Source organism: Nyctereutes procyonoides, unplaced genomic scaffold (genome assembly GCF_905146905.1).
Source record: "Nyctereutes procyonoides isolate TBG_1078 unplaced genomic scaffold, NYPRO_anot_genome, whole genome shotgun sequence".
In the NCBI taxonomy this organism is placed as follows: domain Eukaryota; kingdom Metazoa; phylum Chordata; class Mammalia; order Carnivora; family Canidae; genus Nyctereutes; species Nyctereutes procyonoides.
Window position 1 is genome coordinate 14,972,110 of NW_026575051.1, and position 61,032 is coordinate 15,033,141.

A 61,032-nucleotide genomic window follows, 5' to 3' on the forward strand; every position below is an offset into this window, starting at 1 on the left:
GACCTGGTATAGAGGAGACACATTTGGGCAAGTCCAAGTAACTCTGTCTCCACACACTTTGAACTGGAAAAATTCAGTTAGCCTGCCTTATCGTCATTTTCATCGTTCCCAAACAGTGAAAACTATGCCTATCTCTTAGGACTGAAATCAAAGTATCTGGCATCTATGATTAGGAAATCACAATGAGTACTATTCTTATTATCAGTGTCAAAAAACAAAACCCCTTAAAATTCATCTAACAGTTCATTCTACAGACGGACAAGCAGATGCTCAGAGAGGACACATGATTTTCCCAAGTCACAAGCTGATTAGTCATAGAAGCAGAATTTGATTTCAGATCTTCTGTGTTCCAGCCCAGTAATCTGTCTTTTGAATCACTCGTTCCATCTTATAAAATTACATGAACTAACTCCATGGCAATCAAGTATCATCTATAATTCCTATGCAAAAGAACAAATGCCCAGTAAGCGATAATCCAAGGCTGGAATGGTGGAGTTCTCTCCACCACTGGCTTGGCTGACCTGTGTTCAGTCCTTGGGCAATCCCAGATTCCATAGGATCAAAAGACTTTGGGACAGCCAGCTTTGAGTCCTCAGAGATCTTGGGCCTAAGAGGTAGCATGGTTTATCAGTTTGGGCACTGTGGCATGCTGGCAAGGCATGTGGCAACTTCACGGGTATAGCAGCAGTCCTTTAGCAAATCCCTCCTTGTCCTGTCTCGTTTGAGCAGACCAGGGCAAAGAAGCAGCTCCTCCTGGAATATGACTGGGGTCCTTAGGCCTGCCTGTTCCTACGTATGTCCCCCCATGTTGGGAATTCCAAATTCTTGCTAAATTTGCAGAAGGGAAATCAGAGAACTTGAATCCCTTTGCAACCACATGACTGTTTAGCAACTTTATGACAAGGGCTCAGAGGTTGGAGAAAACAGCTTCTAATGTCTGAGTCATTTTCCTTTCTCTGGTCTGCTCACACTGGGACATTTCTCTGGCCTTATCTAACATATGTACAGATTGTGCTGGTCTTTGAGAAAATTAATCTATAAAGATTTCTTTTTTAATGTTCAGTAAGGAATTCTCCTAGCTATATGATTCTGGGCTTCCTTATCAGCTGCCATGAAACTTGAGGATTGCAGACCCTAAAGAATCTAAAGTAGTAAAATATTTTCCATGGAGAAGTTAGAGTGGTATATAAAACTGTGAAATGTGAAGTCTGGATATTATTGCTCTTATGGAAATGTTAAGCTACATAAGATTTTCGGGTGTCTTTTCTGCCATCAGAAAAATCTCGAACTGGCTGGCAATAAGCCCGTAGACACTTTGCAGAGAGAGGCAAAGATACAGGCAGAGGGAGAAGCAGGCTCCTCAAGGGGAGCCTGATGAGGGACTTAATCCCAGGACTCCAGGATCACGCCCTGAGCTGAAGGCAGACGCTCAACCACACTGAGTCACCCAGGTGTCCTTAGAAGCATTCTTAAAAAAAAAAAAAATTATTGAGATATAACCTATATGCCATTGCTATGGCTCTCATTTCAATGGTACCATTTAGCAATTTCTGGTTGACTTACAGAGTTGTGCAACTATCACCCCAGTCCAATTTTAGAACCTTTCCATCACACCAAAGAAATTCCTCCTATCCATTAGGCAGACACTCCCCATTCCCACTCCTAGTCCCTGGCAACCAGTAATCTACTTTCTTTCTCTATAAATGTCCCTTTCCTAGAAATTGCATACAAATGGTAAATGGGTTCTTAAGAACAGATAATCATATCTCTGTTATTCATAAATTCATTCAACTACTTAACAATATGTATTATGCATGCTAGTTGCTTGTCCTAAAGCAAGTAAAAGAGTCTAGCTCCTGTCCAGATAGAAAGGCAGGAAGTTAACTAAAACCAAGAAGTTTATGGTCTGTGAAAGGGAAGGCCCAAGGCTCTCTGAGAAAACTTATCTGGAGTTCATCAAGTAGTCTGGAGAAGTCAAAGGAGGCTTCTTGGAGGGAGTGGCATGTGAATAAAAACCCGAAGGGTAGGCTGGAGGTAAGCAGGAGAGTCAGGAGAGAATTCTGCAGGCCAGCCATAGGGGATGTGTGTTAAATTTGAGGGACCAAAGCAGGTTTGGCAAGGCTGAAATATAATGTATGTGAAGGAGCAAGGAAGGCCCGGAGACATGGTGACCATGGGGAGCGGCCTTGGAGGGTGCGTACAGCCAGGTCACAATTGGCCATGGTGTTCTAAAGGCAATGAGAAGCCTCTGAGGAGCTTTAGGTAGGGCTGGATGTGACATCGCAAACAGACTGAAGCTTGGCAAGAATTGAGATGGGAAGATCAGTGAGCAAAGTGCTGGAGTCACCCAAGCAAGAGATGCCACTGGGAGGCAGCATAGCCACGTGGTTAAAAGCTTCTGATTTTTCCAAAGAAGACTTACAAATGGGCAACATTTTTTCGGGGTGCAGGGAGAGAATTAATAAGGAGTCGGGGTACACAATTATGAAGGCTGGCAAATCCAAAATCTGCATAGCCAGTGTCCAGTTCAAGTCCACAAGGTAGCAAACTGTTAGAGTACCAGGAAGAGTGGATGTCTCAGTTAAAAGGCCATCAGGCAGGAGAATTCTTTCTTACTTGATGGAAAGCCACCCTTTTCTTCTATTCAGACCTTCAATTGATTGAATGAGGCCCACCCACATTATAGAAGGCAATTGGCTTACTCAGTTTATAAATTTAAATGTTAATTTCTTTCAATAATACCTTCACAGGAAGACCTAAAATAATGTTTAGAAATAATAAAATTCCTGGGCACCCCATGGCCCAGTCAAATTGGCAGATAAAATTAATCATCACCTGGTTTAATAGGAAAGTGGTAGGTAAGGGTGCCATTTTATAAAGGAGAGTCAGGGAAGATATCTCCAAGGAGAGGCCATTTGAATAGTGACCTAAATGAAGTATAAACAAGATGCTGTGGTTGTGGTGACCCACTTGGTGGGTCATTTGAGGTGGAGGGAATAATGAGTATCTAGGACCAGTCCAGAACCTCTGAGCTGAGGTGAGAAGCCACTATGGCTGGAGCAGGAAGCCAGTTGGTGGGTGGGGGAAGGGTGCATCAGGGAAGACACTGAGGTTGGAGAGGTGGTCAGCACCAGGTTCATGTGAACTTTGTAGGCCACAGCGAAAATTGGGCATTTCATTTTAAGAGTCATGGAAAACTATTGCGGAGTTTTAAGCACATCTCTCTGGCTACTGTACTGAGAATAGGTTGTAGAGGGGCAAGCGTGGAAGCAGGGACCCCAGTATCTGAGGTTATTGCTATAATTAGACTAGAGATGATAGTATCTGGGGCTGTATTGAAGGCTATGAGAAGCAGTCAGATTATGGACATACTTCGGAGGGAGAGCAGAGGACCTGGTGGTAGAATGAATGGATATATTAATAGACACATTAATAGAAAATAGACAAATGCTCAGGATGTGCCCCATCAACCCTTTTTACAGACCTCCATTATGCCTGATGACAATTCAGCTTTCACAGAGGGAATCCTTTTGCTGGCTGGGGTGGACTCTGTCAGGTGATTATTTTTCTGAATGGCTGTGGATGTGCTCACTCTTCTAGAAAAGTTGCTCTTGCTTTATTCACCACTATATGCTTCTGTCTGTTTGCCAGGAAAGCTATCTCTGCACGTGCTGCCTTCACTATATCTTCGTAGCTCAGCTTTGCTGTGCAAGAGCTTCTTGGCTAACTATCATAGACTTGTTTGTTTGGTTTTGTCTTATTTTTCTGAAGCCCTACAATGTTATTGAGGTATAATTCACATATATCAAATGCACAGAGCTTAGGTAAACAGTTTAATGCATATACCTGTGAAATCTAAACCATAAACAGGATTAGAACATTCCCATTGCCCAAGAAATTCTCCCCATGCCCACTTCCATTCCATCTGTAGCACTCTGGTCCCCACCAACCAGTTCTGATACCTGTCACCATAAAGTAGTTTGGCGTAGTCAACTTCATATAAGGAAACCATTAGTATGCCTTCTTTTGTGTCTGGCTTCTTTCATTCAACATGATGTATTTGAGATTCATCTATGTTATTGATTGTGTCAGTAGTTTGTTCCCTGAATGAATATAGCATAATTTGTTTATTAATTCACCACTTGGTGGACATTTGAGTGGTTTAAAGTTTGAGGTCATTATAATTAAACTGTAGTGAAGCATTATTCACAGCAGCCAAGATGTGGAAATAACCTGAATGTCCACTGACAGATGAATGGATAAAGAAGATGTGGTGTATACACACAATGGAGTACTATTAAGCCTTACAAAGGAAGGAGATCCTTTGATATGGGACAACATGGCTGAATCTGGAGGATACTATCCTAAATAAAATAGGCCATCACAAAAGGAAAAATACTGCATGATTCCACTTATATGAAGTATCTAAACTAGCCAAACTCATAGAAGCAGAGCATAGAATGGTGACTGCCAGGAACTGGGGAGACAGGGAAATTGAGAGTTACTATTCAATGGGAAAAAAGTTGGAGTATGCATGGTGAATAAGTTCCAGAGACCTTCTGTACAACATTGTGCCTCTGCTTACCCATACTTTGTTTTACACTTAAAATTTTCCTAAAATCATAGATCTGATGTTAAATGTTTTTACCATAATAAAAAAATTGCGGTGAACATAGGGTACAGGACTTATTATTTACACATATTTTCGTTTCTCTTTGGTAAATATCTAGGAATAGAATTGCTTGGTCACTGGGAAGTTGTATGTTAAATTTATTAGAGTTTTGTTTCAATTTAGCTTTCACGTGTGGGAAGGCACACAGGACATCCACTTAGGACCTTCCTCATCAGACCTCAGAAGGAAAACAGTCCACGAGGATAATGATAAAGACACAAATCATGATGAAGAGGAAGAGCAGAGGAACATGATAATGGTGATGTTTTTATAGTACTTGCCATGGATGGTTTTCTATGTATTAATTTATTAAATCCTTACCATAACACCGAGAGGTGGGTATTGTTTATCCTCATCTTATAGTTGAGGAAACTGAGGCTGGGAGATCTTAATCGATGTTCTCAAAGTGATTCAAACTCAAATTGAAAAAGCCCATGTTTTTCAACTAATTGTACCACCTCATAAAAGGGGTGCTGTGGACATCATCTTTCACATTCACATTCTGACCATCCTTTCTTGAGTCTTCTTTGTGTCCAGTTTGCTTGGCACCTGCTCTCTGATGTCAGAAGTGCTGATTTCATGTCTGCCTGCCTTCAAGGTTTCTTAGATTAGTTTGTTTGCCATCTCCAATCCCCTTCTGCCCCTGTTTCTTCCCCTGCCTTATCCCTACCCACTGTGCCCCACCCCTTCATCATCACCACACCTCCACCACCACAGCCCATTATAATTTACCTAAAGCCCATAAGCATGCACTCTTGAACCAACTTTTCTCAGTGGTTAAAAGGATCTTTCCTAAAAACTGCTTAATTGCTCTCCCAAATATTTTGTTGTTTTTGTGAAGAATTGTGCTCAGAATCATTATTATAATGAAAGTGCTTGACTCAATGTCCTGCTGATACAGACATGCCATTTTTGTGGGTACCTTTCTTCCATTTGATGGGGATTTCAAATAAACTCATTAAAAGTAGATTGTTATGACTTCATTTTACATTTTTCTTCTAGAAATATCTAATTAAATTAAGATAATTAACCCACATCTTGAGTTCTGATTTTTCAGCAATAAACTCCTACCTTGTAACAATACATTTAGGTAGTCATTTTCATTTACTTTAAATTAATCTTCATTAATTTAAGTTAGATTGGGCAGAAGGAAGTAGGAAATACAGCCATTAAGTAGGAACTAGGCTAATGAATGGGAATTCTCTCTATATATATTTTTCGAATTCTCTATATTTTTGGACAGAACCTCAAATCCAACTTCATATAAATTTCATATATTTCATAACTCCAATATCATGGGTAAAATAACAAATTCAGGCCATTTGTGGAGATACTTTTTCTTTAAAAATTGAAATTAATTTGTACAAACAATTATCTTTTGAGATATCTCCATAAGATATAGGCACAGTTTAAATTATTTATAATTCATGCTCACTGAAATTTAAGATATGATTTCTGTGAAGGCAAGGCTCTAATGTTCAACTTGCTAGAAAGTGGGTGCCCTCTTGTGGACTGTAGAACACCAAGGAAAGATTTCAGTTCTGAAGTCCTAAGTAGTCTAAACCTGTTAGATAGCCTTCATTCACCAAAGTACACACTGAATCCTTAGCACTGAATTATAAAACTAAATAAAACTTGGAAAGCAGATGGTTAAGCCTATTCAAGACATTATAGAACCTTAGAATTTGAGGGATAACATCATTTTACAGATAAGGAAACCAAAGCTCAAAGAAGTTGAGTGACTTGTCCTCAAACCATAAAACATCACACCCTGAGGTCCTGACAAGAATTGAAGACCCTTCATGAAAACAGTGTTAACATGCTGAGTAACCACATGGAAATATGCATCAAGAGAAACACATATACACAGTATGGAAAACATAAAAACTTTTATTAATACTCTGCTGTTCTGCATTCCTTAAACATGCTTGAAGTTTCCCACTCCACATAGAGTAGATTGGGGGGGAAGCAGGTTAGGAGGGGACACAGTCGTGGAAGGGAATGGTAATACTCACCTGAGGTGGGATGGACGGTCTTGGGTTGGGTGGGAAGTGGATGGTTTTGAGAGTTGATTATGAGGATGAATCCACAGACTTACTGAGATTAATTGTTGGAAGAGAGAAAAGGCAGGGAGGGATGGTTCCTAAGTTTCTGGTTTGGGGCCATTGTGTGGATGATAATCAAGAAGTCGGCTCGAATGAACATTAGCTTGAAATGATGGCCAAAAAAGTTAATGGTTGGGTTGTCTACATTTTTCTGTAGGATTAAACCACACTATATGAAACCTTTTGTGAAAGTGTGTGTCGACAAGGATATTTAATTGATAACAAGAAGATCAGAGATGGAGATAGAGAAAGTCTATACCTGGCTTGCAAGTGTTGATGAGACTAAAAAAATAAAAAAAATACATAAAAATAAAAAAATCAAGGTTATAACAGAAGGCTTGTTCTTCTTTTTTATTTTTCTTGGTAACTTTCATTATACCCCCATTTCAAGATGAAATTAGAATTTAGTAGCTCTAAATTACATAATAATTATGCTTAGTTTTTATTATGATTATTGATTCAAACCTTCTTTTTTGATGTTTATAACATCACAGCATTGGGGAGCAACTGGTTTCACCCCATTGGTCTTCTTTTCCATAATCTTGATACTTAGACAAAGGCAGTATTCTGAACATTTCAGGTGGGTTATACCTTTGGAGAAGGGCTACATGTCAGATTCCTTGCTTAAAATGTTATGCTTTCTAGGGGTTTCAGAATTTTATAGGAGGTTCCAAAAAGAGGGAGAAGACTTTGGTATATTGGACAAAGATTGTTAAATGGTGGATTTTCAGGCATTGAGACACCTGATAAAGGACATGTCTTAGGGCTTAGAAGGGCCAAATACACTGTCTCAGATAACATTTGAAATCATCACCATTTTCCTCTCCTGGAGCAAAAGAGAAAAAGCAGATAAAACATGGACTGTGCCATCAGACAGAGGTGAATCTGAGAACTGGTTGTGGCTTACTGTATGACCTTGTACAAATTATTAACTTTCCTTGGTCAAAATTTTCTCATCGATAACGTAGATGATAGTGATGATACCCATGTGGTATTAGCCTTTTTGGGTGACTATAACAAAATGCTAAGATGGGGGCTTCAATAAGAGAAATCTGTTTTCTCACAGTTCTGGAAGCTGGAAAGATCAAGATGAAGGTGCCAGCAAATTTGATTTCTGGTGACAGCGTCCTTCCTAGATTGTGGATGGCTAATTTCTTGCTCTCTCTTCCCGTGACCTTTCCTCTATGCATGTATTCAGAAAGAGAGAGTGCTTCCCTGATATCTTTTCTAAGGATCAGGGCCTTGCCCTTATGATTTCACCTAGCCTTAATTATTTCTTTGGAGGCTCCATCTCCAAAAACAGCCACACTGGGGCTAGAGCTTCAACATTTGAATTTAAGGGTGATGGTGGTTGACACACACATTCCATCCATAACATACATCCGAGGGCTTGAGTGAAGATTAAGTGAAATGATGCTGCAAACTGGCTGTTCTCATTGCAGCACACAGATTATACAAGCTGACTTATTTTGTTCCTTAAGAGACCTGTCACATCTATTGTGTTCTTCCTACCTGTTAGCTCATTTGAAGAATTTATTACCGGAAACACATTTTGCCACTCTTGCTAAATGTATTATTACTCATATGATAGCACCTAACAGGGACAGGAAGAATGGACCTTGCTTTTCCCATATTATTTGTCCTAACATTCCTCACTTTTTAATTCCTTTTGTAAGCCACAAAACCATAGTGTAATTATTTTGTTTTCCTCTTTTTCTTTTCTTTTTTTTTTTTTTTTAAAGAAAAAAGTACTAACTTTGGGCTTTGTTCTTCTTTTTCTTTAGGTGTAAATTTAGATTATTTATTTAAGATGTATGTTGGTTCTCTAGGTAGGCCTTTATCATTCCAAACTTCCCTTTTAAAACTTCTTTTCCTTGGGCTGCTGGGTAGTTCAGTGGTTTGAGCGTCTGCCTTTGGCTCAGGGCGTAATCCCGGGGTGCCGGCATCGAGTCCCACGTCAGGCTCCCTGCATGGAGACTGCTTCTCCCTCTGCCTGTGTCTCTGTGTTTCTCATGAATAAATAAATAAAATCTTAAAAAAAAAAAAACAACCAACTGCTTTTGCTTTATCCTATGAATTTTTTAAGTTGTATTTCCATTTCCTTTCCTTTTTTTTTTTTTCTTTTAAATTCCTTTCTAGTCATTTTGGCCCCAAGGGATCTGTAAGAGTAATTCAAAACAATACTTCCTTAAAGACCAAAATTCGGAATAGTCTTTTGTGCCTGCTTTATAACCCTAAGTCTGAGATAATAATTGCTGGGCATTTTCGGAGTTTGTTTGTTTGTTTGTTTGTTTGTTTGTTTTTAGCCTAGGTAGTTTCATCAGTGTCCTCTGCAACCTGATAGACTCTAGCAACCCTTTATGTGCTAATAGTGGAATTTCTGGCAGTTTAACAAATGAAAACTTGTAACTCCACAGGATTTTTTTTTCTTTTCTTTTTTTTTTTTTAGAGAGAGAGAGAGAGAGAGAAATCAGGAGAGGAAGAGAAAGAATCTGAAGCAGGACAATGTAGGGCTTGATCTCACAACCTTGAGATCATGGCCTGAGCTGAAACCAAGAATCAGTCACTTACCTGACTTAGTATCTCAAGTGCCCCAGAATTCCATAGGATTTTCATAACACATGCAATTGAGAATCTTTTTTCAATTGTTAACATCCCATGATAGTCAACATTGTATGGCATTAAATATTTTTCTTGAATAGCTTTTAACGGAATTTCAACTGAAAGTCTCCTACTTAGTTCACCATTTAAAGCATGGTATACAACTCTGGGAAACGAATAGGGGTGGTGGAAAGGGAGGTGAGTGGGGGGTTGGGGTGACTGGATGATGGGCACTGAGGGGGGCACTTGATGGGATGATCACTGGGTGTTATGCTATATGTTGGCAAATTGAACTCCAATAAAAAGAAATTTTAAAAATAATAGTTTGGTATAGGAAAGAATGGCTTCAACAGTATTTGTTGTGATTTGATAACATTAAGTATATTGACTGTATTGAGCCATATTTGGGTGTTGTAAACTTTTTTTTAAGTTTTTTTTTTTAATTCCAGTTAGTTAACATATAGTGTTACATTAGTTTCAGGTGTACAATACAGTGATGTATGTATTTCTGTTTTTGCTTGTCTTAAGGTATTTTTTTATTTTCCCTTTGAGTTTTTTATTAACCTATTGATAACCTGGTAGCATGTTATTTCATCACATATTTGTGATTTTTTTTTCAGTTTTCTCTAGAAATTGATTTCTACTTTCATATCACTGTGGTTGGAAAAGGGACTTGATATGATTTCAGACTTTTTAAATTTATCGAGACTTGTGATCTATACTGGAGAACCTCCCATGTGCACTTGAGAAGAATGTGTATTCTGCTGACTTTGGATGGAATAATGTGCATTTTATCTATTAAGTCCATCTATTCTAATGTATCATTTAAAAAATTATTTATTCAGAGAGAGGGGCAGAGACACAGGCAGAGGAAGAAGGAGGCTCCATGCAGGAAGCCCAACGTGGGACTCGATCCCAGGTCTCCAGGATCACACCCAGGGCTGTAGGCGGCACTAAACAGCTGCGCCACCGGGGCTGCCATCTGATGTGTCATTTAAGGTCAGTGTTCACTTACTGATTTTCTAGATGATCTCATCCATTGATGTACATGGAGTACTAAAGTCCCCTATGATTATTGTATTGCTGTCACTTTCTCTCCCTTTATGTCTGTTGATATTTCCTTTATATGTTTAAGTGCTTCTATGATAGGTGCATACCTATTTACAAATATTATATCCCCTTGTTACACTGACCACATTATCATTATATAGTGCCCTTCTATAAATTTTTTACAATCTTCATTTTAAACTCTATTTTGCCTGGGATGCCTGGGTGACTCAAAGGTTGAGTGCCTGCCTTTGGCTCAGAACATGATCCCGGGTCCCAGGTATTGAATCTCACATCCGGCTCCCTGAGAGGAGCCTGTTTCTGCCTCCACCTGTGTCTCTGCCTCTCTCTGTGTGTCTCTCATGAATAAATAAACAAAATCTTTAAAAATAATAATAAAAAAAAGTCTATTTTGTCTGATATGTGTAATTTCCCTAGCTTTCTTTTCTTTTCCATTTGAATGGAACATCTTTCTCCATACCTTCAATTTTAGCCTGTGGGTGTCTTTACAGCTGAAGTACATCTCTTGTAGGCAGGACGTAGACAGATCTTGGATTTTTGTTTGTTTATCCATTCAGGTGTTTTCTGTCTTTGGAACAGAGAATTTAGTGCATTTACACTGAAAGTAAATATGGATAGGTATGTACTTATTGCCATTTTGTTCATTGTTTTTTGCCTGTGTTTTTTTTTTTTGTATTTTTTTTTAAATTTTTATTTATTTATGATAGTCACAGAGAGAGAAAGAGAGGGAGGCAGAGACACAGGCAGAGGGAGAAGCAGGCTCCATGCACCGGGAGCCCGATGTGGGATTCGATCCCGGGTCTCCAGGATCGCGCCCTGGGCCAAAGGCAGGCGCCAAACCGCTGCGCCACCCAGGGATCCCTTTTTGTATATTTTTTATTGGAGTTTGATTTGCCAACATATAGTATAACACCCAGTGCTTATCCCATCATGTACCCCACTCAGTGCCTGTCATCCAGCCACCCCAACCCCCTGCCCACCTCCCTTTCCACCACCCCTTGTTCTCGTCCCAGAGTTAGGAGTCTCTCATATTCGCTCACCCTCTCTGATGTTTCCACTCATTTTCTCTCCTTTCCCCTATAATCCCTTTCACTATTTTCTATGTTCCCTGTATGAGTGAAACCATACAATGTTTGTCCCTCTCTGATTGACTTACTTCACTCTGCATAATACCCTCCAGGTCCATCCACGTCAAAGCAAATGGTAGGTATTTATCGTTTTTAATGAAAGATCTAAATGTGAGGCAAGAATCCATAAAAATACTAGAGAAGAACGCAGGCAACAACCTTTTTGAACTCAGCCACAGCAACGTCTTCAAGATACATCTATGAAGGCAAGAGAAACAAAAGCAAAAATGAACTATTGGGAATTAATCAAGATAAAAAGCTTCTGCACAGCAAAAGAAACAGTCAACAAAACTAAAAGACAACCTACAGAGTGTTTGCAAATGACATCAGATAAAGAGCTAGTATCCAAGATCTATAAAGAACGTATTAAACTCAACAGCAAAGAAACAAATAATCTAATCATGAAATGGGCAGAAGACATGAACAGACATTTCACCAAAGAAGACCTACACATGGCCAATAAGCACATGAGAAAATGCTCCGCATCACTTGCCATCAAGGAAATACAAATCAAACCATAATGAGATACCACCTCACCCCAGTGAGAATGGTGAAAATTAACAAGATAGGAAACAACATATGTTGGAGAGGATATGGAGAAAGGGGAACCCTCTTGCACTGTTGGTGGGAATGTGAACTGGTACAGCCACTCTGGAAAACTGTGTGGGGGTTCCTCAAAGATTTAAAAATAGAGCAAACCTATGACCCAGCAATTGCACTACTGGGTATTTACCCCAAAGATACTGATGTAGTGAAAAACCAAGACATCTGCACCCCAATGTTTATAGCAGCAGTATCCACAATAGCCAAGCTGTGGAAGGAGCCTTGGTGTCCATCAAAAGATGAATGGATTTTTTGCCTGTTTTGTAGTTTCTCTGTTCTTTTCTTCTTCTCTTGTTCTCTTCCCTTGTGACTTGATGATTTCTTTACTGTTAGGCTTAGATTCCTTTCTTCTTATCTTTTGTATATCTACTATAGGTTTTTGTTAGTTGTTATTATGAGGCTCTCATTCTATGCATATGGCAATCTATTTTATTTTAAGTTGATAGCAGTTTAAATTAATGCATTCTAAAACTCTACGTTATTTCCCCCATTGTATGTTTTTAATGTCACATTTTACATCTTTATATTTTTTGTATCCCTTAGCTGATTATTGCATTTATATTTTTACTACTTTCACTTTTTAACCTTTATTTTAGCTTTATAAGTAATTAATCCACTACTTTTACTGTATATTTACCTTTGCCAGTGAGATTTATACTTTCATATGTTTTCTTATTACTAATTAATGTCCTTTCTTTTCAACTAAAGAAGTCCCTTTAACTTTTCTTATAAGGTTAGTTTAATGCTAATAAACTCCTTTAGCTTTTGCTTATCTGGAAAGCTCTATCTCTTCTTCAAATCTGGGTGTTAATCTTTCCAAGTAGAATATTCTCAGTTAGAAGTTTTTCCCTTTCAGCATTTTGAGTGCATTCTGCTATCTCCTCTGCCCTGCAAAATCTCTGCTGAAAACTGCTGATAGTCTTATGGGGCTTCTTTGTATGTAACAAGCTTTTTCTCTTGCTGATTTTAAGATTTTCTCTTTAATTTTTAGCATTTTAATATAATGTGTCCTGGTGTGAATTGTTTTGGATTCATCTTATTTGGAGCTTTCTGGCATTCCTGGATCTGGCTGTCTGTTTCCTTCCCAAATGATGGAAGTTTTCAGGCATTATTTCTTCAAATAAGCTTTCTATCCCTTTCTCTGTTGCTTCTCCTTCTGGGAACCCAATAATGCAAATGTTATTCTGTTAGATGTTTTCCTGTAGGTCTCTTAAGCTATCTTCACTATTTTAAATTCTTTTTTTCTTTCTGCTGCTCTATTTGGGTGAGTTCCACTGCCTTATGTTCTAGGTAACTTATCCTTTCTTCTGATTCATCCATCTGCTATTAAATATTTCAGTTTAATGGCAGTTACTGTATTCTTCAGCTCTGCATCTTCTGCTTGCTACTTTCTTATATTTTCTATCTTAGTTGAAGTTCTTACTGTATTTATCCATTTTTCTCTCAAGTTCAGTAAACATTTTTACTACCATTACTTTAAACTCTTTATCAGGTAAATTGCTAATTTCTGCTGCCTTATGGTTTTTTTCCCTGAGGTTTCATCTAATTCTTTCATTTGGAACATATTCCTATGCCTCATTTTTCTACTCTCCCTGTGTTTATTTCTATGTATTGGAAAAAACATCTATTTCTCTTATTCTTCAAGGAGTGGCCTTGTATAGGAGATGAGACTTAATCTTTCAACTTTGCCCTAGCTCTTTGTGGTGTCTTAAACCTTTGGATTGCCCAAGCAGCTTGATTTATTCTTGATAGATCCCAGTTGTTAAAGGTGTGCCAGGACCTATCAATTTTTCAAAGGGGAGGGCAAGGTGTAACTCAGTCAGCATTTAGTTTCAGGTTGATTGGAAGCCAGACTTTAGCAGAAGCTTTTAAAGTATGCAAATGTATATAGTCCTGTGGGACTGCAGTGGTAACCCCTGCTGGCCTCAAGAGCAGAGATCTGGGGACATCCCCTGGGTGAAAAGCTCCTTTCTGGGAGATATCAGGAGCTATAGCAATACCAAGGGAGAGCACAGACATGGCATTTTCCAGCCATTTCCCTGAGAGCTCCTCCATAAACTAGATACCTGGAAAACTTGAATTCTACCTCTTAGGCTGAAGCTCAAAGACAAATAAATAGGCCTTTTTCATAGAAAATGGGATGTATTTTTTGTCTGCTGCTTATGTAGTTCCCTGGCAAAAACTCTCTCTCTAATTACAGTGACAGACCCTTGGGACCCAGGCTCTTGACCACCAAAGCCAGGCAATCAAGGATCATCTCCTGTGTGGGCTGCATGTGCCCACCATCTTTAGCAGGGCTAGGGCCCACACACTGGCACTGTCAAGGTAGAGGAACAGCACAAAAATGATGCCTGCCAGTGCCCACATCCCTGAAGAGAGTATCAACAGGTCTCTGCTCTTCTGGAAGATGCTTTAAGATCAGCAAGTCAGGACACCTGTCCCAGTTGAACATCTGCCTTTGGCTTAGGTAGTGATCCTGGGATCCTAGGATCGAGTTCCATATCAGGCTCTCTGCAAAAAGGCTGCTTCTCTCTCTGCCTATGTCTCTGCCTCTCTCTCTATGTCTCTCATGAATAAATAAATAAAATCTAAAAAAAAAAAAACATCAGCAAGTCAATCTTTTTCACACAGAGTCTGGGTACTTGTCAAAATGCTGTTTTTGCACTAGTCTCTGGAATGAGTGAGTCTGAATGCAAATGCTTTAAGAAATTTATCTCCTGAACATGAGCTCCCCATTTGTTTTCAAAGCTATACATTTTGGGGGGCTCATCCCTCCAGTGCAGGTCCTAAGGGTTGGGGTGCCTGATGTGGGGCATGAACCCCCCTTCAGTTCTCAAGGAGAAGCTCTGAATTTATGAGACCCCTCCTGATTGTGGGTTGCTATACTGTGGGTGGGGTTTGGGGTGAGACCATGTCTCTGCCACTCCTACCCATCTGGATGTAGCCCTTTTACTAATTGTTGTGAGCAGCTGTTCCACTAGTTTTTAGGTTCTTTCAGAAGGAATTGATCCATACGTAGTTGTAGATTCAGTGTATCTACAGGAGGAGGTAAGTTCAAAATCTTCCTATGATGCCTTGAAAATTCCTATCCTGTTTCCCTCTTAAAGAGTTAATTCTGCAATTTTAGGATCTTTGGCTAAAGGACTTCAAACCATCTTCACCTTTGGGACATGCTTTCAGAGAGTGGGGGAATAAGAGATCATTTTAAAATTACATTCCTTTAAAAAAAATAAGACAACTCAATACATTTAATTCACAATTCTACTTGTTTGAATTTGTTCTAAGGCAATAACCCAAAGTACATAAAATTGTAAATGCAAAGATAATTACTGTAGCATTGATTGTGATAAGCAAAATCAACCAAAAATAACCTCTATATCCACTACTTGGTAAGTTAAATCAAGTATATCCATTCAGTGGAATTTTATGTAGCCCCTGAAAAGCATGTTGTTAAAAAATTTCTACTGATGTGGAGAAGCATTTATTATGGAGAAAATTCTAGGACATATACCAAGATGCTAACAGTGATTATTTGGGGGTACTGAGATTTCCTACATTGTTTTTGAGTGTTTTGTATTGAATAACTAGTAAGTTTATAAAATAAGCAATTAAGTTTATAACTATAAATTAAATTTATAAGAAAACCAAATAAACATTATTTTTAAAAAGCCAAGGCATCTGAGAACCCACAATTTTCTTGGCAGGGTTGTGCATTGGTGGGAGCCTATTGAAAGAAGATTGAGCACTTATCAACATTCTAAAGAAGGGTAATTTAGGAAAAATAGATGACATTCTAACTCATGGTTTCCTTGAAAGACCTATATCCAAAATTTAAGTGAATAAAAATTTATATTATTATAAAATATACATATAGAAATAAATGTTTTTTAAAAATGAAAGGTAACTGACTTCATGTCAAAAGTGTGATTTGTGGTTATTTTTCCCCTCTTTTTAATGTATTTTTAAATTTTAAATATTAAATACTCCATAATGGGCATATTTTACACTCTATTTTTTTCCTGACCCAGTAAATGAAGAGCCTGAACTCTTCAGGAAAAGCTAAGGACCTTGGGGACAAAAATGTATATTCTTCTTGGTCTCCTCAGCATCCACCCTGGACCCAAGTACATGTTGGTAACTGTATCAAATACCAGCTGAAATGGTTACTATATCAAGCTGGATTCCTGTGCTACTCACATTCCTTCTTAGTGTGCAGAATTGCAAAGTCACATATTAAACTGTCCAGTAAATAAAATTAAAAAATGAATAGCATTAACTATGCCTTTCAGAATTGAGAAGAGAACATTTCTGTTTCTTCAGGAAAACAGTTGGCAGTAAAGAAATAAATCCCTGGATGAGAATCAAGAGCTTTTCTAAATATACAGCCAACCATCAATTGCTTATTTGGTTTTGTGACCAGGATCCATGGATCCACCCTCAGCATTTGTCTCTCATCCAGCCAAACAAAGGATGTGGACTTGTTAATCATGTAGGATGGGTGGTGATGGGGAAAAAGCTTCAGAGCATATTGTTTCCATTGGCTCAGCCACTTGATGGTCCAAATCCAAAGCAGATGGTTGGGTCTTCTCTAAAACATGTGGTTCCAGGGCCATGAAGCCCTGTCTGAGCCTCAGAGGCTGCCCTTCTTACAAGAAGATCAGAACCCAAGCTGTTATGAAACCTATGAAATTGTTACACTATATGTTGGCAAATCGAACTCCAATAAAAAATATACAAAAAAATTCATTCAAGGTCTCTGACATGGAGATAGCATAGTCCTCGGTACAGAAGCAATTAACAGTTAAAGTACATCTTTACGAAGCATTTGATACAGAGTAAAGCATTTATCCATATTTAAAATTCTCTTGACTTAGTATAAAAGAGGCAAAACAAGTCTCACTAGCCCCATATTATAAAAGAATAAACCAAAACATAGATGGAGTATTTTGCCCAACGTTACCGGTACATTCATGGAAGAGGTGGAATGTGAACCCCAGGTTTCCTGATTTCTTTTTAAGTCGCTTTTATTGAGATACAATTTACATGCAACAAAATCTACCAATTTTAAGGGTACAATCTCTTGATTTTTGACAATTTATACAGTTATATAATCACCAACATGGGATACAAAATATTTTCATTTTTCCATGTTTCTTTTTGTCCTTGGTCACCAGTCTCCTTCTACTTCCACACTTTGGTCCCTGGCAACTGACAAATTAGTTCTATTACTATAGTTGTGCCTTTTCTGGCATTTGATATAAATGGAATCATACAGCATATGGTCTTGTATCTGACTTTGAAGACTTTGCATAACACTTCTGAGATTGATTCCTGTTACTGTGTGTGCCTGTAGTCCAACTGTTTTTTATTGCTTAGTAGTATTCCATAGTGACAGTATTTTTATTGTGCATTCTATTTTATTCTAGTAGAATTCTGATGTCAGATATGAATACATCACAATTTGTTCATCTATTTACCTTTGATCCATCTTTACTTTGGGATCTACTAAAATGCTGAGAGATGCTTGCCCCCTACCCACGATGTTCACTTCCATCTAAGCTCCACGAGAACAAGAAGAATGTCTGTCTGATTTATGGCTGTTTTCCCAAATACCAACACAATGCCTGGCACTAAGACAATGCCTGATGTGCTCAATAAAAAATTTGTGGTTGAATGCATGGATGGACAAATGAATGAATAAATGAACACAATATGGCAGTCTGGCTAATCAACTGAGGAGGGAGACTGCCCTGGAAAGAGAACCATATCATTAAACTCATTTTGATAGTTTCAGATTCTGGGTACTATCTACAACCTTTCTGAGTTCACTTCTTCTAAAATGGGGACAATAATTCTTATCTTATAAGATTGTTATGAGACTTTAATGCAATGGTTTATGTAAAGCATCTTACACAGGGCCTTCCAGGTCTTAAGTGCCTAATAGTTTATCTGGGTTAATAGTTTATCATAATAATTGCTATTTGGATAAGATGAAATGTGTTCAAGGTAGGAAACTTTGTAGGCAGTTAGCAAACTACTCTTCCCAGAAATTCTACTGAAAAACCCAAGGTGTGGCTAATGTTTCTCCTTTCCTGTTATGTAGACACTTAGCCCATCCATTCACAGACTTCAGTGGCTAGCATCCTTGCTTGCATGTTTATGTAGAGCTGTCTTCATGTGTATTTTGCAAAGTGGCTGTCATAATAGTCTTCCCATTCTCACCATTGATAATTAGAAGATGAATTTCTGTTTACAAATTTAATTCAGCACATGAATGCGAGCAAACTTGCTGCTCATTCAGGAATACTTCTTAGCTAATCTACTTACTTTGACTAATTACCTTTAGAATTTCCAATAATGCCCCAAACACCAAACCGCTAAGCCACCCAGGGATCCCCCTAATGCCCCAAACAAATGCCCTCCCATTACCTTCCCCCTGTGCTAACTCAGATTCCTATTAAGGTGTCAGATAATGCAACTGGCCCTGAATAAAGCTGTTTGGCCACTTGTATGAAAGAATCTGCTGTCCCCAAAACAATTTTGTGGTTTTCAAGGGGGAAATGAGATTAGAATTCCCATTTGTTTCCTAAGAGGGTTAGCTTTTTTGTTCTCTGGATTGAGTTACACGTGTGACTTACCATCATCTTGCTTCCATTAAATGACCTCAAAACTGAACGCATTCTCCCAGGACAAAGAAAAATCCCCAAACCAAGCTACACCCATCCGTTCTCCAATATCATCTATTTCTGAAGAATTTCATCTGTCTATGCTTGCTTCACCCCAGCCTGTAGCTTTGGCATTATTCTCTATGACTAACATTGTCTTCCTCCTTCAAACACTTTGGAGTCGAAGAATCCTCAGATGACCAGGAAGGTCTTTGTAGCTAATAATTAAGTGTCCCTTTTGCAATTTAAGCTTGCTTCTTTGTACCCTAACTTCAGGGACAATAGTGTTGAAATAAATTTCCAAGTCTAATGGAGACACTCTTGTCCAGGGTGCCATATCAGTAAATTGAACTTCTGTGATCCTGTAAGCACTCCACTTGACCAGAAATGCAGTATATGCAGTCAGCCAATCCCCAAACGCCAAGCCAGCTGGGGGCTCTATACTTATTTATTTGCTCCTTGATCTCTCTAAATAAGGTCAGATATGCCACCCTAGTTGATCATGCCATTTCTGTGTTGCTGCTTCTAATGCTTTGTACAATTCGCTCTTGCCCCAAATCTCTTGGGAAGAGCACTCCACTGCTTATGAGGTGCAGTGTCCTCCCAATCTGTGGACTGTTTTCCCTTGGATAGAAGACATCAAACTTATTGCCCAGTTGTTTTAGTTTTGTCATTTGACAGTAGAAAACAGACCTCTTTCTCTTTTGAATCACATTTCCTTTCAAAGGAAAGCCCATTCCCAACTGTGTCTTCCCTTTACTCAACAATTGCCATGTGTTTGGTCTTCCTCCCAGATGCCATGGTCTACCTTGGCTTCTTGGGCAGCAATGACCCTTATAATTAGCAGAGGTTATAGGCTTTTCCTAAAATCAGGGAGTAATCCTGTAGCTCTCCACTGAGTCTGTTTCAACTGCAAGTACTGTATGACGGTTCAATAAATCGGAAAAGAATTGGCAAACAGTGAAGTAAGCCTTTTGCCTGATTCTTCTTCACAGCATGAAATACGGACGACCATGTGCTCTTTAGGTCCTGTAGAGGTGGAAAAGCTGAAAGCATGCCCATTTAATGCCCACCTAGACATGGAGGGTAACTTATCAAGGATCTCAGTACCCGGGAGAGTAGGAAGTCTCTGCTTGGCTCTTCAGTGGAGGTCACTGGAATTGGTCTTGGTGCAAAATGGAGTTGCCAGTAAAGGTCAGTGGGTCGCACATTTTCCATGTAGGATTCGCCCTCATGTTTATTAAAAATGTGAATATTCAAGCTGCAACCCAGAGAGGCTGTTCCTGGAGGTGCTCTGAAGTAGATTTCTGCCTAATTCTTAATGTCTTCTATGTACCCAGTAGGAAACTAAAGGCTGCTATGATCTCTTGATTTTCTTATAAAAAGGGAATTGAGGGTAAGTAAGCTAATCTACTAAGCATTATCAGAGTGGAAGCATCTGGTTAACATCAATTCCCTAGAGCCCTGTTTATCATGGTGTATTCCATAGACTACCTGCATTGGAATCATGAAACTGCTTATTGAAAACGTAGATTCCTGGCTCTTATCCCTGACGTGAATTAGAATGTCCAAATTCCAGGCCCAAGAATCTGTACTTTAACACACTTCCCCAGGGATTTCAAAAGACATTATTGCTTGAGAAATGTTTTCCTATGGTCTAAGTCTTCTCAGTAAATGATAGGAGATGGACGCTATGAGATACGGGTCCTGCATGTTACCGCTTGGTGTGGTGGAGGCCTCATCCCTGATCCCTGGGCTGCTGAGGCTAGTCGTAGGTAGAGAAAACTGCCTCTCACATGGTATTTTAGGAGCATTGCCAGAAGCTGTGTGGCTTTGGGCAGCTTTCCTAATCTTTCTGTGTCAGTTTCTCAATCTTTAAAACGGGCATAATAATAGAGCCTGCTTCATAGAATTGTTGTGAGGATTAAATGAATAATTATGCTTTAAATCCTCAGAACAGTGTCTGGCCCACAGCAAAAACTATGAATGTGTCGGTTGCTGCTGCTGCTATTTCTGTTATAATTGTTACCCCAGTCTCCACCGTCTGGGGTGTCCATTCTCTAAAACCCAGGAGTCACCAAACTATGGCCCTTTACCTACCTGTTTTTGTAAATAAAGTTTTATTAGAATGCAGTCATGCTAATTCCTTTATGTTAATATATTTGGCTGCTCTTCTGCTAGTAACAGAGAGTGAAATGGTTGCTACAAGGACCATATGACCCACAAAGCCTAAAATATTTACTCCTTGACCCTCTTTAGAAAAAGTTTGCTAAATCTTGCTCTAAATGCTTCTGGGCCTCTGTTAAATGTTGATCACCTGGAGGAACAGCAAAGGGAATAGTGTCAGAGGTTAGCTGATAGTCTGATAGCCTGTTCAGAGCAAGTCCTGTGGGTGAAGCAAAAAAGTGGCAAGTAGACAAAGCAGAGGGCAGAGAACATCCCTGAGAAGAGCTCGGAGGGATAGGCTTTTCCCAGTCCGGAAGAGGTCCTGGCCTCAGCTTTTATGAAGCTGGAGCCTGTCTGACCACAGGAGAGGGCTTTCCTTTTCCCGCCCACCAATGGCTTTTCTCTTCCAATCTTCATACCACTTTCTCAATTGGTCAGTTTGTAAAATGTCATCACTGAAACCAAAGCAAACCACTCATCCGATAGCTTCAGAGAAAATTTTATTTCACTGTATTTTGTCCAACAGGACGACTAAGTGCCTACCAGGTGCCAGACACTGCGACAGGTACAGAAAATAAAACATGGCCCTTGCCCTGTGGAGTGCCTAATGTATCTTTGATCTGCAAAGCCATAAACTCTCCAAACTCAGGACTTACGACTCCAGCCTTGCTCATTGGACACCCTGGGACATAAAGTGCCTAGGATTGCAAATAACTGGTAACTAATTAACACCCAGAGTCAAGATCATAAAAAGAAAAATCACCCGAGGCAGGTTTTGTCTGTTGAAGACCTATGATCCTATCAAAGGATGTTTGGCTGAGCAAGGAGTGTGCTGAGAGCACTGTGTTCTTCTAACCTGTCTTTTGCCAGAAGGCAATGTGCGTGAATATAAAGAGTCATAGTTGCCCCACTTCTTCCTACGTCTCTGGTACCTGTGGTTTACGTAGGTTATCTCATTGAATCCTTACACTAGTCCCATGAAGTAGGCACCACCAGCCATTTTATGTAAGGAAAGCAGGCGCTCAGAAGGGCACAGCTAGTCAATGGCAGAAGTTGGATTTAAATTCCTGTCCATCCCACTCCAAAACTATTGTTATAGTGTATTATTTAAGTAAGTTTAAGAAGGAAGGGAAAGATAAAAGCCTATGGTGGGGGGGCAGGGAAAGGTGGAGAGAATTCAACAGCCCCACACCTTTTTGAAGAACTAAACACCTGAGATTTAGCAGGAGGGGTACCAAGGTGAGAGTGTCGCCCTTTTCTTTAGAAAACAAAATAGCCAAGTCCCAAACCCCTACTTTCCGGCTCCAGAATGAACCACTATTCATTCTTTCCATTTTTCAAAATTTGGGAAAAACATTTAAGAAGTGAAAGTCTCCTGGGTTTTCCTCCCTTCTACTCAGAGCCAATTATTCTGGTAAAGTTGATGTCTATCAAGTCCCTCCCCACCCATCTTTTAATCATTAAGATTCTATTTGCTGACATAAGCCATCTTAGCTGTTGGGCAAGTTCACGTTCCTTCGGAGAACACTGGTGGCTTCCCTGGCTGGAGAGCATGGGAGGGGGCTCCCTACCCCTCTTCGAACCTCACGGCCAACGGCGAGAGCGGAAGGCAGGCCGCTGCGCATCCCCTGCCCGGCGGAGGCCTGCTGTTTCACAGCTCAGGAGGCCCCACGTTCGGCCTCGGGAAATGCTTTTCTGACAGGACGTGCTCTTCTGACCACAGGACTGGCCCATCTGGCCATGCAGTAGGTCCCAGTAGGCAGGACCTGGACCTTGAAGATTGCTCGGATACCCCCTCCCCTGCGTGCAAAAGTCGGAGAGTATGGAAGCACACGCAGTAGTACCCTGCTGGGGCAGGCCGAGTCTGCAGTGCACACCTCTTCTCAGCACTGCATTCAGGGACGTGATGTTGGGGGCAGGGACAGGTCACATGAAAGTGACCAAGGTGGGGGCATTTACACCCAGGAAGTCAGCAAACACTACACATACAGGCTTGTTCAACATTGATCTGCATGATTGAATATGCCCCATTTTTTCTTCCAGTATGAATACGTTTTTCTAATTCTTGACAATTACAAAAAAAAAAAAGAAAAAAAAAGGAAAAAAAAACCCACACCATAATAAATAGGTTATATGGTACTTTGTGTACATATGTGTGAGTTTTTTTTTTTTTACTGTACATATCTGGAAGTATACCTTTTTATTTTTATTTTTTTTGTTTTTGTATATTTTTTATTGGCATTCTATTTGCCAACATATAGTATAACGCCCAGTGCTCATCCCATCAAGTGCCCTCCTCAGTGCCCGTCACCCAGTCACCCCAACCCCCACCCACCTCTTCTTCCACCACCCCTTGTTCGTTTCCCAGAGTTAGGAGTCTCTCATGTTTTGTCACCCTCTCTGATATTTCCCACTCATTTTCTCTCTTTCTCCTATAATCCCTTTCACTATTTTTTTATATTCCCCGAATGAATGAAACCATATAATGTTTGTCCTTCTCCGATTGACTTACTTCACTCAGCATAATACCCTCCAGTTCCAACCATGTTGAAGCAAATGGTGGGTATTCGTCGTTTCTAATGGCTGAGTAATATTCCATTGCCTATATAGAAGAAGTGGACTTTTTAACTTATAAGCTATGCACATTTCAACTTATTAGATTGCATCAGGTTGCTGGTCTACCAGCAGTGTGTAAAATTTCCTATTTTCTCACATTCTTGTATGACCAGCCTTCTTCATTTAAGCCAATCTGAGCTTGAGGCGACCTTTCATTGTTATTGGAACTGATATTTTTCTGATTGTGAGGTTAAAAATCTTTTTATATGTTTTTTTATTGGCCTTTTGGTTTTTTTGTGAATTCTGTGTTCATATTTTTTTGCCCATTTTTCTCTTAGACCATCTTTTTCTCTTTTTAAATTTCATATTAATTTGTAGGAATTTCTTTATATATCCTGGATAACTTACTCTTCCTCAACTATATGCAGTATGGATATTTTCTTCCATTTGTGGCTTTTAACTATGCTGTTGTGTCTTTTGTCATCAAAAGTTTAAATTTTGATAGATTTACTATGATTTATATGTTTTTTTCTTGTTTAAGCAATCTTTTCTGACCTCAAAGTTAAAAGCATTTTCCTATATTTTTTCAAAGTTTAGATCTTGTATATACATCTTTAATCCACTCAGTTTTGTGTGGGGTGTGTGTGTTTGTGTGTATGAACAGTATATGTGTGAGAGTTAAATTTTTTTCTCATATGAAAATGCTGTTGTCTTGTCCCCACATTATTATTGAAAGACCAAAGTTTCCCTATGGATTTTTTTGGTTCCTTCCTATCATATGTGAAATTCCCATATATGCTGTCATCTGTTTTGATAGTTCTGCTCTGTAGACTACTTGTTCTTTCTTTTTGGCAATATCACACTGTCTACCATAACTTTATAAAAATCCTTAATATTCTATTAGGGCACTTCCTTTCTCCTTGTTCTTTCTTTTCAGTTTTCTTATATATTGTTGGAAGTTTACTTTTTTCATGTGAATTTTAGAAACAGGCTATCTGTTTATCAAGTTTCACAAAAAACCTAAGATATTTGCTGGAATAATATGGCATTCCAATAATAAGATATTTGTTGGAATAATATTTATAGACTAATGTCAAAAAATTACCATCTTTGTTACATGAAGTCTTCCCATTTGTTTTTTTTTAAGTCTTCCCATTTGTGAATATTTTGTATGTATAAATAAATATATGTGTGTATGTATGTGTATAGATAGATAGTTTTTACGTCCTTTGATAATTGCTTTAAAATATTTCCATAGAATAGTTATTCATTATTTACTGGATTTAAGTACTTTATGGTTATTTTATAGATTATTTTTATTTCTATTGTGAAGTGGAACTTTTATCTGTTATATGAACAAATTTTGTTCATGTAGAGGAATATTCTATGCTGATGCATAGAAATGTTACTGATTTTTATATGGTCATCTCAGTATTAACCTTTTCAAACCTGTCCCTGATCTGGGGAGCTTGAGATTTTATGTTAAACTTGATTTCTGTCCTTAAAAGGGTTAATGACATTTTCTTTGGTTACTTTTTTTAATGCCATGATACATATGTGAGGGTCAAAGTTTCTAAGATGACAGCCAGAGCAAGGTCCAAAAAGTATTTATTGCAAGTTTTCTTTGCTCAGTCTCTTCATTCGCAACAATGGTTTGGACTAGATCTACTTGTGTTGTCTCTTTCATCTTGTTTTTTGCCCACATAGCAGCTGTATCAGTAAGTAGAGTTCTGCTTTCTTGGGTATTTAGAAATATTAATTCTAGTTTATGTTAACAAATTTCTGTATATTTATTTTCTTTCAGATTAAGCATATTTCTAAAGGAAATGGTAAGAATTGATTGAAATGCATAGAGTGTTTCTGAAGTTTCTTTTATTCAGCAAGATAAGTAACAATTTCTTTCCTACTTTTAACAGTATATGCTGAAGATTTTGATGAACAAAAGGATATTTCAGAAATCAATTTAGGTGGGTTCAATTTCTGTACTATTAATGCTCTGAAATAATTTTAAATCTTGTGCTACAATTGCTTTATAGCAATTATGATAGGGTATTGGGTAACCTTAGGAGAGAAATATCTATTGGTGCTTCATTTGAATTTGCAGTTTCTGAAAAATGGAAATGTGGGAAGAGAATAATGGTTAGACCTAATTTTCTAGAGGAATTAGTGAATACCTCATGGATCTAGAAATACATAACATGACTTTGGTTTACAAAAACTTCAGGTTTTTTGTATTTATTTATTTTTTAAATGAAAGAAAAGTAGATGATTACTCTGCTTGCTACTCACACGTGTATATGTATGTATGTATACATGTGTAGTATATGCCTAGGGTTATATTTAGTAGGGAGAAAACCCCAGTGCCTCTACTGGTGTATCATATTCATTAGCAGCTGTTTGCTCAGGACTTAGGGATGAGTGTAAAGGTGTTTCCATTTCAACACTTGTCTATAAACATTTTTCTTGAAGAACTCCATCTGTCTGGTCCATTACTGAGAGGAGAGAGAAGCTGGGGTTATCATCTCTTTTCTCTCTCTTACTCTGCTTCTAAAATGAGGAGAAGCCTTTATATTCTGTATATCTTTGGTTTGGTTTGGCAAGATACAGAGATATTTATGATCTTAAACACCTTGTGGTTTACAAAAGCTTTATCACCAGTTGCATTTATAATTGAGGTTATATCTCAAAAGCCACAGTAAAGGGGATGCCTGGGTGGCTCAGTGGTTGAGCATCTGCCTTTGACTCAGGTTGTGATCCCAGGGTCCAGGGATCAAGTCCCACAATGGGCTCCCAGTAGGGTGCCTGCTTCTCTCTCTGCCTACATCTCTGCCTCTCCCTCTCTTCATTTCTCATGAATAAATAAATAAAATCTTAAAAAAAAAACTGTAGTAGAGTAAGTGCTGTTACCATTTTGTAGGAAGATGACAAGGAAGTTCCTTGTGGTTGAGATAGTGATTGGGCTCATCTCCAGGTCTTCTGATTCAGCTCAGTGTGATTTGAAGACTACAAAACTCAAAAAAAAAAAAAAAACATACCTAAGGGATGAATTTCTGTGGCTTTGTCCCACTTACAGGGAAGGGAGGCTCATTGATATATAATTGGAAAAGCATGAAACAATTTTAAAGAAATAGTTTGATCAGGTAAACTGGTCAATCGGCCCCAAGACTTCAGAGCCAGGCATCAAATTCTCTCTTTAGTGCCAGGCAATCAAGGTGTATGGACTTGGGAGGATTTGCTGTAGTTTATGCAGAGTTGGGACTAGAATTAGAGTTTAATTGATCTTGCCCTGATTTCTCCAGACCAAATAATTCTTTTACCTGAGAGCCACTCTTTATGCTTCTTCTCCACCAACCCCTCTGAGCTGTGCCTCCAATGAAGAAATCTTACCATGTGGATTTTTTTTTCTTTCCAACCCTGCTGCCAGAATTATTAAGGTTGCCCATACAGCCAGATCCTACATCACAAAAACTGTTTGGGAAAAATCACAGAAAGGGAATTGTCCTCTTTTTGTCTTCTCTTTATGCTTCACATTTTAACTTTCTACCCCAACATTTGTTGCCATCAGTGTTTTCATTTCAGTAAAAGCAATTCCCTCTTCTAGATCAGAGGCTCAGAGCCTCTGATTCTTATCTTTCTCTCAATGTACTTACCATCTATCAGCAAATGCAATTGGGTTGACCATCAAATTGTATCACGGGTTGTGACTTAGCACTTTCTCTTTTCCTGCCCCGGCCTAAGCCATCTGGTCTGGTCAGGTTCTTGCAGCCTTTCAACTGCCCTGGCCTTCCTGCCCTCCCCCTGCATAGGCTATTCCTCAGAGTAGAAAGAGGTCTCCTCTGGAAGGATTCAGGCAATGTGTGGGACGCCTGGGTGGCTCAGCAATTGAGCGTCTGCCTTTGGCTTATGTAGTGATCTGAGGTCCCTGGATCGAGTCCCACATCAGGCTCCCTGCATGGAGCCTACTTCTCCCTCTGCCTGTGTCTCTTCCTCTCTCTCTCTCTGTATCTCTCATGAGTAAATAAATAAAATCTTAAAAAAAAAAAGATTCAGGCCATATCACTTCTCTTATCCACTCTCCCAGTCTTTTGACATTGGCCAGTGATGATTGACATCTCGTCCAACATAGAACACACACCCTAGAACCTTGAACCTAGAACCTTGTGTATTCCACAGGCAGTATCACCTATACCACCTAAGAGTTCTCTAGAAATGCAGCATCTTTGGTCTATCTGAGACCTACAGAAGCAGCACCTCCATGTGGATGGACCCCAGCAGATTCCCTGCAAATTAAAGTTTGAGATGAACCTGGCCAGCCATCTGATCTTACTTTTTTACTGCTCTCTCCCCTACTTACTTGGACTCTCCAGCCACCCTGACCCCCTAGCTATTCCTCTACAGAGGTTATTCTCAGTGTGTGGTTCCTCCCAACCAGCAGCATCAGTATCACCGGAAAACTTGTCAGAAGTGAAAATTCTTGGGCTCTGCCCTAGACTTGCTGACTGAGAAACTCTCAAGAGATTTTCATGCTGAAATTTAGAAAGTTGCTCTAAGACATCAAGGTTTTCTTGTATCATTTCTCTCTCTCTCTTTAAAGATTTCTGCTTCAATGCCACCTCCTCAGAGAGGCCATCCTAAACCACCCTTTATAAAATATCAACCCTCCCACCCTTCACCACTTTTCTCCCCTATTTTTTTTTTAAATGTTTTTCTTTTTTCTTTTTTTTTTTAAAGGTTTTATTATTTTTATTCTTTTTTATTTATGATAGTCACAGAGAGAGAGGGAGAGGCAGAGACACAGGCAGAGGGAGAAGCAGGCTCCATGCACCGGGAGCCCGATGTGGGATTCGATCCCGGGTCTCCAGGATCGCGCCCTGGGCCAAAGGCAGGCGCCAAACCGCTGCGCCACCCAGGGATCCCTCCCCTATTTTTTTTATTGCTCTTTTCACCGTCTGTTACTCAACATTTATTTGTTTGTCTCTCCTCCCTCTCCAGTCAAGAATGTCACCTCCTTCAGGGCTTCGTTTTTGTGCTCGCTTTGGTAGCACATATACTAAAACTTGAGGGCTTTGTTTTATTCTCTGCTATGTCCCTAGCATGTAGAACAAAGTCTTGCACACAATAGGTGCTTAATAAGTCTATGCTGCCCGAGCAGATTGGTCAATGAATCTCCTGAGGCTTATTTTTTTTTTCATTTTTATTTTTTAGCGAGAGAGTGCATGTGTACTCTAGGATGCAACAGGGAGATGATGGGTGGGGGAGGGGACAGGGAAGGGGCAAGGACGGGGAAGGGGACAGGCAGAGAGAGAGAGAGAGAGAGAGAGAGAGAAAGAGAGAGAGGGAGAGAGAATCTTAAGCAGGCTCCATGGAATCTGACAGGGTGCTTGATTCCAGGATCCTGAGATGATGACCTGAGCAGAAATCCAGAGTCAGATGCCCAATTGAGCCACCCAGGTGCCCCTCTTGAACCTTATTTTTAATGGATATCTGTTTCTTTGGGAAGTGCTCCCAGCTCCCCCATTGCTGCACTCTCTTATCCCTGCAGGACCCCATCTATGCTGACCAACCTAGGGGCCAGGGTCTGAATGAGCTTGTTCCTATCACTCTAGAGGAGCCCAGCTATCATCTCCATACCTAATCCAGACCAATGTCAGAAAATGCAGGTGTTTGTTCATGACAAGCCTAAGCCAGAGTGTGAATAGACCAGCACATACTCCACCTCCTGAAAAGGAAATTCAAAACCTGGGTCCTATTTCCCATAGTGATATAGATGTTGTTTTTGTTTAATTTTGCTGTTATCATATGCAGAAGTTAGGTTTATGGAGGTTAAGAAATATGTGCATGAGGAAAGAGATCATGATGCTTTATTTCATCATTAGCAAGTGAAACCATGACTCCTCTTAATACCTAAAACCCCGGTGGTGTCATTTACCATGAATGAGCAGTCAGCTTTGCCAAATGGGACCTCTGTGACCGTATGAGGCTATGACGATAACTCTCTAGCTTGATTTCCCAGCTGTAAATCAGGGGCTATTCTCAGAATGAAATACAATCCACTGACCCTGTTTGGGGGTACTTTGTGTTTTACAGGGGAGGCTGTTTGTCAAACATGAGGGTTGTCATAAGAAAAGACATTCTTTCAAATCCTCATAAATTTTTCCCACCAGGATCTTCCCTTTTAAGAATCCTATTTGCAAAAACACGATGAGGCCAGAATCAAGGAATACCATAATGGAGAAAGTTTATTATGCTAAGCTCCTGACAGCAGATATTTGGAGATACAGACTGAATGGATCAATACATAGTTGCCTGATCTTTACTGCAAGAGCATCATCTTGACCTTGGCTTTGGAGGGTACCATTATTTTTTCATGGGACAGAGCAAAACCAAGTCATTTACCTAGGTTCACGAGGAAGGATAGAACAATAGCAGAAAGGACTTTGGATAGGAAGTCAGGAGTTCTTAAGTCCACTCAACTGCTGACCACCTACTGCATTACTTCCTGTTTCAAGACTCCCTTGTGCCCCCTGAAGTCCGAAGAGGTTTGGAGTCAATGATCAAAAAGATCCCTTCTAACTCATTTCTTACTTTAAAGATTCTTGGACAAGGTTTCTTGTTCCAAAATGAAGACAAAGGATGTGATAATACACAATATTAATGGGCTATTTACATTTACTCAATTAGAGGGAATTTTGAATTGCTTCCAAAGACTTTGACAAAAGACTAACAATGCAAGATTTATAATGGAAAAGATTAATTTTATTATGAGAGATGCCTTTCAGTCATGCTCGTTCAAATATTTCTTCTTCTTTTTAATCTGCCTCTAGCTGCAGGCTTGGACCTCTTTCAAGGGGACATCCTCCTGCAGGTGAGTATCTTCCAAAGACACAATAGCATTCCTCAAGACTGGCTGTTTTTTTATTACTAGAAGCCTCTGCTGTGTCCAACCCTGGGCTGGGCACTGTGGAGAACATGCAAGAATCTAATCTATCATCTATACCCACAAGAGTTTCCACTGTCACTGATGATGACAAAGACAGATGAAAAATTAACAAACGGTTCAAAGAATCTGTAATTATCACATTACTTGTTCACCCAACTTTCCTAGTAAGCGAAGACTGAGAAGGAAATGCACCAATATGTTTAAAATGGCTATCTCAGTTTTTAGAAATTGAAGATCTTCTAAATTTAGTTCTTAATAATTTCTCTGCAGTTTCCAAATTGTCTATAATGAATTAGTATTGCTTTTGTAATCAGAATACAAACACTCTCGTTTGAATCGTATGATAGGTTGTTTGTGGTATGGAAGTTCAGCAGAGGAGGAGGCCAGGGGGCCTCAAGAATTCACCTTCCCAGCCTTCTTTGCCTTGTTTCCACAGAACTCCAGAAATGGCCTGAGAGATCCTGAAGCCAGGTGGAAGTTCCCTATTCCTTACATTCTGGCTGACAATCTGGGTAATGTTAATTGTTTTAATTAGAAGCTTTGGGTTTTACTCTTCTCTCCCCTGCTCCTCCTATTCATCAGCTTCGGATTGGGAGTAACACCAATGCATCTGAGGGTTTCCAAGCCCTGATGATTCTTTATCCTGTGAGATGAGAGGCATAACATTATATTGACCCAGTGCTACTTAACCAGTCTGAGATACAGTGCATTGAATGGTAATTTTAAAAATTACAGAGTACCAAACAATAATTGTAAAAGTGCAGAACACATTAACATGTTAATGAAACCAAAAAGCACCCTGAAGAATAAAAGTACAGAAATATAATTTGGCTTCACAACCATGAAAAAATTTTCGCTTTCAAGACTAGTTTAGCTGAATCTAAATATATTTTCAGCATACTGATTTCTTCCCCTTTTGTTATGAGACAGACATTCTGAACTTTTGAGAAAGAGAAAAATCTGTATTTCATATGTTCAGAGTCCTTGTTCCTCAGTATTAATAATTTCAATTCTCTCTCAGGATAAAGGGCGGGTTAAGTTATAGTTCACTCATTGTTGGAATAATATTCAGGGGAAATAAGTAAATATTTGAAGCCATGGTGGACCCTGGCTGACCCCAAGCAGGTGACTGACAGCTGAGCAGCCAGGATGATGTGATGCTTACAAGGCTTATACCACATGGATGGAGGTAGATCAAAGGAGAGGAGGAGCCGGGACAAGCTTGCTCAATCTTAACAGACCCTAGGCTGCTCCCACACTCAGGAGATAGAGCTTATGTTTCCCTATTTTCCACCACTGTCATCAGTGCTGATCCCTTTTCTGGAGGAGAGTGAGATATAAACAAATGCTGTTGTTCTCAGTGATTGTTTTGGAAATTTGAGGTTTTATTCCTCCCAATGTTTGGTGGCACACCTTCAAATTCACAGAGCACTCATATTTATTGGAATGCAATTGAAGAAACATCAGCTTTCCAGAGGGGTATTTTTTCCCCATTGCAATTTTTCTTCCTGTCTATTGCACCTGCACTATCCTCCCTTCCATCAAGACATAGACACACTCATTTTTTTTCTATTATATATTTTTTTATTAATTTTTATTGGTGTTCAATTTACCAACATACAGAATAACACCCAGTGCTCATCCCGTCAAGTGTCCCCTTCAGTGCCCGTCACCCATTCACCCCCACCCCCCGCCCTCCTCCCCCTCCACCACCCCTAGTTCATTTCCCAGAGTTAGAAGTCTTTATGTTCTGTCTCCCTTTCTGATATTTCTCACACATTTCTTCTCCCTTCCCTTATATTCCCTTTCACTATTATTCATATTCCCCAAATGAATGAGAACATACACTGTTTGTCCTTCTCCGGTTACTGGGGCCAAGTTCAAAAAGGGTGTTGCCTGAGTTCTCCTCTAGGATTTTGATGGAATCTTGTCTCACATTTAGATCTTTCATCCATTTTGAGTTTATCTTTGATAGACACACTCATTGAATCACCAATATGTGCTGGACATGGTGCCTTCACCAAATATTTGATTTAAGCTGCACCAGGTGTCTGTGAGGTGTTAAGTCAGTGCCTCTCAGACTTTTATGTACATAAGGCTCTGCTGAGGATTTTGTGGAATTGCAGAGTAGGTCAGGGGGTGGGGTCTCAGATTCGGCACCACCCCCCAGGTGATGCTGGTGCTTTTGGGCTGCTGGCCATAGCTTGAGTAGCAAGGTCTCTTTAGCTGCAGGTTGGTGACAGATTAAGAGAGTAAGATGGAAGACAGGTGGCCTGAGATAAGGTAGCAGCAGTAGTGGCTCTTAAGTACCCCACATGAGAATCACTTTTAGTGTAAAAAAAAAAATTAGATGCCTAGGCCTATACCATTGCAAAAAGCAAACATCCTAGAATTTTATATTTGTATACAATTCTTTTATTAAAGTTAGATTTACACAGAGTATACACAAATCAGTGTAAAAGCCAATGACTTTTGATAAATGCATAAACTTATGTAACCCATTCTCCCATCACTCCAGAAATTTCCCACGTGCTTGTACAGCCAATCTCTACCCACCTCTTCAAGACACTACCATTCTAATCACCTTTCCCTATAGATTGTTTTACCTGATTTATAGATAAATGGAATCATTTAGCATGTACTCTTTTGTATCTGGCTACTTTTGCTTAACATAGTTTTGAAGTTTTTCCATATTGTTGCAGGTCAGTAGTTCATTTTTTTTTTTACAACTCAGTAATGTTCCTCAGTAATATGGCAATTTTTTAAAGATTTTATTTATTGATTCATGGGAGACACAGAGAGAAAGGCAGTGACATAGGCAGAGAGAGAAGCAGGTTTCCTGCAGGGAGCCTGATGCGGAATTCGATCCCAGGATTCCGGGATCACGACCTGAGGCACTCAACCACTAAGCCACCCAGGTGCCCCATTAATATGGCAATTGTTTATCCATTTTTCAATTGATGGACATTAAGTTGTGTCAAGTTTGAGCTCTTACGAAGAAAGATGGTATGATCATTCTTGTACAAATCTGCATGGATAAATAAATAAATATATATATATATTGTCTTGATCAAATTTCTAGAAATAGAATTGCTTGATCATATGACAAATATATGTTTAACTTTAGTAAAAAATGCCAAGCAGTTTTCAAAACTCACTGCACCATTTTTCATTCTCACTAGCAATGTAGCTGTGTCCCACTTGCTCTACATTTTCAATAACACTGGTGGTGTTAATGTTTCTTAATTGCAGCCATTCTACTGGTTGCAAAATGGAATCTCACTGTGATTTTAATTTGCATTTCCTAATGACTAATGATATTTCCCACATTGCCATGTGTCATTGACCATTTTTGTATGTTTTTTATGAATGATCTGTTCTACTCTTATTATGCTTTTTTATCGTATTATTTGTCTCTTCATTATTTGTAGAAGAATTTCATATATTATGGACGAAGTCTTGTCAGAGATAGATAGATATCTCGAAAAAATTTTTCCTAGTCTGTGACTTTCTTTTTTTGTTTATTTTTAAAGCAGTGTTGATTTATTAATCTTTTCAAAGAAGCAACTTTTCACTTAATTTTTTCTACCTTCTCTGCTTTCCATTTCATTGCTTTTTGCTTATCTTTATTATTTCCTTTCTTCTACTTAATTCCAGTTTAATTTGCTCTTCTTTTTTATATTAAAGGTTGAAATTTATATCATTGACTTTAAACCTTCACTTTTCTAATGAAATATAATTCTATAATATGACACCTAAAGCTATACATTTTATTTGAAGCTCTACTTTAAGTGTTTTCCACAAATTTTGATATGGTTGTATCTTTATTCAAGTTCAGATATGTTCTAATTTCAATTGTATTTTTTAAAAATCCATGGATCAGTTAGAAGTGTGTTTTTAAATTTACAAATGTCTATAGCACTTCCAGATATTCTGTTATTGATTTCTAGTTTAATTTTGTTAAGGTCAGAGAACATATTGATCTTTTTGAAATTTACTGAGGCATATTTTGTGGCCTATCTTTGTGACTGTTCCATGTGTACTGGAAAAGAACTTACATTTGGCTGATTTGGGCTGTGTTATTTTATCAATGTCAAATAGGTCAAGGTGGTTGGTTGTGTTGCTCAAATATTTTTATCTGCATGGAGTTTTGGACTATTGTTTTATCTGCTACTGAGAGAAAGGTGCTAAACTCTTTAACTATAATTGAGTGTTTGCGTATCTCTTCTTTTAGCATTTTCTTGAAACTCTTCCTTTGGGCAAGCACATTGTTATATCGTCTAGCTAAATTGACTCATCATTTAAGGAAATTTCTCTTATTTTATAGTAATCCTCTTTATTTTGGAATCTACTTTGTAATTTAAATATAGCTACACCAGCTTTTTAAAACTTACTGTTTTCACTGTGTATCTTTTTCAGGTTTTCACCCTTAACCTATCAATGTCTTTAGAGTGTCTCTTTTTCAGACAATATATATTTGAGTCTCACTTTTTTTATCAAATATATCAACTTCTGAATTTCAATTGGAATATTTGGTCTATTTACATTTAATGTAATTATTGATATAAATTGATTTAGAAGTATCGGTTATTATTTGTCTCCTAGTTTTTATTTTATTCTTCTTTTCCTGCCTTCTTTTGGTTAAATCTAACAATTTAATATTTCATTTGGCTCTTGTAGTGGCTTTTTAGCTCAACCCTTTTGTCTTATTTTGTGAGGCTTTGTCACAGGAATTACACAATTTGTAGCCTTCACATGTAACAGTATACTTAGACTTAACAGTGTGCATTTTGCATAAAATGTGAGCATTTTACAACAGTATCATTCCATTTATACCCCTTCCTTTCATGTATTGTTGGCTTATATATATTTTCAACCACATTTATTTATTTATTTATTTATTTATTTATTTATTAAAGATTTTATTTATTCATTCATGAGAGACACACACAGAGAGAGAGAGGCAGAGACACAGGCAGAGGGAGAAGCAGGCTCCATGCAGGGAGCCCGACGCGGGACTCTATCCCGAGTCTCTAGGATCATGCCCTGGGCTGAAGGCGGAGTTAAACCACTGAGCCACCGGGGCTGCCCAACCACATATTTTTATAAACCTCATAATACAGTGTTATCATTTTTTGCCCTTTAATCAGTTGTCTCAGAGTAATTAATGAAGAAAAGTAGTCTTTGTATTTGCTTTTATACTTGCAATTTCTGGTGTTGTTCATTGCTCCTGGAGATCTGAGTTCCTATCTGGTTTCTTTTCTCTTCAGCCTAAAGAACTTCCTCTACCATTTTTTTTTTTAAGTAGGCTCCATAACCAGTGTGGGGCCCAATATGGGGCTTGAACTCTCAACCCTGAGATCAAGACCCAGGCTAGATCAAAAGTTCAATGCTTAACTGACTGAGCCACCCAGGCATCCCTTCCTTTAACATTTCTTGTTTAAAAAAAACAAAAACCAAAAAACAAATTCTCTTCTTTCTCCAAAATAATCTCTTTACTGTCTTCATTTTGAAGGGCATTTTTTACTGGAAATAGAATTTAATAGGTTTTTATTCTTCTTTAAAGTTGTAATTATCATCTTTTTCTTTTCCCCATTTTGTTATGAAAAATCTTAAATATATGAAAAGCTGAAAGAATTGTGCAGTGAACACTCATATACTCATCACCTACATTATACAAACAGCATTCTGCTATATTTGCTTTATCTTATTAATCCATCCTGTCCATCCTTCTATCCATCTATAGATGCATTCAATTTCTGATACATTTCAAAGTAAATTGCAGTGACAGTATGCTTTACTCCAAACACTGCGGCATGTGTATCTTTAAAGTCTAATATTTGTTTATGGTTCTTTTTTATGTAACTGTACATAGAGTAAAATGGATGGAGTCTTAAGTGTACAGTTCAATGAATTTTAAAATATTTATGAATCTTGTAACTTATACATTACACTTATACAATGTAAAAATATTCATGCAACTCCTATTAAGATACGGAGCACTTTTATTATCCCAGAAAATTCTCTCATGTTCTTTCATAGTTATTCTTATCCTTTCAGAAATAACATTTTGTTGTTGTTTTATTTTTTAAAAAGATTTTATTTATTTATTCACAAGAGACACACACACACAGAGAAAGAAAGAAAGACACAGGCAGAGGGAGAAGCAGGCTCCATGCAGGGAGCCTGATGTGGGACTCAATCCTGGGTCTCCAGGATCAGGCCCTGGGCTGAAGGCGGTGCTAAATGGCTGAGCCACCCAGGCTGCCTTTGTTGTTTTAATCATAGATGAGTTTGCCTGTTCTAGAATTTCATGCAAACAGAATCATATTTTATGCTTTTTTCAATTACTCAGTAAAATGTTTTTGAGATTCACGAATGTTGTTGTATGCATCAATAACTTTTCCTTTTTATTATTGAGTGGCATTCCATTGTATGAATACAGTATATGACAGCTTTTTCAACCAATCTCCTGTTGATAGACACTTGGGTTGATTCTATGCTTGAGTTTTTATGAATAACTTACTATGAACACTCTTGTACATGCCTGTTTTGAATATATGGTTTTATATTCATGTCTCCTGTGTAAATATCTAAAGTGAAATTGCTGGGTTATAATACAGATGTTGGTTTAGTGTTGGATCTCTTTTAAAGTGCTTGTACCATTTTACAGACTTCGACAAACAATGAATGAATGTTCATTTACTCTACATCCTTGCCAAAATTCATTGTTGTTATTCTTTTTAATTCTAGCCATGCTGGTGAACATATAATGGCAATTAATTGTGGTTTTAGTCTACTTATTGCTGTTTTACTTTCTTTTTGTTTACTTATTGGTCATTTGTATGTCTTCCTTTGTGAATATCTGTTTAGATAGTTTGCCCATTAAAAAAATTAGTTATTTGTCTCTTCTACTTTGAGTTGTAGGAGTCCTTTATATATTCTAGATACAAGTCTTTTGTCAGATATGTATTTTGCAAATACAGTTACATTGTCTCTGGAGTATTTTCCTAACTTTTGTGGAAACTTAGCTGTCTTGGGTACAAATGTTTATATTATAAATGTTACTAAGAATAGATAAAATTTCATGAAAATCTTTCAGTAGGTTTAGTGCATACTCTTGTTGTTGTTATCTATATTATTTCCACAAGTAATTTATTGATTATTCCACTGATTATTTATTTAATGACATTAATATAATCTTATGACATCTGAGCTGTGGAATCTCCAGCTTGGTAGTTTATTAAATGAAATAAGGGCCAGGAAAACATAAGGTAAGTACTTTGTAAAGTGCTAAGAATTATAAACTCTTTGAGAGAATGCACAAAATCAAATGTACAACAAATACAACTTTATATAACCTAGCTTAATTTTTAACTTAGAGCTCTACTTTCAATGAGTTGATGGAAGAGAAAAAAGAAAACACACATACTAAGTAAAATATAATCTCTATTCCACTGGAGTATCTTTCCTCCCCACCTCATGCTTGTCTTACGCAATGCCAGGGTGTGTGTATGTGCGGCGAAAGGAAAAACATTTGATCATTGGTCACTGGTCCTAACCTACAGGTCACTAATAAGCCCCTACTGTTCTGGCCTCTTCAGGTTCATTAGGTTTCTGCTGCTTTCGTTCCAAGTTTGGGTTATAAAAATATTTTCCAAGGCTGTTTCCAGTGCTACCTGTTTAGTCTTGTCATCTTTCCACATGTCTTGCAGGGAAGCAGGTTAACATCACATGTGCTTCTTATGCTTCCAGAACCCATAAACCTTTCTAAACTCTGCTCTCTTCCTCCAGCAAGGGGGGGTATCTTATTAGACTGGGGTAAGCACCATTCTCATTGCTTCTCTCCAAGTGTTTTATTTACATAGAAGACAGAAATGAGTTGCAATCATTTCTGTCTTCTGCTCTGCAGTGTGACTCTCCTGAGGCAGTGTACTCAGGATCTTCACTTGAATGGGGAAAGGGGGAGAGAGGAAATGAGGTAGTTTGTTTATAATATTGTCCAACTACACATACAGGTATATTCTTATCATGTAGGTCTATTTACATTATGCATTTAAAGTTTGCACTTAATGTTTATGTACACGACTAGTTTTGTAGTTTTAGTTTCCAAGGAATCTACTTACTACCAAAAAATGTAGACCATAGACCTCTGTGAATTTCATGTGGTGGCAAGATCTTCTCTAAACTATGTTATGTGTATTATCTAGGTGGCAAGATCTTCTCTAAACTATGTTATGTGTATTATCTAAGATCTAAGTAATGCTCATTGATATTTTTACTGGTTTCTGCAGGGCTGAATGCCAAAGGAGCCATTCTTTATGCTTTTGAAATGTTCCGCCTCAAGTCCTGTGTGGATTTCAAGCCCTATGAAGGAGAGAGCTCATATATCATATTTCAAAAGTTTGATGGGTAAGTATGAAATTTTACAGAGTATGTAATCATGCATTCTTTTGTTTATAAAACTGATACATGTCTTTCTTTTTTTTGGATACATGTCTTTCAAAAGAAGAAACTAGGAAGAAACTAAAAGCAAAATCAAATCTTTCTCTGTGAATTTTAAAATTCAATAACATTTTTAATGCCCTAGATGGAAAAGGAGTTGCTTAGACACCTCTGGGCCATAAGGAGATTTATTTTGATTCTTTTCCTGGGTTTAGGTCATGATTTAAATTATAGCACTTTTTCTAAACTCAGTTGTATTAAAATATAAATTATAAACCCCTTTTTATGGTATTCCTTTAAATTATGCTACTCTGTTGGCTGGATTTCTTTGAGAAGTTCTAGATGTAGTTTGTAGTTATTTATTTCCCAGGAAAAATAAATGGTATATCAAGAAAAAGTTTGTCTTTCTCAGTGGCATTTATGTCAATCAACCTGGGCTAGATGAGGCTGGAAAGCCAAGCTAACATCTGCCTTGATTGCATGTTTGTGTCTTTAAGGCCCAACTGGAGACATTTCCTCCTGCTGCTCCCAGATTGCCTCTAGGTGTTGCCTGGATTTGGTTGTCTAGTTCTGCTAGTGTTTTTGTTAATTATGGATGGGTAACAGAGATGAGGAAGGAAGTTAACACCTGCTTTTGCCCCTTAAGAAAAAAAATGCAAAATATAGTAGAAAAAAATAAAATTGTGATACCACAACTGGACCACTTAGATACCAGTTAAGTACCTTACTTACTTGAGTAGTTGCTCTCTTGGCTCAGGCTTTTATTAAAATGCAAATTTATGTACACCTAGTATGTGCTGGGAAGTATGCTAGTCTCTAGATACAAAGAAGCATAAGACACAGTCTTAGATCTCATAAGGTTTAAAGTTGGCAATTGGGGATAGTGGAGAGACAACAAGGAAATAGTTAGATATGCTATGAGGAGTGCTCTGAGCCACAAGAAGACATAGAGGCAGAGGAGAAAGAGGGACAAAATGGGGGATGGGAAGGGAGGGAGACCCAGAGAGAAAGGGGAAAGGAAGAAGAAGGAAGAGAAAAAGTAAGAGAAGAGAGACAGAAGAAAAAAAGCAAACACAAACACGAATCTGGCTTGCCTGGAGAACTCACTAAGTTCTGAGTGTCTGAAGCTTTGCATGTAAGGCGCAGAGTGGTGGGCCATGGAGCCAGGACCATAAACAAGAACCTGGTCAGAGATAAACCATATATGAGGAAATCCACCATTCTGTGCATGATTTATGATATGCTCAGGTTTCCATTTTAGAAAAATTAGTCTAGCAACAGTGGATAAAGAATTGAAGTGGCAGCATGACTGGTGGCAGGAGACCAATTAAAGAATGTCCCAATTGTCCAGGACAGAAATAAAAAGCGACCTGCACTGAAGAAGAGTAGTTGAAATGAAGGAGCAGGACTGGATTTCAGAACTATGAAAACAGGGGACTTCTCAGAAGCTGGTTGTTAGGGGGCACCTGGGTGGCTCAGTGGTTGAGCATCTGCTTTTGGCTCAGGTCGTGATCTTGGGGTCCTGGGATCGAGTCCCACATCACGATCCTCTCAGGGAGCCTGTTTCTCCATCTGCCTGTGTCTCTGCCTCTCTCTGTGTGTCTCTCATGAATAAATAAATAAAGTCTTTATTTTAAAAAAAGGTAGTTTTTAGTTCATGTGAGGGGTTAAGAAGAAAGAGGAATCAAGGGTGTCTGTTTGATTTTTGATTCAATGACTGTCGAGTAGTAACTTCATCCTCCGAGCCTGGCAATACTGTCAGAAGAACCACTTTAGGGATACGATAGTCAATGTGTTTCTGAACATGTCCTGAGGTTCTTGTGGGTCACATAAGTGGAGATAACCAATAGTATTTGCACAGTTTCTTTTCATGTGAAGGAAAAACGTGTAAAGTATAGCTTGGGCCTTGCCAAGAGCACATATTTTGGAGGTTCTCTGTTTTTGACCTTTTCGTCTTGTCCCTTGGCAACAATTTAGCTTCAAGAAAGTGCCAAAGCCTTTAGTTATTTATTGAAGACTTCAGGAAAAAAAAAAGTTCATTTTCTTAACACTTTTAGCTACCACTGTCTCTTCTCTCTCTCTCTCTCTTAAAAATAAAACTAAGCTAATGTGATCACTTTCCAAAAGTTCTTTCCTTCCTAGTAAAATTCTCCTGTCTTCTTTTCAGTTTTTAACTAAATCCCTGAAGTACTTGATAAAGAGGTAGGTCAACTTTGAGGGACATTCTCTGTAAAACCTGAATCTGGGAAATTCTTGATGCCTGTGGCCAGGAGGGGTCTCTGTTGCATTTAAATTAGGGGAAGGGAAAAAGAGAGGAAGAAGGTCAGTTGCAAGGGGGAGAAGCTGCACCAAAGTGCCCCAAATCCTTCAGGGTTCTGGTCCCCTGAAGCAAGATGTTAACTGGGTTCTTTTAGAAAGACAATGGAAAAGATTGAGAGCTGCAGAGATGTGGCATTTTTGCAACTTACACATTTCCACTGGAAGAGGGATGTTAAAAAAAAAAAAAGGTAAATAGCAAGTGCTTCCTCTGGATTTCGGATATTTCACGGAGTCAACTGATTTGGTAATGAAATGCTACTGTCAGAGAGGCAAATAGATCATGACCATGTTTGCATAACTCAGTGAGGTTACAAAAGATCATTGATTGTATTCTTAAAATTGCTGAATTTCATGGTATGGAAGTTATACCTTAACATGTTATTAGAAGATAATTAAGATCTACCTCAGAGTAGAAATCAAATCCATTAGCATTTGAGGGTATATGATATTAACAATCTCCAGGAAGGTGATGGCAAAGTAAGACAATGTGATTGTCACCAAAGAACTTGGAATCCATTGGTCTCTTTTAAAATTATGAGCAAATATCTGAATCTGTTGAGCACTGGTTAGAGTATAGATCCTCTTCCGCAACTTAAAGCAGATAAGGAAACAATTCATGGAAGGCTTTGGATTTGCTAAGAGAGGTGAAAAGTTGGATTTATTTAAAAAAAAAAAGACAAAATAATTGGGGGAAAAAGGGGAGCAAAATGCTGCACCATGTGGAATTTAGAGAATCTGGGAGAAGATCATGAGTCTACTGTTTTTTTTCGAGAAGTTCTGGGTCCTTCTTGCCCAGAGCCCTTCAGAAATGGTAGGTGGCCAGCTCTGTGCTTTCATAACTCTGCAGATCCACTGACAGCCAAAGAAATGAATTGGCTTCTTCAATGCGGTTCTTGTTTGTGATCAAAGAACTTATACCTGTCCATTTAGGAAATTTGAAAATTCATTTAAGTATAAAGAAGGAAATTTAAATCACCCATAGCCACTACCTAGAGACAACTTAATATTGTGGTACAAAAGCAATGGTATTATTCTGTGGAATGCCCTTTGGGTTTGTGAAGGTGAGAAAGGATGCCAACTTTTACTTCTTTCTACCTGGTGCATTATTAGTATTGATTTGCCTCTGAGAATATGTCACTTCGATAATGCACCACAACTTTCAAAGCCTGCTTATTATTTCCTCGAGGAAATGTTGCTCATTTAGCCAGTCCCCTATTTTGAACTATTAGCTTATGAGGATGCTACTGATAATTTCTTTTTTAAATCAAACCTAACTTCCTTCAAATTTGTGTTCTGGAACCCTGTGAGTTACAGCCCCTTGAGAGTTCTATAGGAGAAAATTTCCCTCTTCTCTTCTTTAAAGATGCTGGTCTGAGGTTGGCGATCGACACGTGGGACAGAACCTTTCCATTGGCCAGGGATGTGACTATAAGGCCATTATTGAACATGAGATCCTTCATGCTTTGGGATTTTACCATGAGCAGTCAAGAACTGACCGAGATGACTATGTGAACATCTGGTGGGATGAAATTCTTCCAGGTGTGTAGAATCCCAAGTACTTGGGTGGGATTTGCTGTCATCTTTTTCACTTGCTGGGACCAACCCTGGGATTTTCAGTCTCATCTGTGTGCAGATAGAAGCATCAGCTGGGAACACAGATAGGAAAAGGATTTGTTGGCCTTTCCTGTGGGCTGTGCTCATCTGATTATAACTGACACCAGATAAGGGCCTTAGGGAATTGTATATGTTGGCTAACTCAATGTTAACTGAAACTTAATCAGAAACTTTTGCTTTGTTTCAGTGTTTTCATTGAAAAGCTATCTAAAATGCTGTCTATTTTCCTGTTGTAGTAAACTGACATCCTCTGAGGATGTCATAGTCATTTTTCTGGATGTGAGATCACATGTAGGTCTAGGAGTCTGCATGAAGTTTAGTTGAACATCCGATGACCCTAATATATACTCAAGAACTTTCTTGGTGCTTTACCAAATCAATGATAGGTGTTTAAAAACAAAATAAAACAACAACAGAAATAAATTCTTTCATTTGAAATTGTCACTTCAATTGTGTTCATTCTGGCTGATAGCCTGAGTTCTAGTTAATCAAATTTACTGGCCTTTCTTCCTCCTGTCTTACTCCTTCTTCTCTTCTAAGTACCTCCCTCCTTCTGCCTCCAGCCACATTATGCAAAGGATAATACAGTCTCAGTTCACTTATTGTTAGTCAAGTATGTTATTCTAACAATTTTTGTGTTCCTTAGCTTCTTTAGACCTCCTTGGATACCACCTTTCCTAGTTGTTTGAGACAACTAAGTAGAGTGTTTTTGAGCATACTAAACACTTAAAAAAATATATTTATTTATTTAAGAGAGAGCATGAGCAGGGGGAGGGGCAGAGGGAGCCCGAAGCCTTGCAGCTGATCCCAGGACCCTGAGATCCCAGGATCCTGAGATCATGACCTGAGCTGAAGGCAGACTCTTAAACCAACTGACCCACCCAGGAGACACCCTGCTCCTTTTTATAGATTTTGTTTAATTATTTGGGAGAGAGAAATTGAGAAAAAGCACTTTTATTGATCAGTTTCCCAATGTGCTGGGAAAAAAAGTCAGTATTGTGTTTCTGAAAGCACCTGGTTTTTATTTAGGAATTAGTTCAGGAAGTGGAAAAACATTCTTTTTGGCAGCAAATTATTAATAAAACCTTAATGTATTAAAATGCCTCATCTATTACCATATGTGGGTTTCACAAAGCAAAAAATTGCTTTATAATTATCTGTTTTAGTTAGATTCTAATTTCATATGTGGGTTCATATATAGCAGTGTATTTATAATGATTTTATATTTAGGGACTTGTAAGATCTTGTCATACTTTAAAATTAAATACAAAGCTCCAAAGAACTTCTGCCAAAACTAACTAATTTTGAAGTAAGGCGGATCAACGGTTCTCACATGAGGTAGGGTTAGGGATGGCTAATCGTATCAAAATCACCTAAAGGGTTTCTCAATCTGGGTCCTTCCCACTACCTCATATTCTGATATGTCTATGAATGTGAAATGGTGAGGAAAGAAGGAAAACTGTGTGGTTTGTGAAGACCTGATACAACCAGGATTGACCCTGCACACACACACACACACACACACACACACACACACACACTTCTATCCATCTTACCACCCAACCACTGAGCTAGAGATCAAGTAATATTCTTCTTTGCCTCCCAGTCCAATCTAGAAAAGTATTGTGGGTATTCCCCTAGACATGAAATAACAGATCAAATTTAATGTATTTGTCTCCTGGATGTAATAGTGTTATAACCGGGTCTCTATAGGAGGGGAAAGAGAGTAGGGTCACTGGTTAAAGGATCTAATCTCCACTTGCAAGACTCGGGGCACTATTTGACTTTGTCTGTACATGCCTAGAGACTTGGATTTCCTACTTACCTATACATAAACTTGGTTCTGTTGAACGTCAAATAAGGATGTAGAAAACATTCACGTTTTTAAGTATAAAGAACACAATGATTAGTGCTTTGAAAATGATTTTCAGCCAAATGAAGGTCCCTTTCTCAGAAGGAGCCAACACATTTGCCAGTGTAATTTTCAGACTTGCTCAGTTCTTGGTTGAACATGATTTACCCAACATGTGTTGCTTATTCCTATCTATATTTTCATCAGGTATAATTCCATATACCTAAATGTCCATAACTGTTCTCAAATGACATGTCAGATCAATAAGATGGTAAGCAAGGGCAGTATTCTTGCTCAGGTAATTTATAACTTTCTTTGCATCTTGTCTTCAGTTGATGACAATCTTACCCTTCAACCTAAGGCAATACTGCACTGGCAATGTAGTTCTGTCCTCAAATACATCTCCCATCTCTTAAGCCAGAATTGTGTTTTCTGAATCTGTTCTCTTAAACCAAGGAAAGACCTCAATTTCTAGGGTCTAGCAGGAGCCCACAGACTACCATTCACAGCCATGCCCATTTATTTACATATTTTCTATAGTTGCTTTTGTGCTACAATAGCAGAGTTGAGCAGTTGTGTCAAAGACCATATATCTTGCAAAGTCAAAAATATTTTCTATCTGACCATTTACAAAAGATTTGCTGACTGGCCTCTGGTTTACAATATCACTTCCTCTTCAAGGCGCTCAGCTTTAAGTTCCCTGAAGGCAGGACCTTGTCTGTCCTAACTACTGCCAGGGGCCACCACTACTTAGCACAACTCCCAGTACGTAGAGAGTAGGCCCAGCAAGAATGTGTTGAATAAATTTTTTTAAAAATTATTCAAAACAGAATCCTTGAATGATAAAGAATAAAGTGATCTATCTATTCTAACTTTTTAATTTTAGTGACAGTCAAGGAAAACCTATCCAGTGAATTTGAATGTTCTGTTCTTAAGATTTCACAAGGAGTAAGCAGGAGAGCCCAGACTAAGCCCCAGTCCTCACACCAGCCGGATATTCTTTACAGTTCTATCCCATAAGATAGGACAACCTGGGGCCAAATGCTCTGGAAGGAATTACTTTCCACTTCCCTGTTTGAGTCATTTATTTCTTACAGTCCTGGGCCACCTTTGAAAATGTTTTGATCCCTTTCAAGTTAAGTCTCCATGAAATCCCATGAGTTGGGAGGATGAAACATTGGTATTCTCATTTTACGGTTAAAACAAAGTTTTGATCAATTGTGTTCATTGGCTTTTCCAAAAGTATTTGGAAACTCCCTCCAGCACCTGCTGGACCACTGCCCCGTAGGCCCATGTTGCATGGGTCTTCTTCACTCCTAAATGCACCTGCATTGATGTCTTTGCAAGGTGGTTACATTTCCTTCTAATTGTTAAAAATGACTAGATGGGAAGCTAGAAAAGGAAAACATGAAGATGGGAAGTCATGATGAGGGAGTCATGAGCATTCTCATTAAGTTTTCCTGTCACTCCCTAAGAAGGAAATTGAAAATCTGTGAACTTCTCATTATTGCAACTGAAATAGTAAATTCCTGATGGCTAGTGGATTAAAAGAATATCTGTTCGGTTTCTCATTTCAGCATATATTATCCTACTTGCACTAATCTCATAAAGATCTTTTCCTCTTCTATTTTGAAAGGAAAGTCAGTGCTCTTCTTCCTATTTTATTTTTCTCTCCATGAGGCTATTTCTGGAAAAGGATGTGAACCTTGACTGACAGGATACCCCTTTCTTGGCGGTTGCTGACTTTTCCCTCTGCCCCTTGGTTTTCCTTTCTCTAACCCATGAAAGAGCTGGCCAGGTACAGCTTTTGGTAGATGAGGTACTTGCCTATTAGCAAGATGCACCAATCCTGAATATTCTCCTGAATTCAAAAATTCCTTTTCCAGCCATTTGGAACACCTGCCTCCACTTTGATATTATATCTTCTCTTCCTTAAAACTTTACATGTACACATACACACATATTTATTTATTCCTTTATTTGTAAAATGAATATTTGACTTAGATATATACATATATTTAATAATTTGTATGTAAAATTTATATATTAGTTATAGCATTCCTTTTTATATTTATTTTTGAATATATTTTTAACTTTTATAAGTGTATGTACTATTGTATAAAATACTAATACATTATTCATTACTTACTATTAATAATATGTGTTTATTTTATATATATCATACTAGTTATAAACTATATTAATATGTATATATATTTAAATCAACTCTTCATTCTTTTTCTTTTCTTTCTTTTTTGTCTCTGGGTCTCTGCTTAAGTATCTAGTCAAAGAGGACAGGAGAGGGGAAATAATATAACTGGATTCTCTCTCTGATAGGTTACGAGCACAACTTTAACACCTATGATGACACCTTCATCACAGACCTCAACACACCTTATGACTATGAGTCTTTGATGCACTACGAGCCCTTTTCATTTAATAAGAATGAAAGTGCTCCTACCATCACGGCCAAGATCCCTGAGTTTAACACCATCATTGGACAGCGACTGGATTTCAGTGCCACTGATTTGGAGAGGCTGAACCGAATGTACAATTGCAGTGAGTACTGATAGGTCTGAACAGTAGGTAAAAAAAACCTCAAAGAGTTTCCCCCAGCCCTTCAGTTTCCCATACATTTCCCTTCACTATTTCTTCCTGTTCTAGTTAAGGAAATTGGACAAATTACATAGGCTAGTTTATCTCTAGAGTAGAAAAAATTGTAACACCCACCTCATTATAGGATAATTATGAAAATCAAAGATGTGGTTGTGTTTTATAAAGTAAAAGTGTTGGACTGGTGATATAAGGAGCTGTGATTGTCTAACATCTTCAGCTTCAGCTTCCTTTTGAAGGGTGCACCCTTATGTAACTCAGGATAAGGGATGAGCTTGAAACTATCTTTTATCCTGAAAATTGCCCAATTTAGTTGTTCTAGAGTCATCTAGTGCTCAGAGATGGGATGTTTTCTAAGATGACTCTATTAGTCTTCAGAGACACATTTTTAAAATTCTGTTCAACATATATGTGCAGAATACTTACTAAGTACAAAGACCTATTTGGTACCTCCTTCCTGATCTAAAGGAGTTCTTGGTTGACATTTACAGCAAAGTATGATGACATTTATCATTTGACTCTTGTGAGGTGGGTAGGGCTACATCTATGTTGGACGTTCTAAGACATAAGGGTGACAACAGGATTTGCATTTGAGGAAAGTCAAGAAAATGTGCTGGATGTAAACAGTGCGGTCTTTTTAGCTTAAGACATTAGATAACCTGAAATAAAATGACTAAAATTTTTAACCAGGTGACAAAAATATCATTTGCAGCCACAACTCACACACTTTTGGACCATTGTGCTTTTGAGAAGGCAAACATCTGTGGGATGATTCAGGGTACCAGAGATGATGCTGACTGGGTCCATGAGGACAGCACTAAGCCTGGAGAAGTAGATCACACTTTGGTGGGACGATGCACGGGTAAGTGAAGGCAGAAAGTGAGCACACTGATGTGGTCCACCAGGTTCAATTTGAATATGACAGCTTACATGTTTTGCCCCAGTTGAAATGTTAGTTATCAAACTTGGAAATCCAAACAAGCACAAAGACTGTTTCTCATATCTTAATTATTAACTCAATAAAAAGTATGCAGGTTCTGGGCATGCCAAAGAAAGATGCATTTAAATGATGACAAAGCTAATACAGACATGTGGTTGATAAGGCATGATTTTGTAAATAAAGGTAAAATATCTAGAGCAGAGCCCTCCCACAGAACCATAATGCAAACCACATGCATAACGTGGAATTTTCTAGGAGCCATATAAAAAGAAACGAGAAATTCTTTTTAGTGATACATTTTATTTAACTCTATATATTCAAAATATTAGCATTTAACAGAATTTTTTAAAGATTTTATTTATTTATTCATGAGAGACAGAGAGAGAGAGAGAGAGAGAGGCAGAGACAGAGGCAGAGGCAGAGGGAGAAGCAGGCTCCCTGCAGGGTGCCTGATGTGGGACTCGATCCCGGGTCTCCAGGATCACACCATGGGCTGAAGGCAGGCACTAAACCGCCGAGCCACCCAGGGATCCCCAGTATTAGCATTTTGATGTGTAATCAATAGTAAAGTTATTAATGAGCTACTCCACACTTTCTATACTAGAAAGGTATTTGAAATCTGATGTGTAGTTTACCCCTATAGCACATCTCAGTTTGGAGTGGCCACAATTCAAATACTCAGTAGCCACAGGTCTGATAGCAACACATTGAATGACATGGCTCCAGATAGTTCTTACGTGTGGTTTGTATAGTGAAAAAGCTGTAAAATCACACAGACCTGGATTTGAAGTCTGGCTTCACAACCTGCTAATTCTAACCACAGATAGTTTTTTTTGTTGGTGTTGTTTTTTAAGTCTTTGTTTTTGTAAGCCTCTCTGACCATTCCAGGATATTGATGCTTACCAGTGAGTTTGGAAGGAGCTAATGCATAGAGAGCCTCCAGCTGCAGACCCAGCAGCTTCCCTCTCCATTTTCTTCCATCTTCCCTTTCTGTCTAGAGGTTCCACTTAAATTTTTATTTCCATTTTAGCATCTTTCTATTTTGTGCCTGCCCCAGAAATAATCCTGACCCTACAGATTATAATCAGTTTTTAAAAGCTAGACTGTTACAAAGTCCCTTAGTAACTGTGTGAAGTTGGCCCCTTCCCAAAAGGGACCCAGCTTGTCACCCAGATGCCAGGCTGTTGGGGTCAGAGTTCACAAGCGATTGCCACCCTTCCTCCAGGCTTGACAAAAGGCAAAAATTTCTCACACATCATATTATCAAACACATAATCTCAAGTGTCTGAATTTCTTTCTAAATTTCCATCATAGCTTCTCATCCAATCTCTTCTGTGGACTTGCTACTAGGCTAGTATACAATTCCTAGCTAAACAGAGGAGTGACTGTCATATGAAGGAACACATGAGAACAGTGTTCCAGCACCTTACTAGGAAAAGAAAAGACCATACCTCAGAAGAAATATCTAGAAAAGTTTTACCAGTCATCATGCTTCTTCCACAAGAGGCATTTAATGGGAGTGCATTCCCTCTGTTAGAGAGCACCAGTGGTGTTGAGATAGATGTGTATACTCAAAGAGCACAAAAGATCACTTGGGATAGAAGGCACCTCCCATTTGAAACCAGGAGAGATGAACGGATACCTTCGAGCTAGTGGCAGTGCCTGGGCAAGAACTCAGGTCTCTCGACTACCAAGTGTGGGTTATTAGGCTTTCATTTCCTACCCCTGAGCATATCTGCTTGGAATTCCTCAGCAAGGACCATCTGGAGATCTTAGCCATGTGAGTTCTTATTTTATTTAACCCAATTCACAATGCGGAGAGCTCAGGCTAGCAAGTTCAAGAAAATATAATTTTTCCAGATGTAATATAAATGATAAAGCCATTATATATTTTTAAGCTTTAAGTAGAAAGCCTATTAAAAAGCTGATGCTTGCTGCCGTCGTGGAAGGTACGATGCCTCATGGATGAGGCAGGATGAAGAGGAAAGTCATGTTGCCAAAGTACCTAGAACTGTACTAGATGCTCACTTCATTTTTACTTTATGAGATATTTTGAGTGGATTCTTTAGTAAGAAGTTGAATTCTGGAGTACAGTTTAAAGGACTTCTTTATATGTGAGGATTGTTCTTTGTGCTTTACTCTGATGTGCCGATCGATTTTCTAAATGACATTTTCCTTTAGCTGCCTGCGTATTTGGGAGGAGAGAGTTCTGAGATATAGGAGTTGAGCATACCCCAGCTCGGTTACAAGCAGACACTTTTCACCCTTGTTTTCAGTGTTCTTTCAAGCCTTCTTTACACTCAAGAGAAATCCTCATGTAGTCCCTCAATATGCCTTGAATGTCCCTCTTATGACACAGTAAAGTTGACTCTTTGCCACTGATAATGCATCCAATTACAGGCTAGAAACAGGTGAGACCGAACCCTTATCATTGTGAATATTTCTATTCCAAGTCCTAAACATTGGAATCCCATAGTCTGTCACACAACTAGAAGATCAGCTCTCTTCCTTGGAGTGAATGTCTAAACAGGGAAGACAATGAGGAAAATTGTATTCGTCTCAGAGGCGCTAAATTCCATTAACCTTCTCTTTGATGGAATTAGCCTATGTCTCCTTAAGTCAGAGGTATACAGTTCACAAGCTTGGGGGCAAAGGCATCAAGAGAGGCAGTGGAGAGCTGGGCCTCCGGCCAGGGAATCTGTCCGTGGAGACAGAATGAAGACAAACCACCTTGGTTTCCTTATCCCAAGAGTCCTGGCCTTGGTTGCCCGGGAAATGGCTGTGGCTCACTACCCCACCTGGCAGGAGTCCTGGGCCCCTGGGGTGCGGGCAACTGGAGAGGGGTCATTGGGCTGCTCTCACCGCAGGTGCTGGCTACTTCATGCACTTCAGCACCAGCTCGGGGATGGCAGAAGAGGCAGCCTTGCTGGAGTCTCGGATTCTTTACCCCAAGAGGAAGCAGCAGTGCCTGCAGTTTTTCTACAAAATGACAGGAAGCCCTTCCGATCGACTCGTCGTCTGGGTCAGGAGGGATGACAGCACGGGCAATGTGCGCAAGCTGGTCAAAGTGCAGACCTTCCGAGGTACCTGGAGACATTCATGGGGGCGCCGATTTGGCTTAAATCTGGGGTCCCACTCCTTCCTCTTCCTCCCCTTCCCCTCTCTTTGTTACTTCTTCTCCTCTTCCTCCTCCCTCTTGTTCCTCTCTAGTCCTCCACCTCCCTCTTCCTCTTCTAAGAGCCCAGCATAGCATCTGGTACCTTTTAACTGCTCAATGGATATTTCAGCCACTCGGAAATCAGACACCGCATCGGGTATTTGGGTGAAGCTGAAATATACTTTTGGAAGAGGCCGATCAGAAAATAGAAATCCAATTATCACTGCAGCTCTGGAGACAGCCAGGGCAGAGAAAATGGGCAATTCGGGGCTAGAGCTGGAAGCAGAAGGGAAGTGGGAACTGATGCTGCTACTGAGAGTGGTTTGGTAGTTGACAAGTGTTTCTGCATCTGTTTCAAAAAAAACTGAATGAATAGCATTATTTAATACACTGGACTAACTTGAAGCCAACTTATAAAGTTGGAAAGAAATAGGACGTGTGTATATATTAACTTCATTACCATAATTTAAATATTCCTAAATGTTATTTTATGTATTTTTTAAGAGGGTCAGTATGAAAATACTAAGCTAGGTAGTTGGGTTTGAGGGTAATCTGGGTGTAAATCGAGATCCAGGGTTATAAAGTTAAGTTTTTACATTCTTTTGTGGTGGTGGTGGTGGTGGTGGTTCATTCACAATCAGAAAAGGAGAGGCACCCATTCCTATTTTTCCATTCAACAAAGAATTTCTCAATTAACATGAGTCCGGAGAGGGGAAGCATCATTTGAGTACTTCTAGAAGAAGCTGTTGCTCTTGAAATGTGGAAGCTTCCTTAGAGGTCACTCTTTAGGACAGGTGCCTGAATCACCCCTTCCCAGGCCCTCTTTGGGCTCCCTGGGAATGCTACAGATAATGGTTTCGAGGGGTTCACTTTTCTGGCTGCAATGTGTAGAGCATCTTTATCAAATGATGGATGACAGCTAGGTGCCCTTTAAGAGTTGAGAATTTGCTATGTTATCAAGGATTGTACATATTTAATGAGAAAATGAATTAGAGCCTTGGTAATATTGATGGGATCTATTATTGCTCACTTCTATATAAAGCTGGAAATGCTATCCTCATAAGCATAGCATCAGCCAAACAACCTTCTTATGCTTAACTCAGTTCCCTACACTGCTATGCTTTGAGTTCCAATGAATTCAAAGTGTGTCTCTGTTCAAAGTTTCCTAGAAGTGCCATATGAATGGATTTTTAAAGTAGCTCATTCTGATACTGGCTTGTAAGTGAAGCTTTTCTAAAAGATTAGTTGAATATCATTTAATGTTTATGTGATATTCAACTTAAGATATTTATAGCTTAAAAAATTTAAATATATGGACATTTTTATTATATTTTATATATGTATTATACTTTTCCAATTTTTAATTTAATTTATTTTTTAATTTAAATTTTGTTAACATACAGTCCAATATTGGTTTCTAGGGTAGTAGTCAGAGATTCATCATTTACGTACACCTGTGTTGTGCTCATCACAACACAGGAAGAGGAAAAATACTTCCAAAGCCCTCTGGCCAATTGCATTTAGATTAATTGTCTATAATGCTCATCTGTTTGAATTCATTTTAGCCAATATTATCCCCACTTGGGGTGTAGCATTTTTCTTTTCCTTTCTAAACCCAGTGCTTAAATATACCCTGGCAAAATATCAAAGTAGGGGCAGATCTTTAGGGAATTATGAGTTGCTCTGGCCTGGTGGTTTCCTCTCCCTAGACCCTTAGGCAACTAACTAACTTTCTTTCTTTCTTTCTTTCTTTCTTTCTTTCTTTCTTTCTTTCTTTCTTTCTTTCTTTTAGATTTTATTTATTTATTTGAGAGAGAGAGCACACATGAGCAGGAGGAGGGACAGAAGGAGGGAGAAGTATATTCCCCGCTGAGCAGGGAACCCTATGTGGAACTTGATCCCAGAACCCTGAGATCATGACCTGAGCCGAGGGCAAATGCTTAACTGACTGAGCCACCCAGGTGCCCCTCCTTTCAGGTTTCTTCTGCTATGCAGCACAGAACCCCATGTTCTAGAACAGCCTTCTCACTTCTTACTTCAGCTTTTTATTCAAAATTCTCGCTTCCAGCTCAGTCTCAAGAAAAAAGCAAGTAGACATAATTTTCATTAGAATATGAATATCTGGAGAGTGGTAACTCCTTTTGTATTATTTGTCTTTTAAAAGAGGAAGAAGAGAAAAAATCGGATGTTAGTGGGTGAGTCAGTCTTTCATAGGGGAGATCCAGCTTGTCCTGCATGTGAACATTTACTCCAGAGCCATATACTCCAGATACCATATATCTCTCTGGCATCAGGTCGTAGGTTGGACCCCATAAAATTGCCATTATTTGGTTTTGAGCTTACAAAATGACTATTTTTATGATTCAGCCTATTACTTGGGTATTCAGTGCAAACATTAAGGGTTGAGGTACATTTATACCATGAAATCCAGCTTTGAAAGACAGAACCTATGGAATTGAATAATAATGGAAAACAAATTCTGATTAAGATTTGAATATGAATATTAAAATATTGCATGAATATTAAAATGATAGTGTGTCTTTTTATAGCTGTTTCCCCTCGGTAGGTATGTGACTTTGGAAAAGTTCCTTACCATGTTTATAATAGTACATATCTCATAGAGATATTGTGAGGATTAAATTAAATAATTCATACAAAGCACTTGGTATGCAGGGCACCTCAGTGGCTTGGTTGGTTAAGCGTCTGACTCTTGATTTCAGCTCAGGTCAGGATCTCAAGGTCGTAGCACAGAGTCTGCTTTCCCTCTCCCTGTGCTCCTCCCTCCACTGGATCTCTCTCTCTCTCTCTCTCAAAATAAATAAATAAATAAATAAATAAATAAATAAATAAATAAATAAATAAATAAAATCTTTAAAGCATTTGGCATGCTACCAGGCTCATAGGTCATGCTTAATAAATGTTGGCTGCAGTTGTCACCAACCTTCTTCTCTGTCCTCAGGAGACTTGGACCAAAATTGGAAAATTGCCCATGTGACACTCAGAGAAGAGAAGAAGTTTCGCTACCTATTCCAGGGCACGAAAGGTGACCCCCAGAACTCGAATGGGGGAATTTACCTGGACGATATTACTCTGACAGAAACCCCATGCCCTGCAGGTGTTTGGACAATACGGAATTTCTCCTCTGTCCTTCAGAACACGGTTAAAGGGCAGAGGCTCCTGAGCCCTCGATTCTACAATTCAGAGGGATATGGTTTGGGGTTGACCTTATACCCTCATGGCAGAGTCGGCTCCAGTACATCTGGTTTCTTGGGAATTGCTTTTCATTTGTGCAGTGGGGAGAATGATGCCATCCTGGAGTGGCCAGTGGAGAACAGACAGGTGATAATGACCATACTTGACCAGGAACCTGATGCCAGGAATAGAATGTCCTCAAGCATGGTGTTCACTACCTCCAAATCCCATACATCTTCAGGTAGGTGCTCTAAAATCTGCCCCTCAACCCGAAAGGGCCAGCAGATGTGATTCCCATCTCTATACAAGGATGACTGGGTGGCACAGCAGTTGAGCATCTGCCTTTGGCTCAGGTCATGATCCCAGGTCCAGGGTTCGAGTCCCACATTGGGCTCCCTGCATGGAGCCTGCTTCTCCCTCTGCCTATGTCTCTGCCTCTCTCTCTATGTCTCTCATGAATAAATAAATAAAATCTTTTTTTAAAAAGAGAGAGAGAGATTAACATTCCTCTCACATTTCCTACTTGAGTATATCAACAACATAGTCATGTTGGAATATTATGTTAAATTTTTCAATGTCATCTTATCTCCCTCTTTCAAATTCACTTATCAAGCATTTATTTTTTCCCTTCTCTCGAATTCACTTATCAAACATCTTACCTCCCTTCTCTCGAATTCACTTCTCAAGCATTTATTAAGTGCTTATACTGTGCCAAACTCAGTGCCAGTTACCTAGAATATAAGCAAACCAGGCAATTCCTGCTTCATTGAACTCAGTCTAAATGAGATGGCAGATACTGCTAATCATTTATCAAATACTCAGAATTTCAGTGACTTTTAAAATCTTAGTGATCATCAGCATGTTAATGACCAATAGAGAAATGGGCAGACTTTTTTAATTTTTCAAATGAAGAGCCTTAAAGCTTAAAAGGAAGAGGCTCTCACTGTCCCTCTGTCCTCACTGAGGAAGTGACTCAGTAATGGACAATTGACCATTAAGAGCTCTGGTTCTCTGCCCCTCCCCGCTCCTAATCCCGAATCTTAATTCTCTGGAAAGTATAAATAATCTGATTTTTTTTTCCAATATATTTTTTTCTAACTAAGTTCTATATACTCATTAAAGACCAGTTGGAGAGTGAAGTAAAAGAGGTAATGTGATGTTATTTATTGTTTGCAGCAATAAATAACTCCGTCATCTGGGACAGGCCATCCAAAGTGGGATCCTATGATAAGGACTGTGACTGTTTTAGAGGCATCGACTGGGGCTGGAGTAGTGTCGTCTCCCACCAAATGCTAAAAAGGAAGAGTTTCCTTAAAAATGATGACCTTATAATGTTTGTGGACTTTGAAGGTACTTTTGCTGATCTTCCTGAATAAGTAAGCCTATGCTCTGGGGGGTTTCACAGATTTTGCACTGATTTCTGAGTATCTCATGGAGGATGAAGTTTTTGTTCTGTTCTGTTTTGTTTTGTTTTGTTTTGAGGACCAAGTTCAGAAAAAAAAAAAAAAAGATGTGCTCCAGGAGAGCTATTGTTCAGGGACTCACATCTGTATTTTAACCATCCTTGAGAGAAACTAAAACTCTGATGCCACCTTTTTTGATAATTTATCAAATATGAGAGTTTGGTGCCTTCAGTTTAGTTTTCATCAGTCTATCTGTGCTACCTTTCTGCTTCTTTTTTCAAGTTAAATAAATAAGAACGTGACTGGACAACTTTGAAAATAAAAATAGCTAACCTGAGGGATTCCTGGGTGGCTCAGTGGTTAATCATCCGCCTTCGGCTCGGGGCCTGATCCCAGGGTCCTGGGATCGAGGCCCGCTTTGGGCTCCTTGCAGGGAGCCTGCTTCTCCCTCTGCCTGTGTCTCTGCCTCTTTCTCTGTGTATGTCTCTCATAAATAAATAACAAATTTTTTGTTTTTTTTTTCAAAAAATAGCTAGCATGAGAATTAGCTGGATTCAAACCACCTTTCTATGTCCCTCAAGGTGGAGTCCATGAGGGATGGAGGTGGCCCAGGGAACTTTCTCCAGAAGTAGAAGCTAATTGTAGTCAGATGTTAAGTATAGATCTTCCTCACCGCCCTTTTGTCTATTTCCTCAAGATATCACCTACCTTAACCAGACTGAAGTTCAAACTCAAAACACAAGGCTGATTCCTCAAGGCCTCATTCTCCAAGATGAGGAGCAGCAGGCCTCAAAAGAAGGTTCTGAAAAGGTCTCGTTGGAGAACATGGTCCCCGGCAGCCTGGACCAGGAGCAGCCCAGCCGGCAGAAGCGGTCAGTGGAGAACACCGGTCCTCTGGAGGACCACAACTGGCCACCGTACTTCAGAGATCCATGTGACCCGAACCCTTGTCAAAATGAAGGCATCTGTGTGAACGTGAAAGGGATGGCGAGCTGCAGGTAGGCTCTGTGGCCAGGGGGAGGCAGGTGGGCCTTCAGCAGAGGTGAGCCAGACATTTGCTTAACCCTGGTTCTTGGGTTAGGGCGATGACGACCTCATTGGGTCACCTGGACTTGGCTGTTCCTTGACCCCACAAAGCTGTGCTCCGAGTCAGTGGGCTTAGGCTGTTGAGGCACAGCAGGGGTCCTGCCAGGGCAGCGGAGTCCCAAATCTCCTCTCTCTCGACTTTTATCCTTTGCTCCCCACCTCTGGGAGATGATCAACAGCATCTTGAATGTTGCTGGGATTTTAAACTCCACTGCAGTGTTCACAAATGTTCCAGAGCCTTGAGCCCAGGAACTACACGACCTGCCTCAGTGGGACTTAGGACCAAGCTTAACTCTTTACTGACTGCCGATGTTATTGTTAATTATTAATTATTATTTCTATCATCTATTTGTTCTGTTGTACTATTACTGTAGTTACATTTTTAATAATAGTGACAAGAACATCTGATATTTTTTGACTGCTTGCTATGTGTCAGGTGCTGTCCTGAGCAGTATACATGCATGATCTAAATTATTCCTCATGGCCACCCAGTAACTTAAAGGACCCTCCTTGTCCCCATTTGGTGCGGAAGTAGGTTGAAGCTTAGGCTAAATAATTTGTCTAACGTACCCAGATGGCAAATGCTGGAGCTGAGACTTGCATCCACGTCTGTCTGTCTGCACTGTTTGCTATATTTAATATTTCTTTTTATAATGTTTATGGTTTGCATAAAATATTCCATGAAAGGATATATATGATGATGGAAGCAACAGTTTCATTTGGCAGAATAGTAACAGAGGTAACGACTAGCCTGCTTAGCCTCCTTGGCTCAAAAAAAACCTATGTTTCTTCTGAGTACCTTTCATTCTCCACTTTGTTTCTTCTTTTTTAAGCTTTTATTTGGAAATGATTTTAGATTTACAGGTACCTTTGTAAAAATACTACGGAGCCTCCAGTTCCCTAGTGTTAACAGCTTACATAACTGTAGTACCATTAGCAAAGCCAAGAAATGAACATTAATGCAAACAAATGCTATTAACAAATGCATTCACTAGACTACAGACCTTATTCAGATCTCTGCAGTCTTGTCACCAATGTCCTTTCTTTGTTCCAGGACCTAATTCAGGGCCCCTCCTTATATTCAGTTTCACGTCTCCTTAGCCTCCTTCAAGCTGGGACAACCTCTTCCTTCCTCTTTCACTACCTTGACACTTTCAAAGAATCCTGGTCAGTTATTTTGTGAATTTTCCCTCAATTTTGGTATGTCCAATGTTTTCTCATGGTTACATTGAGGTCATACATTTTTGGCAAGAATAGCAATATGAGGGATGCCCTCATATTTGGGTGGGTCACGTGATCAGTCTGTCATGTGAGGGGCACGTGATGTCAAAGGAGTTATCCAGGCTCTGTCTGGAGAATTTCTCCTATGACTTACAGTCTGAGCCAGTGAGGACAACATATTCTTTAAGTGCCCCAAACCTTCCTCCTGAGTCTTGCATATGGTGGCCAAGAGTATCCAGTCTGGAGACGGGCCTCTAGGGATGAGACTTCAAGTGTGAAACACTTACTAACTCTGTGACCCTGAGTAAGTGATTTAAGATCTCTGCAAAATGAGGATATGAGAATGGTCTGGTAATAACCACCCACTCACGGGGCTGTTAGAAGATTGAAGTGACTCCTAAAAAGCACTTGGAACAGGGCCAGACATGCATGGCAACTGCCACCATCGCTGTTGGTGCTGGTAGCTACAAAGTGCCTGAGGCTTGGGTGGATTCCACACTGCCTCTGTGTCTTGTTCCCCCAGGTGTGTCTCCAGTCATGCCTTCTTTTACACGGGGGAGCGCTGTCAGGCCATGCAGGTGCACAGCAGCATCCTGGGCCTGATGATCGGAAGCGTGGCCGGCGTGATCTTCTTGTCCTTCGCCATCATCTCCATCTTTTCTCAAAAGCTGAGGCAGTGACCTGCCTGCTGACATCAGCCAGATCGCAGAAGCATCTTCTCTACTCAGACCTTCCTTTCTGGGCCTCAGTGCAGTTTGGGGCGGTTTTCATCAGCCTTGCTTTGAACAGACCTCCAAGGACAAAGGCCTCCAGCCTCCTGTATGAAAATTAGGGTTTTTCTGGCCCCCATCCCCACATGGTTCTGTTACCCTGCTATGTGCCCTGAATGTAGCTCATGTGTCTTGTGACAACACTCATTACACTTCATTGTCAATCACTTGTTTAATCGACTGTCTTTTATAGACTGTAAGCTCCACCTGGGCAGGCCGTCATGTACCATGTTTGCTCCAGTGCCTGGAAGCATGCCTGGCTGGCGCATCGTGGGAACTCAATAAATGTGAATGAATGAACTGATAATGAATGAAATAACGAAGTTATAGAAACTATCATTTCTACTGCAGATAAAATATATGTGATGAAACCTACATGCTGTTTATATTAAAATCAAATACTTATTTTTCATCAGACACAATAGTATTCGTTGAAGGCTTGTGAGTTAGAAGAAGGATTCCTCCTTGCAGCAGGACCTTGTGTCATGTGCATTTCTTCTCCTCTGATTCTAAAAATAGGTCTTCACAAATTCAATAAATATTGAGTCAATACCTTCTGTGCGTCCGGTATTGCATGTAAATTTGGGGGAGGGGTAATTTTGGGGGAGAGTTATCCATAGCTCTTCCTCAGATCTTTTTAAGTTTAAAGCATATTTTATGAACTACTCATGTATTAAATTAGTGTGTTAGCAAACTGACAGTATCTGATAGAAGAAAGTTGTAAAAAAGTAGCTTAGGTACACTTTCTTTCCACAGTTCCTAAGGAGATAAAACCATTTGGGGCAAAAAAGTTCCAAGAAAGATCAAATCAGAGATTTGAGAACTGAGAGTCCCATCCCCAGTAGGTAGAGGCTCCACAAAGAGCTGACCCTGGACGTTTAATAAAAGATAATGTTTCAAGGACCCTGAGTGGTCCTGGCTTCAGGGTCCCAGCTTCCTAAGCACATACTTTATGGCCATTCTAGAAGCAAACATGCTGGGTTAAGAAGAATCCCTTTAATATAAAGGTGTGAGGAGAGATTATAGCAGGTGCAAAAAGCACCCCTCGGGGACCGACTCCCCAGCCTGAGGGGCATTGGTATCCCCTGGAAGGCTGGTTAAAGCATGGATTGAGGGCACCACTGCAAGAGTTTCTGATTCAGTAAGTCTGAGGTAGGATCTAAGAATCTGTACTTCTAACAAGTTGCCAGGTGATATTGCTGCTGCTGGTCCCTGGACAGCACTCAGAACTGCTGCCTTAGTGGAAAATGGGTCTGGAAGTCAGGGACACCAGTCAGGCACATCTAACCAGCTGTGCAGATTTAGTAAAATCATGTGAGCTCTTGGTCTTGGTTTCCCAATCTGTCAAATGGAAGTAATGGTCAACCACGTCCTCCCACCTCACTTTAACACATCCAGGGTTGCGGAGTAATAAAATGGGATAATGAGTACAAACATATTTTAGAGCCAAATGCATGCAAATGTTACTGTTTAATACTTAGACAAGATGAGACACTATCTAGCACCAGCCTAGATTTCTATCTCCAAAGACCAAACTGAAAATAAGCAGCTTTTGCCCTTTTGCAGGCTTCACAACCTGCAAACCCACATTGCCTTCCCAACTAGGCCTGGAGAAGGTTGTGCCCTCCACAATTATGCAGTGTCTCACCTCAAAAGGGAGCTCCAGTCTTCACTTCAGGCTCCAAATGCTGTTGTTGTTCTTAGTTTTATTAGAAAAAAATGTTCTCTGGCCCACGCCTGGCTTAGATGTGGTCTGGCTCAGAGGGAGAGGCCCCCTTCCAAACTGAGGACAGCATTGCTTATACACATGAGTTATCTCTGGAAGAAGCAGAAACTCAGATATCAAGAGTAACCTAGTATTTTGATCCAGTACTATAGAGGAAAACTGATAGTCAAAACAACGATAAGAAGGTATCA

The 61,032-nt window shown here is 39.2% G+C and overlaps 1 protein-coding gene across 1 annotated transcript; it reads left to right on the forward strand.

The window, feature by feature from the left end:
* The first annotated feature begins 25,212 nt into the window (after positions 1–25,212).
* MEP1A (meprin A subunit alpha) lies at positions 25,213–59,314 on the forward strand. Its single transcript, XM_055330615.1, has 14 exons — positions 25,213–25,281; positions 25,368–25,392; positions 25,480–25,530; positions 30,388–30,428; positions 30,940–31,015; positions 38,798–38,915; positions 42,631–42,806; positions 47,071–47,292; positions 48,059–48,208; positions 51,154–51,369; positions 54,403–54,876; positions 55,812–55,985; positions 56,736–57,036; positions 58,869–59,314. The coding sequence occupies exons 1-14, from the start codon at positions 25,213–25,215 to the stop codon at positions 59,023–59,025; spliced, it is 2,250 nt and encodes a 749-aa protein (XP_055186590.1). The 3' UTR covers positions 59,026–59,314.
* The last annotated feature ends 1,718 nt before the right edge of the window (positions 59,315–61,032 follow it).

What these genes read in the sequence shown, in the direction of transcription:
- MEP1A (XM_055330615.1), top strand. Translation starts at nt 25,213, where the DNA reads ATGGTTTGGACTAGATCTACTTGTGTTGTCTCTTTCATCTTGTTTTTT. An exon ending in GTGGGATGAAATTCTTCCAG is followed by an intron (nt 42,807 to 47,070) that starts GTGTGTAGAATC and finishes TCTCTCTGATAG; the next exon opens with GTTACGAGCACAACTTTAAC. An exon ending in CAAATCCCATACATCTTCAG is followed by an intron (nt 54,877 to 55,811) that starts GTAGGTGCTCTA and finishes TATTGTTTGCAG; the next exon opens with CAATAAATAACTCCGTCATC.